General features: G+C 41.4%; 5 protein-coding genes across 8 annotated transcripts in view; all 5 read right to left on the bottom strand.

The window, feature by feature from the left end:
• The window catches only part of slc10a7 (solute carrier family 10 member 7), a 13563-nt gene extending 11821 nt beyond the window's left edge, over nt 1-1742 (bottom strand). Inside the window, exon 1 of one of the 4 annotated variants that reach the window (XM_017687416.2) lies at nt 1456-1742. In XM_017687416.2, coding sequence (XP_017542905.1) covers nt 1456-1555 — 100 coding nt within the window. In that variant the 5' untranslated portion in view covers nt 1556-1742. The other 3 variants (XM_017687415.2, XM_017687417.2, XM_017687418.2) reach the window with 3 other exon arrangements.
• A 2955-nt stretch (nt 1743-4697) lies between these two features.
• LOC108414536 (nuclear factor 7, brain-like) lies at nt 4698-15833 on the bottom strand. The gene is made up of 6 exons (XM_037541423.1): nt 15146-15833; nt 8344-8439; nt 7979-8209; nt 7804-7826; nt 7502-7620; nt 4698-6815 (listed from the first exon to the last, which is right to left on the bottom strand). Exons 1-6 carry the CDS (start codon nt 15545-15547, stop codon nt 6265-6267), a joined length of 1422 nt encoding a protein of 473 aa, XP_037397320.1. The 5' UTR covers nt 15548-15833; the 3' UTR covers nt 4698-6264.
• Nucleotides 15834-28530: 12697 nt separating this feature from the next.
• Nucleotides 28531-33865, bottom strand: LOC108410473 (tripartite motif-containing protein 35-like). Its single transcript, XM_017681559.2, has 6 exons — nt 33208-33865; nt 32733-32828; nt 32368-32598; nt 32194-32216; nt 31875-31993; nt 28531-29503 (listed from the first exon to the last, which is right to left on the bottom strand). Exons 1-6 carry the CDS (start codon nt 33610-33612, stop codon nt 28980-28982), a joined length of 1398 nt encoding a protein of 465 aa, XP_017537048.1. The 5' UTR covers nt 33613-33865; the 3' UTR covers nt 28531-28979.
• Nucleotides 33866-41331: 7466 nt separating this feature from the next.
• On the bottom strand, nt 41332-45110 carry LOC108410471 (tripartite motif-containing protein 35-like). The gene is made up of 6 exons (XM_017681557.2): nt 44592-45110; nt 43825-43920; nt 43459-43689; nt 43284-43306; nt 42973-43091; nt 41332-42021 (listed from the first exon to the last, which is right to left on the bottom strand). Exons 1-6 carry the CDS (start codon nt 44994-44996, stop codon nt 41483-41485), a joined length of 1413 nt encoding a protein of 470 aa, XP_017537046.2. The 5' UTR covers nt 44997-45110; the 3' UTR covers nt 41332-41482.
• Nucleotides 45111-48097: 2987 nt separating this feature from the next.
• On the bottom strand, nt 48098-55452 carry LOC108410470 (tripartite motif-containing protein 35-like). Its single transcript, XM_017681556.2, has 6 exons — nt 54832-55452; nt 53829-53924; nt 53464-53694; nt 53289-53311; nt 52987-53105; nt 48098-48673 (listed from the first exon to the last, which is right to left on the bottom strand). Exons 1-6 carry the CDS (start codon nt 55231-55233, stop codon nt 48129-48131), a joined length of 1416 nt encoding a protein of 471 aa, XP_017537045.2. The 5' UTR covers nt 55234-55452; the 3' UTR covers nt 48098-48128.
• Nucleotides 55453-60948: the final 5496 nt, after the last annotated feature.

Here is a 60948-nt window from a genome sequence, read left to right on the forward strand (position 1 = left end):
ACCTTCATTTTCAGAAAGTAATCAACAAGAAAAATCCCAATTAGGCTTCGATATTTCCCCCTGAATCGTTCAGGCGTAGTAGTAACACTATAAACATGTTGTGCAGCTGTAACTCAGCCTGATCACAATGACACTTTGCACATACATGCTATACTTTTAAAGTCCGATATCACGCTTCCCATCACCTTATAGCCTGACAATGCAGCGCTTTAACGGGGACCGATCTGCACATAACCCAAGCACAGACTCCTGGAGTCACTGTTCCTCTCGCAAAAGTGTTTCATCCAGGTTGTACACTTAATACAACGCTGTCACAAGACAAGCATAAAGCAAAGAGTCATAACGCAGGTAAATGCAAATCTCTCTGACTCTGAATATACAGCATCTTTGACTAAAGACACTTCACACAGCACGGCTTTGTATCCCTGCATTTTCAGGACATTTCGGCATGACGTAAATGCTGCTGTGATCTACCTGACCCGACCCAACCCTAGCCTTTACCACAGACATCTAACCCACCCCTAACCTTAACTTCAGGAAAAGATCAGCTTTAATCTCTTACTTCTTAATAAAACCTGCATCTGCTGAGCAGCCCAACGTCCCCATAATGTCAGTTTCCCCTCATACTGGAGACATCAGGTCCCCACAAAGTACTAAATACACACACATTCACATGAGGACACAGCACCTTTGACAAAAGAGACTTCACACACAGCACAGCACAGGTTTGTATTACTGTCTTTTTGGACTATTTTCAACGCGTTTCTGTAGGATGTGAATGCTGTTGTGCTCTACCTAACACAACCATAGCCTTTACCACAGACATCTGACCCAACCCTAACCTTAACCTTTACCACAGACATCTAACCCAACCCTAACCTTAACCTTTACCACAGACATCTGACCCAACCCCAACCTTAACCTCAACAAAATATCAGCTTTAACCTCTTATTTTTCATATAAAACCTGCGGTTTTTGGTAAAGGACCATTTTTGCCAGCCAAATGTCCCCATAACGTCAGTTTTCCTCATCTTGGAGACATTCGGTCCCCACAAAGGGCTAAACACACACATTCACAGTCTGTCAAGCAGAGAAGTTGCCACACAAGCCAAGCCGCTCCAGCCTGATAGCAACACAGATCCGGGTCTGGCTTAGTGCGACGTGTCACCAAGGTGGACGCCAAGAAAGCCACTCTGATCACTTTTAAACGCACAAACTGCTCATGCCCGCCACACATGCGCTTCTCCAAGCAGCCCGGCCAAGTTTTAAAAGCTGCTTCGTGGTGTTTCCACAGCCTGCAGGCGAAGAGGAAGAGGGAGCCTCACTGAGACCGGCTCTCCGGGTAAGACCACGGGGCTGAAACCGAGAGACGTGAGAACGTTAAGCGGTAGATTCGGCTGACAGAGCGGAGGATAAGCCCGTCTCTCTCCTCCTCTCCTCTCCTCCTCCGCTCACCTCCCTTCACCCCGACGGACGGGCCGATCTTGGCGGCGCTGATCACCAACACGATCCCCACGATGAACCACTCCTTCCGGACCCGCGCGAACAGGCCCATACCGCTGCACTCCCGTTAGCCGCCCAAGCCCCGTCAGTGCCGGACACACCGCGGAGCATCAGCCCGTCAGTCCGTCCGTCCGCTCGGCCGTCCGCAGCGAGCTGAACTGGACTGGAGAGCGGCTCCCCGCTTATTTCCGGACACATACGCGCAGCGCCATCAGTGTCGTAATAACCGTCATTACAGCGCACCCGGTTTTCTCCAAGGCTGCGCTCCAATAACAGAAATAGTCTTCGAAGTAGAACGCATAGCAAGTGCGTAGAACTGGGCTGCGTCCCAATACTCCCCATATTTGACTCTTTTTTTTCAGTTTAATATTCTTCCATGTGGTCTTTGAACGGCCTCTGTGATTAACAGGGGATAAAACTTTAATTCAGCATTAATACAGTGTGTTTTACTCACACTTGAAAAAGATTATTCTTTAACCTCTTATTCTCAACGGTATATTTTGGTTTGTCCATCTGAATTTACATGACGAAATCTTAAGGCACGTTATTTAGTAACTGCATGAAATAAAAGCTATTTATTTATTTATTTATTCATTTATTTATTTATAAGTTCCCCTCAAATGAACAGAACATGTGTTTTATGATCTACACATATCGCTCTATGCTTACAATTTACTACTGAAAGCCAAAAATCTCTGACACTCTTGGTGTTATTTTGCAAAAGTAATGTTTACAGAGCAGATCACTGAAGAGACGCCGTCTCTTTATAGTTTAGAGCCCAGATTTGGGGAAAAACGGGTCGACTTTCAGTAGAAAAACAAAGTTCAGCTTCTTTTATTATAAGGGTTTAAAATGACATCACCGTCTATTAGACTGGAGAGAAGAGCTACAGCCTCACACGACGCCCAGCTTCTGAATGGAGCTTATGAAATATGAAAGCTATGAAGAACATGACGAAGTGTGTTTTGGAACCACCGGTGGTTCCAAGGAGCTTAAGAGGCTATGGGCCCTTTAGTGGTTCTATTTAGAACAAAAAGTTCTATATGGAACTACTTGCATACTTAAATGGCTCTTGGCCTGGTAAAATGGTTCTTCAGACTGATGGGAAATGTTTTGTATATGGTTCTGTATAGAACCTAAAAATGTGTTTGCATAAGACCCAAAAAGAATTATTCTACTGTTACAAGCTTGACATCATAACAATAGCAGAACCTTTTTTGGTGCTGTATAGAACCATGTACAACATGTTCTCCATCACTCTGAAGAATTTCACCATACAGGGAACTATTTAATCAAGCAAACGGTTCTTTGAGTGTGGATATATAGAACCCTAGTCTTGACTAAAGAACCCTACCATCCGTTGTAAGACTGTAGTATTTTCTTATCTGTAAAGGAAGCGTCGTTGATTGTAAAGTCAAATGAGAAGACTGAGGTGCTCTGCAGTGAGAAACTCAAACTCTGACTCCTGCTCTCTAGAAGAGCCTCACAAAGGTTCTTCAGAGTAAGGCTAACAGGAGGATCATCTTTAGAGGATCTTCTTCTACAGATTGGACATTCTTGAGACTCCTTAGTTTCCCAGAACTTCTGCAGGCAGGTTTTACACACACTGTGGCTGCACGACAGAACAACAGGATCCCTGAAGATGTCAGAGCACACAGAACATGAAAGCTCTTCTTCTGAAAGTTTCTAGCAGCCATTTCTTCCAACCCTCCAGCCCTTCAACCCATTGAGTGAGTTTTAGCTCCTTTCAGAATCACATAGCAAGAAACAAACACATACAGTCACTGTTTAAAAGCTCCTCATTGGCGTCTCTGAGTGAAGTGAAAGCAGAATGAAGATCAGAGAGACAGGATGAGAGTCACCTCCTTGGAAAAGGAGGAGTCAGTCAGATGCTCTACTCTAACTGTTTTCTACACTAGATGGCAGCAGTTTGTTCTCTTCATCCTGGTGAATCAGAATTGATAGCTGTTGTTGATATTATATTAACATCATGAAACTCACAGTACAAGCAGTGTTACAGTCTCCACTGAAAACACTGGAATGGTTCTTTCATTTTTGCTGAAGGAATTTGGGTGAGATCAAAAGATGAATATAAGACAATAGATCAGAATTTCAGCTTTTATTTCCTGACATGAATCCATCCATTCATTGTTTAAACAATCAAGTACAAATGTGCAGCAAGGAACACTAGTCAGGCCCATGTCCTAATATTTTTGCTCACTTGGAAATTGGGTGTGTTCATTGTGCAAAAAGGAAATAACAACAAAATGCAATGATGTGCAAATCATTAAAATCCTATGTTTCATTGGAAATAGCACAAAGACAACATATCAAATGTTGAAATTTAATGCCAACAACAAGTTCCAATAAAGTTGGGACGTGGCAATAAAAGGCTGGTAAAGTTGTGTGATGCTAAAAAAATGGTTAATTAGCAACAAATCAGTAACATGCCCCAAGCTCATTTAAAATGGACAAAGGCGAAGTGAAAAAGTGTCCTGTGGTCTGACGAATCAACATTTAAAATTGTTTTTGGAAATCATGGACACTGTGTCCTCCGGGCTAAAGACCACTCAGCTTGTTTTCAGTTCACAGGTCCAAAGCCAGTATTCATGAAGGTATATGGGGCATTAGTGCACATGGAATGGGTGAAGTGCACATCTTTGAAGGCAGCATTAATGCTGAATGATATATACATGTTTTGGCAACATATGCTGCCATCCAGACAACGTCTTTTTCAGGGAAGGTATTGATTATTTCAGGAAGACGATGTCAAACCCCATTCTACATGTATTACTGCAGCATTGCCCCGTATTAAAAGAGTCTGGGCACTAAACTGGCCTGTCTGCAGTCCAGACCTGTCACCACTGATAACTTTTACCACATTGTTTAATGAAAAATATGACAAAGGAGACTCTGAACTGTTGAGCAGCTGATTGTTGTGCTCCTGTATCAAACAAGAATGAGAAAACATTTCAATTTCAAAACTACAGCAGAGTCTCCTCAGTTCCCAAACACTTACAGAGTGGTGTTAAAAGAAGTGATGAAACACAGTGGTAAACATATCCCTGTCCCAGCTTTTTTGCAAGATGTTGTTGACATTAAATTCAAAATGGGCATATCATTTTCAAAAAACAATAAAATTTCTCAGTTTCAAAATTGTATATGTTGTCTTTGGAGTATTTTCCTTAAAAATATTGTTTACATTATTTACATATCATTGCATTGTACTTTCATTTACACTTAGTACAGCGTCCCAACTTTTTTGGAAATGGTATATATACATATGTTCTACTGCATTTGTTTACTAAATCATTTAATGTGCATATGTAACGTGTGGGAGTGGACGGATGCTGAGAGAAGCGAGATTTATTAGGGGCAAATCCAGAGTCACGGTCAAGACAGTCCAGGGTCACAGAGCCAACACGGAGAAAAGGAGGGACAGACATAACGTAAAGGTACACAGGATCAACTAACAACAGAGGTCAAAATAACAAATACCAAGCGATTAAAACAATACAATCTATACACTTCAAACAAAGACCAGCAAGAGCTTAGAGAAAACACAATCTTAAATACAGGGACAGGTAACAAGATACAGGTGTTTAACAAAAGGGTAACAGGTGAAAACAATCAAGGGCAGGGTCTGTAAATAAGGGGGCAGGATCGGGAAGGAATCGAAACAAAAGCCAGACCAAAACCAAAACACAAGCACATGGATGAGTGGGAGGGGCCAATCATGACAGCATAACTAAACACTCCTAGTTGTCAGAGAGAGAAAACATGATTAAAAAAGGGAAATATGAGGTAATAGTTAGTTAGATTACTCAAGAGAATTAACTAACAGTGTTACTGCTCTGAGATAGAAAGGAAGATAATTAAGAAGAAGATAAAAATACATAATTTCTAAATAAGTAAACAATTCACAGGTTGTATAAACTGCCTACAGCACAGTATACATCATCTTGGCACAGAAGCTGTCCTTAACAGTCTTAAATGAGATTTGTGTGAACACAGATGCTGGCAAAATATCTATGCTAGAGTTTCTTGATCTTAGTGCTGCATTTGATACTGTAGGTTTTAACATTTTTCAGACATACTGGAAAACTGAGTAGCTTTGTGGAATGGTTATATAAGTACTTAGGGACAGTATTCGACTCCCAGCTTAAATTTAATGCGAATACAGAGCTGGTTGTTAAGAACGATCAACAAAGTGCCCACTTACTGCATGAGCTGAATTCTTTTCATGTTTGTCATACAGTGTTGTGCAGTTTCTACCAGTTATTTATTGAAGTTGTTTTAACTTTCTCATTTATTTGTTGGTTTAATGGGCTGTCGGTGAGGGACAAGAATAGCCTAAAGGGTGTGCAAAGATAATTGGAGTCCGACAAAGATATCTGGTCTCCCTGTGGGAGAAACAAGTGGCCCAGAAAGCAAAAGGAATTATCACTCAATCTGATCACATTTTGTCCAGCGAATTTACTGTAATGCGTTATATTACACCCTTCAGTAGAACAAATCGCTATTCCAAGTCTTTTATTCCTTCTGCTATCAAGCCATTAAATGCGGATACAATTTTAAATTATTGTTATATTTGTTGTCTTAAATACATACATAAATAATACACTATGTGATGTTAGACATATGTAAGGTTTTTTTTTGTTTTGTTATGTGTATATAATGTGTGTGTGTGTGTATATATATATATATATATATATATATGTGTGTCATGTTACTATAGAAAAAATACATTTTACTCTGACTTTAACCTGCACTGTGCTGTTCCACCATTATTGATGTCTTTACTGGTAAGATCCTCAGAGGACAGATATCCCAGTTACAGAAAAATGGTAAAACCCTCTTAGTGAATGTGTCTGTAATTGTGTGCAATTGTGTACAGTTTGTAAGGTCAGTGAAGGTCACTTTCCCCCTGTCCCAGTCCAGCTCCACTCTGACCCTCTGCAGCTTCTCTTTAGATGAAGCACAGTGATCTGGCTCGCTTGGGCCACATATGAAAAATGTACCACTGCTTTGACTGTACTCCAGACTCCAAACTGAATCCCTGAAAGAGTGTCCTTTTCTTGTTCTAGACTCTGTGATCACACCTAGTTCCCAGTTTTCACTGTCTCCAACCTCAACATCCCAGCAGTGAGTGCCTGAGTCAAAACTCTCAGAACCCAGAACACACACGTACTTATCAAATCTCTCTGGATTATCAGGGAGTGATAGTCCCTGCTTTCTAAATTCTACAGCAGATAGATCATCAGACAGGTGGAGGTGTGGATGTGCAGTGTTGGGGTCCAGAGTAACAGGGGCTGAGGAGAGAGAACACAATGAAACACAATGAAACGCTAAGTTTGTGGTTTAGTTCTAGTGGGTTAAAGCTTGATCATTTATAAAGTCAAGCTGTGGGGCATTATGTTCAATTCAAGTTCTGAAAATGATACAAGAGTTCAATACAAATGTTTGCAGTTTGTTGAAGTGAAAGTATGTTAACACAGCCTCTATAGGGACTTCTGTTTGCGATAGGCTATGTCATTATATTTGCTGTTCATTGGTAGTTGGTAAAATAAGCTTGTGGTTATTTGACTAGGGTCAAACAGCCAATGTTTGACATAGCTGGCATGTTAAACCTTTGCATAACCATCTACAGCTCTGTTTTAACCATCTGTCTCTCTAGTAACTTTGTTAAGTAGGCCAATTAATTGTAAACCCATCTCAAGCCTGGGAAAAAAAAAAAAAAACAATTGTTCAGGACTATATCCAATGGCCTGGATCTAGTCACACCTCTAATGCAGTCAGAACACATACTAAATGAAAACTTTTTACATGCACACAGACCTGGACATGACTTATGTTCTAAGAAGGAGATAAAAAATATGTCATATATGCACTTATTACTTACTCTTACTCTGTGACCCATTCTTAATAAAGGTACAACATTCTCTATGTCTGGAAGCAAACTATCTGGTAGATCAGCTCAAAGAGAAACAGAACTTACTGTACTGGAGAACCTCCTGCATGTTCTCCCACACTCTGAACTTTAGGTTGGAAAGGTGTTTAGCAACATTGATCAGAACTCCTGATATCTTCTCTGGATCCTTTGGTGTGATCTGAGCTCTGAAAATATAAGAAAGTATCATAAATATATAATACATTTATATCCCTATTGCTTTTGTCATTTAAATAATAATAACCATAGCTACTATAATGTTATTGAAATACTTTCATTTTTCCAAAAATACAGATTTGACCATTTCATTTAAAAAATCTGACCAAAATGGTAGAATAACTATTACTTACTGGTTCAATGTGACCTCAAAGTTCTAAGAGGGAGATAAAAAATAAGCAAAAATTCAATATTATACAACGGCAGAGTGGGGGGTGGGGGGATCTTCATAATCTTCCTCCTTTACACTAAAACTCTTTGATCTGATCCATTCTTTGAACTATCACGTAACAAATAAGTGTTTCTTACCTGTAAGAACGGAACGTCCTCAGCCTCCATCTCCTTCTCTATGTTCCCGATTGTGTCTGAAAGAGCTGAGATTTCTCCATTCATCTCTTCAATCTTCCTCCTCATCATCTGACTCTTCTGCTCCTCTTCCTCCTTCAGTGCAGCTATCCTTGCTGCTTCTTCATCTCTTAGAAACTGGTGAAGCTTCTCAAACTCCTCCTTTATCTGCCTCTCTGTGTGCTGGGCCTGCGTCTGGAATGAGAGACGATTAGGAAACACAAACTCTAACAGATGATCTACAAGCGTTTACCACCTACAGGAGAAGTGGACCCTCATCAGAAACATGACCTCAGCAATATGTTTAAAAGTTCAAGATGATGTTTCACCTTAATGTGGGCGGCTGTTTGGTCATAGTCTCGTTTAACTTCCTCTAAGACTCTCAGATTCTCATGTAGAGGCTCCAAAGCAGACTTGAGTTTATCCTGGAATCAGACAACAGTTCAGATGAGTGACGTCTAAATGAGTGATGAGTGATCAGTTTAGCTGTTTTTTTTTTTTTTTAAACCTGTCATGTCTGGCAATTTTTGCAATCGGAATGGTACCAAACATATTTGTTCTCACAAGAAAAGTTCTATAGGTTACTAAAGCCTATTCTTGTTAAAGTTTGTATTTTATTTGTTTGGCCAGGCCTGACAGGCATTAAAAAAAGAGGACAGGAAAGAAAGAGAAGAAGGGAGGGAAAAAAAAAAAGATAATAATAATAATAATAAATCATAATAATGATAATTAAATAAGTAAATAAAGAAATAGAAAAAAAAATTAAAATAAAAAAATAAAAGAAACAAAAAAGAAAGAATGAGAAAAAACAAATAAAATAAGTAAATAAACAGATAACTAAATAAAAATAAATAAATAAATAAGTAAGTAAGTAATATAAAAAAAAAGAGAAGGGAAAAAAAACAATTATACAGATATACATACATATACATATTCACATATCTATACATATACATATACATATATACACCCAGACATAATTCTACTATTTGCTGCTACATACATACACATGTTTACATATCTATACATATGCATATATAAATATACACCCACCCACCACACACAATTCTACTGTTTGCAGCAATGTGTATATGTGTGTATACGCGTCCACGTGTCACGTGTCATGGAGCGTGCTCAGCAATGAGGGCAAGAAGCCACAACCATGCTCCCGTGGTCCAGAGACAGATAGGGAAGGACCCGGGGGACCCGGACCATCCACAGCTCATTAGGAACTCAGGAGACCTGAGGCCACACGCTCCGACGGCCACCGCGTGCAAGCCCCAGAGGACGAAGAATGGAGGCCCCAGACAGAGTGCCCACAGACAAAGGGCAAGTGACCGGAGAGCCAGAGGCAATGAGCAGCCCACCCCCCCGGCAGGCCAACATCCCCAGCATGAGCCGAGCATGCGGCCCCCGAGGCCCCAGGCGGCCGAGACCGGCTGACCCCCGGCAGGGGGAGGCTGCCACTCCGGCCCCGAACGACCGGCCAGTCCCCCCACCAGGCAGGGTGCACCAAACTGGGGTGTGAGAGGACCCCCTGCCCACCCCCAGCCACCTGCTGGGTACACCACAAGACAAGACTACAGCCGGTTACCCCCATCACGTGATGGAGCTGATCAGTGGGGACCAGAGGGATTCAAATGTAGTCAATTGATTTTTAGTGGTAGCAGACATTCTTTCCAGACTAATGTGGTCTAGAAGTAGGTTTCTGTAGTGAGTGATACATAAATAATTTTTTGATTTCCACTTCATGAGGATAGTTTTCTTGGCGATGCATAAGGCAGTAAGAACTATATGTGATATATTCGTTTCTATGTTTAATTCACTTGAATGAGGTGAGACTTGGACATCACAATGGAACCATGTGGATAAGTCTTCACATATTGTCTGCCAAAATCTCTGAACAGGCATGCAAGACCATATAGCATGCATATAATTTTCAGTATAATTACCTGTGCAGTTAGTGCATATATTTGTTTCTCTGAGGCCCATTTGGAACATTCTGTGCCCTGTATAATGTATTCTATGGAGAGTTTTGTATTGTATAAGTTGTAAATTTGGATTTTTAGTCATTTTAAAAGTGTTTAGACATATCTGTGTCCAGAAATTTTCATCCGGGATGATGGAAAGATCTCTCTCCCATTTTGTAATTGGAAGGGATATTGAATCATTAATTTTTAATAATAACTTGTATATTTTTGATAACAGTTTAGGGGTATAGAGGTTTAGAAAGTCTGTTATCCACACAGGGATTTCTAGATTTAGATTATTTAGATTAAATCTTGCCTGTATGATGGACCTCAATTGGTGATATTCCAGAAATTTGCTACTGCTAATTTCATATTTTAAAATAAGATCTTCAAATGAAATAAAGGTCCCATCATGAATAACATGTTCTAAATTATTTATTCCTTTTTCTTGCCATTCTGAAAAATTCAGTACTGTCTTTTTCCGACATATATCGGGATTGTTCCAAATGGGTGTCAATTTACAAGGGATTAGTGAAGACTTAGCCATCTTTAAGAATTCCCACCAGGCTATCAGGGTGGTGCTTATTGTAAGGCTTTTAAAGCAGTTGTAATGTTTAATGCTGGAGCTAATGAAAGGTAAGTCAGATATTTTCAATTTCCCACAGAGTGTTTGTTCCAGATCCAGCCATGGACTGTCTGAGCGGTTTGATTTCATCCACCTTGAAACATACTGTAGTCTATTAGCTAAAAAATAGTGATAAAAATTTGGTAGTTCTAGACCACCGCCGCATTTTAGCTTTTGTAAAGTCTTCAAACTTATTCTAGATGTTTTACTTTTCCATAAAAATTTAGAAATATATGAGTCTAGCGACTTAAACCAAGCAATAGAAGGTTTATTAGGGATCATTAAGAACAGATAATTTACTTTAGGCAGAATCATCATTTTTATTGTGGCAACTCTCCCCATGAGAGATATAGGTAGAGAGTTCCAACGTTTGAGATCGTCCTCTATTGTTGTTAGTAGAGGAATATGGTTCAGTCGTACCACATCTAACAGCCTGGGAGAAAAATTTATACCTAGATATCTAATGTTGCCCGACTGTAGTGATGTAGTTATGATGTTCTGAAATTTACAATTCAGAGGCAAAACTGTTGATTTACTCCAATTAATGGAGTAATCTGATACAGATGAGAACTTATCTATAAGTGTGATTGTCTTTAGAAGAGCGGCTTGTGAGTTCCCGAGGAAAAGTAATACATCATCCGCATAAAGGCTTATTTTATGGTCTGTATTTTCTGTTTGGATTCCTTTGATATTTACATTCTGTCGGATTTTTGCTGCTAGTGGCTCAATGAAGATGATAAACATTGAGGGAGAGAGTGGGCAACCTTGTCTAGTTCCCCTCTGCAGACTGAAGCTTTGTGAGATAAGATCATTTGTCCTAACCCGTGCATTTGGAGAGCTGTATAATGTTTCGATCCAGTTTATAAAGGAGGGGCCAAATCCAAATTTATGTAGAACTGCTAACAAAAATTTCCAATTTACCCTGTCGAATGCTTTCTCTGCATCTAAAGAGACGACTCTTTTTTCTAATTTGTTAATGGAACAGTAGTCTATTATATTTATTAGTCGGCGTGTGTTATCGGCCGAGTGCCGGCCCTTGATAAAACCTGTTTGGTCCGAATGTATAATAGATGGAGTGATTTTTTCTAATCTTCTTGCGAGAACTTTGCAAATAATTTTAAGGTCTACATTAATAAGAGAGATTGGGCGATAGCTAGATGGAAGTGTTGGGTCTTTGCCTGATTTAAGAAGCAGGCTAATGTTGGCCGAGTTCATGTTTGGAGAGATTGTGTGGTTATTCTTGATTTGAGTCACCATCCTGAAAAAGTAGGTTCTAACACAGGCCAGAATTCTTTATAGAATTCTGCTGGGAACCCGTCTGGGCCTGGGGCTTTATTATTTGGAAGGTGCTGTATTGCCTTATAGAATTCAGATGATGAAAACGGTGAATCAAGAGTTGTAATCTGATCCTCATCTAATTTAGGAAGATTTATGTCATTAAGAAATTCTTCAATTTCAGCATCAGATGGATTAATCTGTGATGAGTATAAGGCTTCATAAAAGTCTTTAAAGGAGTTATTTATTTGTTGTGGGTCATGAGTAATATTACCGACCGAGTCTTTAATAGAGTGAATAGCTGTTTTTTCTTTATTCAGTTTTAACTGATTGGCCAGGAATTTTCCAGATTTATTTCCATGGTCAAAGTTTTCCAATCGCAACCTCTGCAACATAAATTGTGTCTTCTTATCAAGCATTTCATTTAATTCCAATTTAAGTTTCCTCAGGCTGTTAATTATATTTTCTTGTGGTGATGCAGCATAGGTATTTTCTAAAGATTTCATTTTCTGTTCCAATTCTAATATAAGTGTTTTTTCTTTATTTTTCTTATGTGCGCAGTAAGAAATTATTTTACCCCGCATTACTGCCTTTCCTGCTTCCCATAGAACACATGGCGATATTTCCATTTATTTTGTTCTAATATATAGAACACTATATAGAATGCTATATAGCCCACTCTCGTTTAAAATAATTAATGAAATCTTGTTCTTTAAGTAATGATGTATTAAATCTCCAGTTCCTAGTTGGTGGTGTAACTCGTTTCTGTGTCAGAGACATAGATACAGGTGCGTGATCACTAATAGTGATAGGATGTATCTGAGTGTCTGTGATTTCCGTCATCATGGAGCTACTGACTAAAAAGTAATCCAAGCGGGAGTGGGAGTGATGTACTTGTGAGAAAAAACTATAATCTCTCAGGGTGGGGTGATGTGAGCGCCAAGCATCGCAAAGACCAAAATCCTTCATGTATTGTTTAAGAATGTCTGCAGACCGCCAGTTTCTTTGACTCACTGCTGTACTAAGCCTGTCAATCTCTGCATTAAGTACCAGGTTGAAGTCCCCTCCTATTACAAGTGTGGTGTCAGAGTGATCAGCAAGTGAGGTGAAGAAGGTATGAAAGAAGGAGGGATCATCAACATTTGGTCCATATATACTGGCAATACATAAATCTATATTCTGAATAGATAGATTAAGTATTATAAATCTGCCTTCGGGGTCTGATATCGTGTTTCTAATAGTTTATCCTTTTGTTAATTAATATAGCTACACCTCTTTGTTTAGAGTTGTAACAGGCTGAGTACATATGAGGAAACTGTGAAGAGGAGAGTGTGTGTGCAGATGTTCTGGACACATGTGTCTCCTGTAGGAACACAATGTCAGCCTGTAAGTCGTTTAACCGGTTAATAATTTTCACCTTCTTCTTCCTTGAACCAACTCCACACACATTCCATGAAACAAACCTCAGTGTGCTCATATTGAGATTAATCGAGAAAGTGTTGTGTGCTCACTGAAGATGTGTGTGTGTGTATGGATGTGTGTGTGAGTGTACATTGCATGTTGTGTGTCCTGTATAGCATTGTGTGTGTTGTGTAGCAAACATGTTGGGCGCAGAAAGAAAAGGAAAGGGTGCTCCAAAGTGACAAATATAACAAAAGAATGAAAAAAAAAAAAAATAAAAAAAAAATAAAAATAAAAGAAAAATAATAATAATTACTTAACATAAAGTCCACTATGCTGACTGAACCGGCATTAATTATTATATACAAACATGTAAAAAAAAAAAAAGAAGAGAAAAAAGGCGTTTGTGTACACAGGTCACCTGATCAGTATAGCCATTGCGTGGTTTCCTGGTCGCGATAGAGCTGTCCGTTTATATAGAGTTTGTCCACCTGAGCTCGTCAACCTTCTTGGATATGTTTTTTCTGGAGAGGGAACAGGATTTTGCGTCGCTCCAGGATCTCTTTAGGAAACTGATCGTTGACGCTGAAGTCCGTTCCTCTCAGCTCCCGTCCGCGGCTCTTCACCAGCTCTTTCTGCTTGAAACGTTCGAATTTGGCTACGATTGGTCTGGGTCTGTGTGCCCCGGGTCGCTTAGCTCCTGTACGGTGGACACGATCGAAGTTGATGGTTTTTACGGTGTCCTCCGGGAGCTTCAGGTAGGTCTGCAAAAACTCCTTCACTGTCGTTTCCGGGTTTTCTTCCGATTTCTCCGGTAGACCCGAAAACACGAGGTTATCCCTCATGCTGCGGGCCTGGAGCTCGGTGACGGCTTCCCTGATTTTTTTATTCTCCTCCGAGAGCCGGGTCATTCCCTTGGTGAGGGAATTCACCGACTCTCTGAGAGCGGCGTTCTCCACAGCCAGTGCTTCCACCTGCTGTTGGCTGAACTCTACCGACTCCCGGAGAGCCTGAACCTCCTTGTGAAGAATTTCCAAAATGGAGAGGCGAGCGTCGAAACTGGACAGCTTCTTATCAATGGACTCCAAAATGTCCGCCATTTCGCTGGACTGAGAAGAAGCCCCTGGTGAATCTTCTGGGCGACTCCTCTTGGTGGATGGAGCTCCTTTGCTGCTGGACGGGGTTTTGGTTGGTTTTCCCATTACGACTCGGTCGAAACACTCGTCGATGTAAGCTTGCAGACTGTCCAGATCTTCTTCACCGTCCTCCAGTGTACTTCCGGTAGTGAGTAACTTATTAATATAAATTTTATAGCTTTTAAAGTTGTTATATAACTATGTTGGCTAAGAAAAATAATCCATGTAGTTTATAGTTTACTGACTTGCTGCCTTGCTCAATACTGCCGAGGTTCGCGTTGAGGTCTGCGTTACTACAGCATAGCGTCTTCCTGTTCTCTTCCTCTTCCTGTCTCTCTTCCTCTTCCTCTTCCTCCTTCCACCGTCCCCCTCCTTCCACCATCAGTTTAGCTGTTTAAATGTAATAGTTGTCCTACAAACTACAGTTGTATAGAGAATAACAGCAATTTTACTCTCTGCTTCAGAACTAGAAGAGACTTTTTCATGTGTGTCCAGTGGAGAGTAATTCTGTATTTCTGTAAGTTTACATTTTACATTGACCGTCATAATGAATTTAACAACAGAGCATTTTTCTGACTGATAATTCACTCGTGCTGTTTGGCCTGAAACCACACCCACTGACTGCCTTTACCTTTAGCACACATAACAAGCTGATCTGGTACTGAACTGATTCAGACTATTAGTTTGTTACATTTAACATTTCAAAATATTAGACGTGTCCTACCTTAAACTCAGTCACAGCTTCATCTACTGGACAGAATTTGTGATTTCTGTGGTTCTTTGAAGTCTGACACACCACACACACAGGCTGCTGATCATCCAGACAGAAGAATTTCAGTTTCTCATTGTGCAGAACGCAGAGCACCTCAGACCCTGCTGAAGATCTCTGGCTCCTGCTCTCTAGAAAAGCTTCACAAAGGTTCTTCAGTGCAAGATTAATAGGAGGAGAATCTTTAGAGGAGCTTCTACAAACTGGACATTCTCGAGACCCCTTAGTTTCCCAGAACTTCTGCAGGCAGGTTCTACACACACTGTGGCTGCACGACAGAACAACAGGATCCCTGAAGATGTCACAGCACACAGGACATGAAAGCTCTTCTTCTGCAAGAGGGTTTCTAGCAGCCATTTCCTCCAACTGCTGCTGTGCTGTTTCTCTGTAACGGCTCCTTCAGTCCAAACTCCACTTTCTTTTTCAGGACGTCTATAATGATCAGAGCAGCTCAGTGGAGAATCAGCCACCGTAGCCCTTCAACCCACTGAGTGAGGTTTAGCTCCTTTCAGAATCACACAGCCAGAAACAAACACATACAGTCACTGTTTAAAAGCTCCTCATTGGCATCTCTGAGTGAAGTGAAAGCAGAATGAAGATCAGGAGACAGGATGAGGTTCACTTTCTACAAGAGTTTGAGGAACTGTGGAGGAGGAGGAGCTTTGAAAAAGGTGGAGTCAGTCAGATGATCTATTCTTATTTTGTGTTTTCTACTCTAGAGGGCAGCAGTTCATTAATAACCTGAAACAAGTAGCTCCCAGATGAGTCAAGGTTTCTAAATTATTGGTTCATTTCAGCAAACAGAATCCAGGTCTTATGAATTAAACAGGTAAACTATGGGGAAAGACTGGCTCTGCGATAAGTATCATGAATGACGCCCTCTGAATGACGCCCTCTATTGCAGAGTTCACCAAGAATAAAACAATATTGATGACTTTATGCATAAAGTGATGTACTGTGTGCTTGCTGGCCAGGCTCTACAGTCCAGTGAGCCTACTGGGTCTTTTTTAATGTAGCTGCAGAAGCTTTACTGCTGTCTGTTGGTCATTAATACTCTGGTCAGGCTCAAGGAACTTTGGTTCTGCTTCACTGTCTAGGAACTGTTGGACAGAAGATTTTCTAGGCCTTGCCCAGCACAGGTACGACCTGTGATGCAGCTGTGGCAGCTTTAAAAACCTAATTTACGCTAAAAGCTAATGTTATACGGGAATGTCATGCTACATCCTGTCAGCAATAGGACGCAGGGAATGTCATGCTGACATCCTGTCAGCAACAGGACTCAGGGACCACACGAAACAGTATTACAGTATGTTTGGTGATCAAGCTGAGGGATTGATTTATAATCAGCTGTGAGAACATGCATACATGAGAGAACATCAAGCATAAGAGCTTCATCATACTATTGGATAAAGCAGTGGCAGCTACACAGATTGACAAAGCTATAGCCCAGACTAAAGCCATTAATTCTGCCATACATAATCTACCAGCATCAGTTTAGAGAATACTCCATTGACACAACCCACAATCCGGCTTATAATACAAGTCTAACATTACAAGGCTTGGATGTTTCTTAGATCATAGCTATGGCTGAGTTTTCTATTGTGCAAATAGATCTCCACTCATTGGCATATCATAACTATGTGGGAGAATAGCTGGCAAAAGAGAACTGCTTACCAACAGATGCCATGCTCCACTGGCCCCTGTGCTGGTGCTAAAGTGACGTGCCACATCTTCTCCAACTGTGGTCTATTCTCATTTGATTATCAAAGTCAATGAGACATTAAACCCTGTGTAGCAAAAGCTGCCCAGACTACCCTTTTCTGTTAGGAATTCAGTAACAAAGGAACTGAATCAACTGTTGTTGGGGAAATAGAATGGCTTGATGCCTCTTCACATGTGTGCACCCATTGGACTTTGGAGCCATGGCTTAGACTGCATGGAAGGATTGTCATGTTAACCTCTCAAATACTTTGTGCTAAAAACCCAAATTCTCTTTGGTGGAAAAAGAAGCCCTCACCTTCACACGTGTTCTAGAGAGGTATCATACTTACTGGTAGGGGCATCAATGCACCTTACAAACTGACTACCAGGCACTGACAGCCTGCTGGCTGCTAAGGGTATAGGCCATGTTATTCTGCTCAACTCATTTGATTTAATTATATTGCCTAGGCTCCCAGAATGCTCCACATGACTGTCTGTCTTGCAGACCCTTGCCTGGCATTACTGTGGCATTAAGCTCCAGCCCGCTCTTCCTCAGCCTATACCTCATCCATGTGGACCATGGCAAAAAGTGGCTATGGACATTGTAGGTCGATTTAACACTGTTGCTTGGGTCTATAGGTAAACAATGACCTTCCACTTTGACTAGCTCCACTGTAAAAGACAAATATTTTGAGCCTGCAGGGCAACCCTTTTAGTATTGTGACTGTTTCCTGGAAGAACAGCAAATATGTCATGATCACCCCTCCCTGCTACCAATGAAGCAACTGAATGTGCATAAACATACAATCCAGTAAGCTGTCCAGCAGAACCAGTCTTAGAAAACTGCAGTCACTGACTTTTTGCATGTGTATTGTGCCACACCTTCAAGTGTCTTTATGGGTGGCACCATGCTACTACCCTTTTCTACTGCTGTGTTTCCACTGCTGGTATCTCACCACCAGGAAAGAATGAAGGCATACACAGACTGAAAGCAGGCTGCACTCATTGCTAGGTTCCAATGTGTGGGTCATAAACACCTTGCATTTTCCCGAAAGCCAAGATATTTAGTGACCCTATTACACTTGATAAGACAGACTGTCCGCGCGCCTACATATTGAGTAATGGAAGAACTTGGAATGCCACATCTCATCCAGACTTCAGCCAGCAGGTTGAATCTAAAGGCTGCTGAAATATTCAATTCAATTCAAGTTTATTTATATAGCGCTTTTTACAACAAGGTTGTCACAAAGCAGCTTTACAGAAAAACAGGTCCACGCCTCTTATGAGCATCACCACAGTGAAGCCAATTTTGTGGTGACTATATAGTTATATATATAGTTAGGAAGTGTGTGGTTGTTTGCTCTGATTTGCTGATGATTGCTGATCATTAAAAGAAGCTGACGGTATGTAATTACTCGCCATTGACCACAACAGTTTGGCTTAAAAAGAGGAGAAATTCAACCTCCACTTTTTTTCAGATCTGAATGGTGTTTCTGTCCATCCTTCCACTGAAGACAATTCAATGCTATGAGTCTGAAAGGATGGGTAGCTGTTCAAGAAGCCATTACTGAGGAAAAAAGTGGACAAAAAAAGAAAAGAATTGAAAATTCAGACAATGAAACTGCTGAAGTTCTCAGAACAGTGGGCTGGCCACCCCAGAATTCAGACCTCAACATCAAATGAATGTGTTTGGGGTTACTTTGACTCCTGAGAAGCAGTAAAAAGCAATGAACTTCTATGATGGCACGTGTTTACAAGAAGCATGGAAAGGTATCCCAGCAGATTTCTTTAAAAAACTGAAAGCAAGCATGTCAGTACAATTGCAGTGCTGAGAAAGATCTATCATCCCAATAACACCAACTCAGTGCTGATCATGTTGGGGTCCTGACCACTGGTGAATGGGGGAAAGGAAAGCTGACACGTTATACAGAAAAATAGATGGACAGATTGACTGGTATTCAATAAAAAAACGTATTTAAAAAGAAAAAGACATATAAACAAAAATGAGCAGAGTTACTTTCATACCTTATAGTCCGTCACAGCTTCTTCTACTGGACAGAATTTGTGATTTCTGTGGTTCTTTGAAGTCTGACACACCAGACACACAGGCTGCTGATCATCCAGACATAAGAGTTTGAGTTTCTCATTGTGAAGAATGCAGAGCACCTCAGAACCTGCTGAAGATCTCTGACTCCTGCTCTCTAGAAAAGACTCACAAAGGTTCTTCAGTACAAGATTAATGGGAGGCTCTTCTTTAGAGGATCTTCTTTTACACACTGGACATTCTCGAGAGGTCTTAGTTTCCCAGAACTTCTGCAGGCAGGTTTTACACACACTGTGGCTGCACGACAGAACAACAGGATCCCTGAAGATGTCACAGCACACACAGCATAAGAGATCCTCCTCTGTTAGAGAGCATTTGGATGCCATTGTCTCCAACAGCTGATGATCACTTTTTTAAAGGCTTCTTTTGTCCAAATGTCACTCACAGTTTATGGATTTCTGTACAGAGCACAGCAGAAGTGTTCGGAATCAGTCACTGTAGTCCTTTATTTCAAGTTAATAAAGAAAAAAAAAGGAGTTGTTAGAAGAATATGTGTCCTTCTGCTGAGGTAAGCTGGAATGAGGCTCAAAGAATCAGGCAGTATGAGTTTCAGTTTCTTGCAGAAGGTCGATTGCAGAAGGGAGGAGGGGCTTTGGAGAGGGAGGAGTTGAACAAGTGGGGAATAAATATCATTTTTTAATGAAGTACATGGGAACTGTTCATGTACAACTGAATTAGCCATCATCATTGTTCTAATGGTGATAAACATTTGTTGTAAGAACCTTTATATGTACCTTTACATGTACATGTAATTTACATTACGTGTGTGTGTGTGTGACTGTGATGCACTGGCGACCTGTCCTGTGAGTGTTTTCTGCCTTCTGCCAAATGAGTCTGGGTTTGGAGAATGCTCAGTCAGTCAATTAACCAAACAGCTGCATTTATTTTACATTTTTGTTTTTTCTATTTCAGCACAGTCAAGCAAGTGAAGGACAGACTAGCTGAACTCTGGAGGGAGGGTGTGGCCTAAGGAGGTCAACACCCTATATCAAGGTGTGCATAATTATTAGGCAGCTTTTTTCTTTAGGCAAAATGGGCCAAAAAAGAGATTGAACTGACTCTGAAAAGTAAATAAAATCACCAAAAGTCTCTCAGAGGGATGCAGCACTCTTGAAATTGCTGAGATATTGGGGCGTGATCACAGAACCATCAAATGTTTTGTTGCAAATAGTCAACAGGGTCGCAAGAAACGTGCTGAGAAAAAAAGACGCAAAATAACTGCCAAGGATTTGAGAAGAATCAAGAGTGAAGCTACCAGGAACCCTTTATCTTCCAGTTCTGTCATATTCCAGAACTGCAACCTAGCTGGAGTATCAAGAAGTACAAGATGTTCAGCGCTCAGAGATGTGGCCAAGGTAAGGAAGGCTGAAACCTGAACACCACTGAACAAGACACATAAGTGTCTAGACTGGTCCAAAAAGAATCTGAAGACAGATTTTTCGAAGGTTTTATGGACTGATGAAATGAGAGTGACTCTTGACGGACCAGATGGACGGGCCCGTGGCTGGATCAGTAACGGGACAGAGCTCCACTTCGAGTCAGACGCCAGCAAGGTGGAGGTGGGCTACTGGTATGGGCTGGTATTATTAAAGATGAGCTGGTTGGACCTTTTCGGGTTGAAGATGGGCTCAAAATCAACTCCCAAGCCTACTGCCAGTTTTTAGAAGACACTTTCTTTAAGCAGTGGTCCAGGAAGAATCTGCATCTTTCAAAAAGACGATGATTTTTATGCAGGACGATGCTCCATCACATGCATCCAAGTACTCCTCTGCATGGCTCGCCAGTAAAGGCGTTAAAGATGAAAAACTTATGACACGACCCCTTCCTCACCTGACCTGAACCCAATTGAGAACTTGTGGGCAATTCTTAAACAGGAGATTTACAGTGAAGGAAAACAGCACACCTCTCTGAACAGGGTCTGGGAGGCTGTGGTCACTGCTGCACAAAAAGTTCATCGTCAACAGATCAAGAAACTGACAGACTCTGTGAATGGAGTTCACTGTTATTGAAAAGAAGGGTGGCTATATTGGTCACTAATTATTTATTTTTATTCCTCAGAAATGTTCATTGGAAAGCTTTGAGTTGTTTGTTTATAATTCTCACTTGAACAGATGAAAATAAAAAAAGTGAGATGGGAAATTTTTTTGCGTAATAATTCTGCACCATTATAGTTGCCCAATAAATGTGCCCATATAGATATTCTCCTAAGAAAGCCAAAACTTCACTTTTACTTTCTTAAACATTCATGTTTGAGGTTTATTAACATTTTGGATTAACTGAGAGCACTGTAGTTATCATTAATAAAAATAATCCTCAAAAATAAGACCTGCCCAATAATTGTGCACACAGTGTAAATACTTCCATAACCTAAGAACAGCTGCACTGAAGTCCTTGTAGTTACTGAATAGTAAGCCTTAATATGTTATAAGACTGGGATTTAGGGAGTTAAGAACTGGCCTTGTTGCATTTGCAGTATATACCAGGGCTTATACTGTAATCAAGCCTCCACACGGAACCCAGAAAGAGTCTCCTCTTCTGAGTGCAGAGTCTGCTATCACACCCAGGGACTGAAGGTTTTTTCACTGGATAGAATCATCTGGTCTTGGCAAAAATCCTTGAAAACACAACATATAGAGTTCCTTTCCAACTAATGTGTTACACAGACTTTATTAAGCAGAGGTGTCAAGTTCAGGTCCAGAAAGTAAAAGTCCTTCCCAGGATTTTGTTCCCACAGGCTGGCTTCTCTAGTTAGATCACACCACCAGTAGAGCTGTCCAGCCTGTTGGAACAAAATCCTGGGAAGGATTTTTACTTTCTGAACCTGGATTTGACACGTCTGTTATTAAGTATTGAAAGAACTAATCCCATAGCAGTTTAGTAAGTGTTACCTTATTTTAAAGTCATGTACACATGCAAAACCAGCCCTTGTTGTCCTTTGGATGAGTTTAATTCCTTTCAGAAAAAGAAAGAAAAAGAATAGCCTCATTAGATAACAATAGATATCATATATCTCCCAGGCAAGGGAAGGTAGAATGGCATTTACAGTTTGAGTTTCAACAGGTAGTTTGAGTAAGGAAAGATTAACCCTATAGCTAAAGGAAAGTAGGGAAGAACAGTTAGACAGGAAAAGAATGTGATGTTTAACCATTGAATGTTCATCCAATACAAAATTAGACAAGGCTGACATTCAAGACCCACTTTTTTTTCTCTTGTATGTAAATCCATGTAGTCGTTAAGAATATATCAGTTTATCACTCACATGCCACAGACCCACTTATCTCAGAGCTGTGCAATGACTTGCCTAACTTGCCTAACTTCTGCTTAACTGTGGAATAACCGGTTCCATCTGCACACACTGACCAGCCTTCCTGATCAAACTAAGGTGTGGAAGCATAGGAGTAATATTAATATGCTTGGAGATGCTACAATATAATTAGGAGCTCATGAAATGAAGGTTCTCCTATAGAAATCACTCTGTCTATCTATGTCTTTGTGTTGGTCCATCTGTCTGCCCAACCACCCATAACGTTTTTTTCTCCTAAGACGTCATCGTGGAAGGCTTGACACCTTCCTCTATGTAAACTCTATGGTGCTTCCAAGATCCTGCTAAATGCTAATATTCAGCCCTAAGGCACCTTTTTGTGGAAGAAACCAATGGTTTACATTAAAAAGCATTGTTCTTTCTCCCTGAGGAGCTCTGGAGATGTTTGTGTGGTTTTATGTACCAAAAACAAGAACATTTCCCAAACGTTCTTTATCACTTAGAATTAAACAGGTTGTATTTGTTACCAGTATTTATTCCTATTCAGACTTATATATGTAAATGAGCTCAGCTCTGATTGGCTGTACTGCATTGTGTGCCATTCAAAAAGCAGTCCAAGCTAAAACACTACTTATAACTTCAGTGTGAATGGGCAGGGCTAAACTGTTATAAACTGATTAAGTAGGCGGGCATAAATAAATTAGCTGGTTCTTGTGACTTCACAGAAATGATTTATTCAAAATGGGCTGTTTCACTGGCACACATCACATGTCGCTTGGCCTGCTGACCCTTAACTGACCCATGATCTACCAGCTGTTTTTCAAACCTGATTCTGGGGTCCATTCTTCCTTACTGTCACTTTCATCAAGCTTACTGTCTTCAATGTCAGAAGGAATGACCCTAACTGCCCAATCACATTCCTTCCTCCCATAAAATGTTCTTGTGTCCATTTCCTGTAAATATTAGTACATGGTTTGATTGCCATATTTACACATCTCATCACTCAATACTCTCAAAACTTGACATAGTGGTTTGCAGTCGTAGCCCTGGGGACCCCATTGAACTGGGCATTAACTGCTGCAGCTGCTTGATAAATAGCTGATCATTTGAACACGACTGCCCTCACAAATGTGGTCTAACTGCATAATGTTGCCCTGAGGCAACAAACAAAGAACACTACTTTAGTATGTAAAAACAAAATGTCTTTAAAACAACCAAATATACTTCTTTACATATTCAAATTTATAAATTTATCTCAATTTGAATGTAAAATATTGCTATCTGACCAATTGCTGGTTTTGTTTCCACTGCAGCTGATTCTTGAAAAGACCGCTCAACCCCAAGCTGAAATGTCAAACCCACTTCTGTCCGTTATTGGACAGAGACTATCTAGATAAAGAGAAATCTAAAGGGACAGTATAACAACCAAAATGGTTTGTTGCTTGAGGGCAACACTACGCCAAAGAGAGGGAAGATATGCTAACGTATGTTATTAGTGTGAAACAAATGTAAAGTTTTTTTTATTTGATTATAACAGCTTTGGAAGAAATGATTAGGATGGTTTATAGATTCATTCTATTCCAGTCCATTTAGGTAGCTACAGGCTTAATCATAAAGAAGAAAGTATGCTAAATTGATTTTATGTGTTAATTCATAAATTTGATTGTGTGTCAAAAAGTGATTATTTATATATATATATATATATATATATATATATGTGTGTGTGTGTGTGTATGTGTATCGTTGTTGTTGGAAGGAAACCTTGTATCTTCAAAATGATAGCTTTACAGGGGGAAGAAAAAACCTACTTTACTCTAAATATAAGTCAATGGAACTAGACTTTTATCCAAGTAATTGGGCCATGATTGGGCCATGATCACCTACTGTCACTCTTAACAAGCTAATGATTTCTTTCAGAGCTATTATAATTAACATTTATAAAAATATCCGATGAACAACTTCACCCACCTGTATCTGTATAACAGCCAGTTCTGTAGAGCTTCTGAATTGGCACTTTATTCAATCGTTCTTTTGTGGTTAAAGCTGGAATAACATATTGATTTTTAGCCAGCAAGCATCCCAGTAATATATATATATATATATATATATATATATATATATATATATATATATATATATATTTTTTTTTTTTTTTTTCTCCTGGTACCCAAAGAGTAAGGAGGAAGGTTTTTGATGACTGAAGTTGTATACAAAGAGGAAACTTGCACTTTTTAGTGTTACCATTTAGGGCTTCTGAATCTCTCACACAGAAGCAAACAAAAGAAGACAGCAGGGCAGTAGGCCTGTGTAATAATAACAAGATCAAATTACCCAGAGAGGCAATGAAATGTAGTTTGCATTTATAGAGGATACTATGAGCCACGCAATTAACAAAAAGATGAAAAACGCAATTAACCAAAAAGGACTGCATTTAGTGCCTCAAAAATATGAAAAATGTTCTGTTAACATCAGTTAACAGTTAGATTATCTCTCTGTACCCATGCTTTGTAAATTAATTTGCTGGCTTGTTTCTAATGTAATTTGTTTCTAGTTTACCAATAGATCTAACATCCAAATCTATCTATTTCTAATTTATTATATTATTTGGATTGCTTTCTCCTTAATTATTCATTATATTGTCACACAAGCTTTTGAAATTCACTGGCTTAGCATCATTTCTTTGAAAAGAAAAGTCTTAAAAGATCTAATAGAAGCAAAGCTTTATTTATCTGTACTCATTCATGAAGATTTGGATCACATTGGAAGGTAATGCTTACTTTTGACAAGGGTCCAATCATTTATATGGTGTCCATGCACTTATCAACAAATTTACAGGTGATGTACTTAAGTGATAAATTTTAAACAGAAGGGATATCAGTAGTACTTATTTAATAACTGGACAACAGTATCTTTATTGTATGTAATGTCTATGGCCAGCTTCTTTGTTATGGATCAGCATTGGGTTATACATGGAGTAATAAGGCTTTAACTAAAAGATCTAATCTAAATGTTCCTGATCTGGACTGCAGGCAGGCCAATCAAACACACACTATGTGTTTATGAGGCCACGCTGTTGTAACATGTGTAGAATGAGGCCTGGTGTTGTCTTTCTCAAATAATAATGGACATCATCTTGATGGCAGCATACGTCTCTCTCAAATCCTAATGGTACCTTTTCACATATGCCAGTCACCCCTGCCATCAGCACTTATGCTCCCCCAAATAAAACTGAGGTCTGGCTTTCTCTTTGTGTGATAGAGATTCATTTTTCAGTGCAGTGGCAGACAACAGTCCTCCTGAGCTCATGTGGCTATATTAACACTGTAGCATGGTGGTTTCTTCTGCGATGCTGTCTGAGGGCCAAAAGATCACAAGCACGGTCAACAGTGGGGTCCAGCTTTGCTCTGCGCAGACAGAAATTCCTCTTGATTCCCTGAATCTTGAGAGGGAATGTTCTTTTCCACCTGTTTGACAATTCTCTCATGAAGTTTAGCACAAAGTGATAAACCATGACCCATGTTTGCTCGCAAAGGCTGAGCCTTTTATTGGAAGGTCCTTTTATGTCTAATTACAGTGGGTTGCAAAAGTATTCATACCCCTTGAACTTTTCCATATTTTGTCACATTACAACCACAAACATAAATATATTTCACTGGAATTTAATGTGAAAGACCAACACAAAGTGGTATACAATTGTGAAGTGGAAAGAAAATTATACATGAATCAAAACATTTTTTACAAATAAAAAACTAATAAGTGTGACGTGCAAAAGTATTCAGCCCCCCTGAGTCAATACTTTGTGGAGCCACCTTTTGCTGCAATTACAGCTGCAAGTCTTTTAGGGTATGTCTCCACCACTTTTGCACATCTAGTGACTGAAATTCTTGCCCATTCCTCCTTGCAAAACAGCTCAAGCTCAGTCAGATTGGATGGAGAGCGTTTGTGAACAGCAGTTTTGAGATCTTGCCACAAATTCTCAATTGGGTTTAGGTCTGGACTCTGACTGGGCCATTCTAACACATGAATATTCTTTTTTTTAAACCACTCCATTGTAGCTCTGGCTTTATGTTTAGGGTCGTTGTCCTGCTGGAAGGTGAACCTCCGCCCCAGTCTCAAATCTTTTGCTGACTCCAACAGGTTTTCTTCCAAGATTGCCCTGTATTTGGCTCCATCCATCTTCCCATCAACTTTGACCAACTTCCCGGTCCCTGCTGAAGAGAAGCACCCCCAGAGCATGATGCTGCCACCACCATATTTGACAGTGGGGATGGTGTTTTCAGAGTGATGTGCAGTGTTATTTCTCCGCCACGCATAGCGTTTTGCATTGTGGCCAAAAAGTTCTATTTTGGTCTCGTCTGACCAAAGCACCTTCTTCCACATGTTTGCTGTGTCCTCAACATGGCTTCTGGCAAACTGCAAACGGGACTTCTTATGGTTTTCTTTTAACAATGGCTTTCTCCTTGCCACTCTTCCATAAAGACCACATTTGTGTAGTGCACGACTAATTGTTGTCCTGTGGACAGTTTCCCCCACCTGAGCTGTGGCTCTCTGCATTTCATCCAGAGTCACCATGGGCCCCTTGGCTGCCTCTCTGATCAGTGATCTCCTTGTTCGGCCTGTAAGTTTAGGTGGACGGCCTTGTCTTGGCAGGTTTACTGTGGTGCCATACTCTTTCCATTTCCGGATGATGGATTGAACAGTGCTCCGTGAGATGTTCAAAGCTTGGGAAATCTTTTTATAACCTAAGCCTGCTTTAAACTTCTCCAAAACCATATTCCTAACCTGTCTGGTGTGTTCTTTGGACTTCATGATGCTGTTTGCTCCCCAATATTCTCTTAACCAACATCTGAGGCCGTCACGGAGCAGCTGTATTTGTACTGAGATTAGATTACACACAGGTGGACCCTTTTGAGTCATTAGCAGTCATCAGGCAACTTCTGAATGCAATTGGTTGCACTCAGGGAAAAGGGGGCTGAATACTTTTGCACGTCGCACTTATTAGTTTTTTATTTGTAAAAAATGTTTTGATTCATGTATAATTTTCTTTCCACTTCACAATTGTATACCACTTTGTGTTGGTCTTTCACATTAAATTCCAGTGAAATATATTTATGTTTGTGGTTGTAATGTGACAAAATATGGAAAAGTTCAAGGGGTATGAATACTTTTGCAACCCACTGTATCTCACCTTCACTTGTTACCAGCTCATCTGCTTATTGTAGAATATTTCAAAACAGTGTAACTTGAATATTCTATTAACATTTCTACCTTTTTTGTCCTGTCCAAACTTTTTTGGAGTGTTTCAGGAATCAAATTCCATTTTGTTATATTTGCAAAAAACAATCAAGTTGATCAGCCAAAATATTAAAAGTTGTTTTATACTTTTGTCAGGTCAATAAAGGTTCAAGAGAATTAACGAACTACAGATTCTTGATTTTACTGCATTTTACAAAATATCCTAACTTTTCCAGAAATTGGGTTTGTAGACTACGAGGAGCTTCCAAGCTTGTTGAAAGAAAATGAGTTTCAAAATTTGAAAGTTTAGAAATTAAATTAGAAACTTTCATTTATCTACTTTCTTAAATTGTTATTTTAAAATAATAAGAATATATTGAATACAGAAATTTAAATATCTAAGTTCAATACATTATTATAAATAAACTGAAGTAAAAACAAATTGTCTATTGTTTTATTACATTAACCTCCTTAGCAGGCCATTTTTATTACACACTTCCACAATCTAAGAATATTTCAACTAGTTTGCTTTGAAGTCCCTATAGTTAATATAATAAACCTTAGTATGTAAAAAGCCTGAGATTTTCAGGGGTTTAAAACACTGCTAAAAGTTACTTTCCACCACAGTCATATCACAATAAATGAGGCCTCCCTGCCTCAGAATGCCTTATTGTACTTTTTCTATTTACACACTTTTTCCAGAAAGTAGAAGTTAAAAAAGGAGCAGCTCAAAAAGAAAGAAAGAAAAAAAAAAACTACTGAAAAACTTTTAAAAAATGAAAAACATTTTTTAGACTCTGTTCCTCTCTTTTCACTCTCAGACTAAAATAAAATTATAAAACTCAGATGTCAGAAAAATGACTAACCAAAAATCTTTACAGAAGCTTTCACCAAAGTAAACAGATGAAAAGAATTAGTAACTAAATGTTAATGACGAAAATGTTCCTGAATAAAGTGCAGATTCTTCACAATGTAGAGTAGAAATAAAATGAGATTTAAAAGATGATATATGGGAAAATATTGAGTTCACAAGATGCATTCAGTTTATAATATAGTGCAGTTTATTTCACACAGTAAATTATTAATCTCTGACCCAAAGCAGATTAATGATGATATTAGGAGTCACTTTATGACAGTTTAAATCAGCATTTTATTTCCACACAGACATTCATAACTTCATCACTCACTACCTTATAAATGTTCATTCTAAGCAGCTTCGACTTTAACTGTGCTGTTCCACTGTTACTTGTCATGATTATTATTATCCCTGTTTTATAAGCCCTGTGTTTGCTCCTTGTCTTCGCTGGACCTTGTTTGAATCTCTGTCTGTGTTGTTTGGTTTTTATGCCTGCATTTATTTTGTCATGGCTGTCTCTCCTGCTCTCCATATTGGCTATTTGAACCTGGACCATTTAGACTATGACCCTGGATTTGCCCATAATAAATCTCGCTTATCTCTGCATATGCATCCGCTTCCTCACTCCCCGTTACATTACTGACATCTTCACTGGTAAGATCCTCAGAGGATGAACAGACGCATTAAAGAAAAGTGGTAAAACCCTCTCAGTGAAAGTGTGTGTTATAGTGTGCAGGTGTGTGTTGGTTAGAAGATCAGTGAAGGTCACTTTCCCCCTGTCCCAGTCCAGCTGAACTCTGACCCTCTGCAGCTTCTCTTGAGGTCTGACGAAGAGATCTGACTGTCCTGGACAGCGAATCCAGTATTTACCTGAATAATAATACAACCTCCACACTGAACCCCAGAAAGAAATTCCTTTTCTTGTTCCAGACTCTGGTATCACACCCAGTAACCAGTAATGACTGTCTCCAACCTGAACGTCCCAGCAGTGAATCCCTGAGTTAAAACCCTCAGAACCCAGAACACATGTATACATATCAAATCTCTCTGGATTATCAGGAAGTGATGATCTCTGGTTTCTCTTTTCTACAGCAGTGAGATCATCAGACAGGTGGAGGTCTGGATGTGCAGTGTTGGGGTCCAGAGTAACAGGGGCTGAGGAGAGAGAACACAATGAAACATCATGTTAGTGTTTTCATGTAATCTTTGCGGTTTCATTCCTTTACTTTAAATTTCTAGGAGACACATTAAATCTGTGGAATCTTATTAGTGTGAAAATTAAAAATGAAACTGTCGTTTTTAAAATGTCAGTGTATCAGTATGTTAGGACTTACATTTCCAACTCATATGAGCAGTTTTGAAATGCAAATGAACATTCATATTCTATACTGCAGTTTTAATTTGCCCTTGGTGTACTTGTATTGATCTAGTAAATTTTGTTAGGGGGGCCTCTAAAGTTCTCCTTTCCTTTTAAAACATTAATAAACCTCTGGGAAGCTGGCCCCCCCCATGTGGTCAGAAATGGAATAAAAATGCTACTATTGGTTTGTGCTACGTTTGTACTGGTTTGTGCCATAGAAACCATTGCTTGTGCTGGCACTGTTTTAAAGACATTAAACTTTACAATTTATTGACTGCGACATCAAGCAGCCCCTCAACAACGTACCCTGGTCCTTACAGAGTCATCTGTCTTTATCAGCTTTATTCAGCTTCATTATTGCACTGAGTAGAATTCCAGAGGTGAGCTAAAATTATTATTAGAAATCAATAGTTGAAAAACTTTTCAAACTTTTCTTTAAAAACGATTTAAAAACACATAATGAGTTTTGTGAAGTTACACTTAGTTTAGAGAATAAAACACTAATGTTGGTCTTTCAGTGTATCATTTGCGCTCATGTTAATGAGTGATGTTAAAATGCTCATCAAATATCAATGAAAATTTACTGGACCCAGCAAGAACACAACAGATTTTAATAGTAATCAATGAGGGCTTCATCCCACTCTGGAATTTTTTTGGATATTTCCTTTTGATTCCATACCAACCAAACTATGACCTGTCCAGTCTCAAAGAATTTCCATAAAAGAACAAAAATAAAATACAAAATCAAAAGATTAAACTTCAGTTTCATTTATAGAACCATATAAAATTTCAATGCTCAAAGTAATTTTTTGATTTGTAGAAGTTTTTCCAACTCCATGACTGAACTGAGCTGGAAAGTTAAATATTTAAAAAGACTACTGGAGCATTTCTTATTTCAGGAATCAATCAATCAAATCAATAAAATAAATTTACTCAGAATGTTTATTTTGATTTAAATCTTATTTAAATCATGGTTTTAAAATATTAAACCATGATAGCACATCTGGAATGTTTGTTTATGTTAATATGAGACAAAATTGTTCTCATTCTGGAAAAAGGAATGAAGGAAATGGAATTAGACATTTAATGGAAATTTAGGGCCAGAAAAGCTTTTATTCATTTATGCAGTGCAGAGTTAGGTAGGCATTAATTTAGCTTCAATGTTTAATCCAGAAAATAATTCATCTGGAAGATTACACTTCAGTTGAATTTTTAGAACTATTGTTAAAGTTTTTACATCCCTCAACAGTTCAGGTGGTGCACTAGCAGGTGAGGTGATGGCAGAGCAATATATCCACCTCTGATGTTCACTCTGTAGAGGAAATCCCTGCACAGCATAAACTAGAATCTGTATGTCTGGCTTCACTTTCAGCCGCCATTCTCAGGTTCTGAAATGAGGCAGATGTAATGGCTTTTTTTTTTTTTCAAAATTTTCCTGTCCACCTTAAACAGCACTGCTGTAACATTTGACCAGAATATTTAAGGTGGACCAGAAAATTCAGTAAGGAGTCTAGCGAGAAGATTGGCCACACGTTCGATTAAACACTTTCTCATAGGGTCATGCATAAAGACATCATGCATCACAAGTGGCATTGTTATTGTATAATCACATTAAAGAAAATGTGCAGTTCTGGAAATGGATTTTAATTTAAATAAAGCTTCTCATAAAGCATCTAAATCTTATAGTAACTGAAAAGTCAAAACTAGTTTACCAAATGGCAAAATAAAATAACAATATTGAATTTTCATTTTCAGCTCAATGTTGCACATGTGAGTGAGAAATACAAATAAACTGGCAGTTTAAATATTACATTTTCATTTTACTACTGATGTGCTTCCATATAAGTTTCTCTAAAGTCTATATTTCTCTGTTAATTATACTCATTTACAAGTCAGTGGAATAAAATGGACTCTTACTGAGTTTTGAGTTGAACACTTGAAATCACCTAATTTTGCAGAATTGCTTGTGTGGTTTTAAATTATTGTTTGATTTGTTCTACAGACAGATTTCTTGGTGATTTTGAATAAACTGTAGCTGATAGTATGAAGGCCAGGAGGAAGCTATGCGCTTACCTGAAAAACAGGCTTTGAGTTCTAAGCGTTCAATCTTCAGCTCTCCAGAACTTGATAGTATCTACTTACTCAGTTAAGAGAAAAAGAACTTACTGTACTGGAGAATCTCCTGCATGTTCTCCCACACTCTGAACTTCAGGTTGGAAAGGTGCTTCGCAACATTGATCAGAGCTCCTGATGTCTTCTCTGCATTTTTTGGTGTGAACTCGACTCTGAACATGGAACAACATGCCGAGCATCATGTTTGAATACTGTATACAGATCATTTGATTTAAATGAATGTTAAAATGTAATGTCTTTCATTGACTTCACTTGTTTTTATTCTGTTATTATACACTGAACATTTAAAAGTCTGGTTTGATTTTACAAACAACTTGTTTGTTAAAAATACACACAAAGACATTAAACTCACTGTTTCATTGTAGACTTTAAGCTCTGAGTGGGAAGAAAGAGAGAAGAGAATCAGGTTAAACCAATTTTTAAAGCTCCTTCCTCAGTAATTAAAACACATATTAGAAAACACTAACAGTCTCAGTAACTGAGTCTGTACATTACTTTCTTCAAACTTTGAATAAGTGACTCTCACCAGTAAGAACAGAACGTCCTCAGCCTCCATCTCCTTCTCTATGTTCCTGATTGTGTCTGAAAGAGCTGAGATTTCTCCATTCATCTCCTCAATCTTCCTCCTCATCATCTGACTCTTCTGCTGCTCTTCCTCCTTCAGTGCAGCTAACCTTGCTGCTTCTTCATCTCTTAGAAACTGGTGAAGCTTCTCAAACTCCTCCTTTATCTGCCTCTCTGTGTGCTGGGCCTGCGTCTGGAATGAGAGACGATTAGGAAACACAAACTCTAACAGATGATCTACAAGCGTTTACCACCTACAGGAGAAGTGGACGCTCATCAGAAACATGACCTCAGCAACATGTTTCACAGTTCAAGATGATGTTTCACCTTAATGTGGGCGGCTGTTTGGTCATAGTCTCGTTTAGCTTCCTCTAAGACATTCAGATTCTTCTGTAGAGGCTCCAAAGCAGACTTGAGTTTATTCTGAGAGTGAACAATCACAGGTTAGTTTGTGCCCTTGCTTATCTTTTAACATATTATTAGTAATCTGGCATTTCTAAGAGTGATACAAGGTCATTTCTTGCTATGGTATTAGGTGAAATAGCTGAAAAGGTTCGGATGAGATTTATTGTTCTGTCTAGGTTTTCTGATGGACATGTAGGACAATGCAGACTCAGAGAGTTGTGAGGGATCCATTTGCATGTTTGTTAACACGGCAGTCCAACAATTGTAGTAAAAAAGGCTGACCAAAAATTACATCGTCATTACAATAGAGAAAAACAAGACAACCACTCAGTAGTCAGACTCAGCAGAACTGGCAGTACTCCTCATCTCCTTAATGATAATAATACTCCTATCTTACCTTAATGTCTGTCACAGCTTCTTCTACTGGACAGAATTCATGATGTTTGTGTTTCTTTGAAGTCTGACACACCAAACACACAGGCTGCTGATCATCCAGACAGAAGAGTTTGACTTTCTCATTGTGCAGAATGCAGAGCACCTCAGACCCTGCTGAAGATCTCTGACTCCTGCTCTCTAGGAGAGCCTCACACACATTCTTCAGTGCAAGGCTAACAGGAGGATCAGCTTTAGAGGATCGTCTTCTACAAACTGGACATTCTCGAGACCCTTTAGTTTCCCAGAACTTCTGCAGGCAGGTTTTACACACACTGTGGCTGCACGACAGAACAACAGGATCCCTGAAGATGTCACGGCACACAGGACATGAAAGCTCTTCTTCTGAAAGAGGGTTTCTAGCAGCCATTTCCTCCAACTGCTGCTGTGCTGTTTCTCTGTAACGGCTCCTTCAGTCCAAACTCCACTTTCTCTTTCAGGACGTCTGTAATGATCAGAGCAGCTCAGTGGAGAATCAGCCACCGTAGCCCTTCAACCCACTGAGTGAGTTTTAGCTCCTTTCAGAATCACACAGCAAGAAACAAACACATACTGTCACTGTTTAAAAGCTCCTCATTGGCGTCTCTGAGTGAAGTGAAAGCAGAATGAAGATCAGGAGACAGGATGAGGTTCACTTCCTCCAACAGGCAGAGGAGGTGTAGAGGAGGTGGAGCTTTGAAAAAATAGGAGTCAGTCAGATGCTCTATAACACAGTCTATAACTGTATGCTTTCTACACTAGATGGCAGCAATTGCTGTTCTAATCTCTATAGAATGATTCTTTAAATGCTGAAGGTGAAGAGATTGTAAAACCATTTATTCATTAGAACTAAACCAGTATAAAGTAGCACAGACTGTCAGGCTTCTTTACTAAAGTATTTTATCTAAGTAAATGGAGGACCAGAAAGATTATGTAAAAGGAAGAGGATGGAGGAAGCTGTGAGAGAGAAGATCAGGACGTCAGAAATCACAGCTGATATTGATGTTATAATGATACAGACACTCCCAGTATAAGCAGACGTATATATGAGACTCTCAAAATGAAAAAATCAGAATGTATCATCTTTTTTAAACTTGAATGTTCACAAACAAATCAAACCACAACAGATGACCAGTTATCTAGATTGGCCAGTTATCATTCTCGATTCACATTGCGAACCTAACTCGGTCATGCAGGTTTCTCCTGTACAACATCCGAAGGATCCAACCCTTCCTCACCCGAGAGGCTGCCCACGTGCTAGTGCAGTCTCTTGTCATCTCAAGGCTTGATTACTGCAACTCGCTCTTGGCTGGTCTTCCCATGCAGGCCATCAAGCCTCTGAAACTCATCCAGAATGTGGCAGTATGGCTCGTCTTCAATCTGCCCAAGTTCAACCACGTCACCCCACTGCTGCACTCCCTGCACTGGCTTCCTGTAGCTGCACGCATCAGATTTAAAAACCTAATGCTTGCCTACCAAGCCAAAAATGGACCAGCCCCTACCTACTTGATGGCAATGGTGAAATCTCGAATTGTACCACGAGCCCTTCGAGCTTCGAGTACAGCTTGGCTTGACCCGCCATCCTTCAAGGTGCACGGAAGACGAGCGTCGAGAATGTTCTCTGTACTGGAGCCCAGGTGGTGGAATGAACTCCCACTGGCTGTCCAAACAGCAGAGACTCTTGCTGTCTTCAAACGTAGACTGAAGACTCATCTCTTTACACAGCACTTAAATGAGCATTGAATTATTGATAATTGAATCATCATCATCATCGTTGACTGCTAGTCCAGACAGTGTCACGGTAGCAGTTGGGAGAGCAGAGAATCCCAGATGACCCTGTCCCCCGCAACTTCCTCCAGCTCATTCCTGGGGACCCCAAGCCACTCCCAGGCCAACTTGGAGACATAATCCCTCCAGCGGGTCCTAGGGTGGCGCCGGGGTCTTGTCCTGGTAGGCCGTGCCTGGAACACCCCCACCGGGAGGCATCCAGGGGGCATCCGAATCAGATGCCTGAACCACCTCAGCTGGCTCCTCTCAATGCGGAGGAGTAGCGGCTCTACTCTGAGCTCCTTCTGGATGACCGAGCTGCTCACTCTATCGCATAGCGTGTAGATTGGATAGCCCGGAGTAGTAGCCCCGGCACCCCATACTCCCGGAGATGCCTTCTCCAAGTCCACAAAACACATGTAGACTGGGTTGGCAAACTCCCATGCCCCTCAACAATCTGTGACAGGGTGAAAAGCTGATCCATTGTTCCACGGCCGGGACGGAATCCACATTGTTCCTCCTCAATCTGAGGTTCAACTATTGGTCGGAGTCTCCTTTCCAGCACCTTTGCATAGACTTTCCCAGGGAGGCTGAGCAGTGTGATACCCCGATAATTGGCACACACCCTCCAGTCCCCCTTTTTAAAAATAGGGACCACCACCCCAGTCTGCCAGTCCAAGGGTACTGTTCCCGAGGCCCATGCAATATTGCAGAGGCATGTTAGCCATGACAGCCACACAATATCCAGAGCCTTAAGCATTTCTGGACGAATCTCATCCACCCCCGGGGCCTTGCCACTGAGGAGCTTACCAACTACCTCAGTGACCCCTCCAGTGAGCTTACACTCCACGTACCTAGAGCCAGTTTCTGCTGCAGGGGTCTAGGCTACCAAGGCCCTCCCTGCAATCTCCCACTGCGTATATGGCACTGCACCACTCCCCAGTGCTAGACCCCGCCGGTGGTGGGCGCACATGGTCTTCCCACATTGCCATTTCGTCCACCAGGTGCTTGTCGAGGAACACTACCCCCAGGCCTGGCTCCAGGAGTAGGTCCCGGTGACCCTCTTCCGGGCAGGGTACATGATTTTTTGTGTTTGTTGTGCATGGTGGGGTTTTGGATCGCGTTAGTCTGGGTCTTCACTCCAGACCTGTTGGCCCTGGGAGACCCTATTGCTCCCGACGACTTAGCTCTGAAGATCCCTAGACCACACAAGCCCTTCCGCCCCAATCCAGGAAGGGTAAAAAAATAACATTATAAGCATGAAATTTCAATATATGAACATTACTCTGTTGATAGTAGAGGTTACAAGAACACTACTAAGCTCATAGATTATTACATATAAAAGTATTCTAATTTCACACTATGGTTACATAAAGCTACTTATTAGGAACATTATTAATAAGGAAAGAAATTATTTTCCAAAGGAACAAAATTCCAAAGTTAGTATTAATCAATACTACCATTCTAAACAATGCAAAAAGTGAAAAGTGAAGGAAAAGTAAGAGTAAAATAAATGCTGGATACATTACCCAGTTATCATGCATATTTCCATAGAAATGACAACAGAAACTTTACTATGCTAGCGACTTTATTAGGTAGTTTTATTAGGTAGCTTGCTAGTTCTTTGCCTTCAGAACTGCCTTAATTCTTCGCGGCAGACTTTCAACAAGGTGTTGGAAACGTTCAGAGATTTTGGTTGGTTTTTTGAGTTCCTGCTGCCTTTCTATCATCTGGAACCAGTCTGCCCATTCTCCTCTGACCTCTCACATCAACAAGGCATTTTCGTCCACACAACTGACCGCTCACTGGATATTTCCTCTTTTTCTGACCGTTCTCTGTAAACCCTAGAGATGGTTGTGTGTGAAAATCCCAGTAGATCAGCAGTTTCTGAAATACTCAGATCAGCCCGTCTGGCACCAACAACCACGTCACGTTCAAAGTCCCTTAAATCCCCTTTCTTCCCCGTTCTGATGCTCGGTCTGCACTTCAGCAAGTTGTTCTGACCCACCTCTACATGCCTAAATGCATTGAGTTGCAGCCATGTGATTGGCTGATCAGCTATTTGTGTTAACAAGCAACTGAACAATGTACCTAATAAAGTGGCTGGTGAGTGTATATATAAATAATCACACAAGCTGCAAACTCTAGATGATTTTATGGAAAGATTCCCATCAAAATAGTTACAATATGTATTAAATGATGACTGGCGCTGCCTTCATCTGAGAAAATTTTCATGGAGTAGTAAGGCTTTAACTTAAAGATCTAATCTAAATTTTCCTGATCTGGACTGCAGGCAGGCCAGTGAAACACACACTATGTGTTTATGAGGCCACGCTGTTGTAACATGTGTAGAATGAGGCCTGGTGTTGTCTTTCTCAAATAATAATGGACATCATCTTGATGGCAGCATATGTCTCTCTCAAATCCTAATGGTACCTTTTCACACATGCAAGTCACCCATGCCATCAGCACCTATGCTCCCCCAAATAAAACTGAGGTCTGGCTTTCTCTTTGTGTGATAGAGATTCATTTTTCAGTGCAGTGGCAGACAACAGTCCTCCTGAGCTCATGTGGCTATATTAACACTGTAGCATGGTGGTTTCTTCTGCGATGCTGTCTGAGGGCCAAAAGGTCACACACACGGTCAACAGTGGGGTCCAGCTTTGCTCTGCGCAGACAGAAATTCCTCTTGATTCCCTGAATCTTGAGAGGGAATGTTCTTTTCCACCTGTTTGACAATTCTCTCATGAAGTTTAGCACAAAGTAATAAACCATGACCCATGTTTGCTCGCAAAGGCTGAGCCTTTTATTGGAAGGTCCTTTTATGTCTAATTATCTCACCTTCACTTGTTACCAGCTCATCTGCTTATTGTAGAATATTTCAAAACAGTGTAACCTGAATATTCTATTAACATTTCTACCTTTTTTTGTCCTGTCTCAACTTTTTTGGAGTGTTTCAGGCATCAAATTACTTTTTTTATTCACAAAAAACAAGCAAGTTGATCAGCCAAAATATTTAAAAATCTTTTGACTTTTTTCAGTTAAATAGGTTCAAGAGAATTAACAAATAACAAATTCTTGTGTTTATTGCATTTTATAAAATGTCCTAACTTTTCCAGAAATGGGGTTTGAAGAGTATAAGAAGCTTCTAAGCTTTTTGAAAGAAAATAAGTTACTAAAATATAAAAGTTTAGAATTTAGATTAGAAAGTTTAATTTATTTGCTTTCTTAAATTGTTATAAAAAAAGAAAATACTGAATATAGAAATGTAAATATTAAGATCAATACATTGTTAGAAATAAACAGAAGTGAAAACAAAATGTCTATTAATGTATTATATTAACCCCCTTAGCAGGCCATGTTGATTACACACTTCTATAGTCTACAAAAAAGTTCAAACTGTTTGCATTTAAATCCCTGCAGTTAATATAATAAACCTTTTTATGTACAAAGCCTGAGATTTTCAGGGGTTTAAAACAATGTTAAAAGTTACATTCCACCACAATCTTATCACAACAAATATTCCTGCATCAGAATACTTTTTTATACTTTTAACTATTTACATACTTTTTCCAAAAACAATTTTAGTAAAAGACAAAACAATATAGCAGCTCAAAAAAAGAAAAAGAAAAGGGAAAAAACTACTAAAAAACTAAGCAGTGAATATACCTCCAGCATCTATCAGCTCGGAGTATGACGTTTATAAGAATCTTCTCTTCCTCTTTTTCACTGTCAGACTAAAATGTTACTGAATAAAGTGCAGATTCCTCACATTATTGAGTTGAAATAAAATGTGTGTCACGGTTGGCTCCTCCCAGTCCTGTCCATGTGCTCATGTTTTGGTCTTGTAACTCCGCCCCTGATTGTATTCACCTGTCCCTCATTGTTACGTGTATTTAAGCCCTGTGTTTGCCCTTTGCGTTGGCCAGTCTTTGTACCTTTTGTATTGTATCTTTGTATCTATGTACCTTTGTATCGTGTCTTTGTACCTGGTCTTCGTTTGTGTTGATTCTTGTGATGTCTTACCCTAAGTCTGTACGTGTCGGCTCACTGACCCTGGAATGTTCTGACTACGACCCTGGATTTGCCCCTAATAAATCTCGCTTATCTCAGCGTGTGCGTCCGCCTCCTCGCTCCTCGTTACAGAAAGACTGGCCACCACAGGACGCAGCAGGTAAGCGAGACTCCGGCATGTGGTTGTTCCGTTGGGACGAAACTCCGGCTGTTTCTAGGCAGCCCGAGTTTGCCGTGTCCCAACGCCACCAAGCCGGAGACAGCAAATCCCCTGGCGCTGAGGGAACACGAGCGTCTCGTCGGTCCCGCAAGAAAGCGGAGGACCTTCCCGCCTTGTGTCTGGGCGACGAGAGCTCAGGTAAGCGCCTTGGGTCTGCCCGTCTTGAGCGCCACTGCAGGGAGGAGCGACCTGCAGTGCAAGGCGGGGTCAGACAGAAGGAGCATTCAGATGACCCGTTTTTTGGTACTCGGCTCGTTCGCAAGCGTCACTGCGAGCTGCCAATCGCTCGAGTGAGCATTGGGAACGGCCGAGTGGGTCCAGTATCTGTGTGTTCCTCCAGGTTGGAGCAGAGGTCCCCAGCCCGAAGGCTTGATCCCGTGGCCGCACCCCGCGGCACTTCTGATCCCGTGGCCGCACCCCGCGGCACTTCTGATCCCGTGGCCGCACCCCGCGGCACTTCTGATCCCGTGGCCGCACCCCGCGGCACTTCTGATCCCGTGGCCGCACCCCGCGGCACTTCTGATCCCGTGGCCGCACCCCGCGGCACGCCTGATCCCGTGGCCGCACCCCGCGGCACGCCTGATCCCGTGGCCGCGCCTCCGGACCCGCCGCCAGTCTCCGTGGACGTCGCAGCAGGCCCCGCCGCCAGTCTCCGTGGACGTCGCAGCAGGCCCCGCCGCCAGTCTCCGTGGACGTCGCAGCAGGCCCCGCGCCTGCCTCCGTGGACGTCGCAGCAGGCCCCGCGCCTGCCTCCGTGGACGTCGCAGCAGGCCCCGCGCCTGCCTCCGTGGACGTCGCAGCAGGCCCCGCGCCTGCCTCCGTGGACGTCGCAGCAGGCCCCGCGCCTGCCTCCGTGGACGTCGCAGCAGGCCCCGCGCCTGCCTCCGTGGACGTCGCAGCAGGCCCCGCGCCTGCCTCCGTGGACGTCGCAGCAGGCCCCGCGCCTGCCTCCGTGGACGTCGCAGCAGGCCCCGCGCCTGCCTCCGTGGACGTCGCAGCAGGCCCCGCGCCTGCCTCCGTGGACGTTACATCCCCTTTGTTCCCTCCCATCCCGCCCTCGTCAGTGTCTGTTCCCCCTGGGCCCTCCGTTTCTGTCCCTGTTCCCTGTGGTCCTTCTGTGCCTCCTGTGTCTGTTTCCGTTCCTTTGTTTCTGCCTTGTTCTGTTCCTGGTTTTGTCCTTTTCCCTGCTGTTGTGTCTGTGTCGGTTCCCGTTCCCGTTGTGGTTCCCGTTCCTGTGTCTCCTTTTGTTTCTGTTCCTGTTTCTGTTTCTGTCCCTGTTTCTGTTCCTGTGTCTGTCTTGGTGCCTGTTCCCCTGTCTTTTGCGTGTTCTTGTTTTCCTCGTCCTGTGTCTCTCGGTCGGCGTCGTTTTTTTTGGTGTGCCTCCTCGTCCTCCCTCCGTTTTTTGTCCTCGTTCTGTTTCGTCTGTTCCTGTGCCTGTGCCCGTTTCTGCCTCTGTGCCCGTTTCTGCCTCTGCTCTGGCTTCGGTGTCTGTGCCTGTTTAGTTTAGTTTTGTCTTTCTCTGGGTTTCGCTTTTTTGTTGTGTTGGTTTGTTTTGTTCTGTGTGGCACGCCCGGTGTGCGTGCCTTTGGGGGGGGGGGTTCTGTCACGGTTGGCTCCTCCCAGTCCTGTCCATGTGCTCATGTTTTGGTCTTGTAACTCCGCCCCTGATTGTATTCACCTGTCCCTCATTGTTACGTGTATTTAAGCCCTGTGTTTGCCCTTTGCGTTTGCCAGTCTTTGTACCTTTGTATCGTGTCTTTGTACCTGGTCTTCGTTTGTGTTGATTCTTGTGATGTCTTACCCTAAGTCTGTATGTGTCGGCTCACTGACCCTGGAATGTTCTGACTACGACCCTGGATTTGCCCCTAATAAATCTCGCTTATCTCAGCGTGTGCGTCCGCCTCCTCGTTACAATGTGACATAAATGATGATATATGGGATAACATTGAGTTTACAACATGCATTTTATAACAGCTAATATAATATAATATAATGCAGTTTGTCACACAGTAAACTATTAATCTCTGAACCACAACAGATTAATAATGAAAAAGGCAAGAAGACAGACAAATAAAATCTACACTGAAAATGTAGTAATGACACCAGGAGTCACTTTAAACCAGCATTTTATTTCACTCAGACATGTCAGGATGGAGCGGTACAAACACATTATTTAAAATATACATGCAGTGACATATTCTTATGATCATAATTCAGACACTCACTACCTTATAAATGATCATTCTAAGCAGCTTCAGCTTTAACTGTGCTGCTCCACTGTTACTGACATCTTCACTGGTAAGATCCTCAGAGGATCACCAGACCGATTCCAGAAATAAGGTAAAACTCTCTGAGTGAAAGTGTGTGTTATAGTGTGCAGGTGTGTGTTGGTTAGAAGATCAGTGAAGGTCACTTTCCCCCTGTCCCAGTCCAGCTGCACTCTGACCCTCTGCAGGTTCTCTGTAGATAAGAGTTTGAGATCTGACTGTCCTGGACGGTGAATCCTGTATTTAGCAAAATAATAACACAGCCTCCACACTGAACCCCAGGGAGAGCTTCCTTTTCTTGTTCCAGACTCTGTGATCACACCCAGATCCCAGTCATCACTGTCTCTAACCTGGACGTCCCAGCAGTGAATCCCTGAGTTAAAACCCTCAGAACCCAGAACACAAGGATACACATCAAATCTCTCTGGATTATCAGGAAGTGATGAACTCTGGTTTGTGTTTTCTACAGCAGTGAGATCATCAGACAGGTGGAGGTCTGGATGTGCAGTGTTGGGGTCCAGAGTAACAGGGGCTGAGGAGAGAGAACGACAATGAAACATCATGTTAGTGTTTTCATGTAAACTTTCCAGTTTCATGCCTTTACTTTAAATTTCTAGGAGACACATTAAATCTGTGGAATCGTATTAGTGTGAAAATTAAAAATGAAACTGTCGTTTTTAAAATGTCATTGATCTAGTAAATTTAGTTAGGGGGGCCTCTAAAGTTCTCCTTTCCTTTTAAAAACATTAATAAACCTCTGTGAAGCTGGCCCCCCCATGAGGTCAGAAATGGAATTAAAACGCTACTATTGTTTTGTGCTACGCTTGTGCTGGTTTGCGCCGTTAAAGGAAACGTTTGTGCCTCTTTTTTCATTAAGATGTTGGATAAACAGGTTTTATCACTAGCAGTGACGTCATTTGCCACAGGATTAACACTAGTTGATGGTGAAGATCTGAGAAAGGCCCTTTTGCCTCCTGAGCAGCTGCTGACCCTGGTCACTACAGAGTCATCTGTCTTTATCAGCTTTATTCAGCTTCATTATTGCACTGAGTAGAAGTCCAGAGCTGAGCTAAAATGTTTATTAGAAATCAATACTTGAAAAACTTTTCAAACTTTTCTTTAAAAAACGATTTAAAAGCAAATCATGAGTTCTGTGAAGTTACACTTTCATTTTACTACTGATGTGCTTCCATATAAGTTTGTCTAAAGTCTATATTTCTCTATTAATTATACTCATTTACAAGTCAGTGGAATAAAATGGACTCTTACTGAGTTTTGAGTTGAACACTTGAAATCACCTAATTTTGCAGAATTGCTTGTGTGGTTTTAAATTATTGTTTGATTTGTTCTACAGACAGATTTCTTGGTGATTTTGAATAAACTGTAGCTGATGGTATGAAGGCCTTGAGTTCTAAGCGTTCAATCTTCAGCTCTCCAGAACTTGATATTATCTACTTACTCAGTTAAGAGAAACAGAACTTACTGTACTGGAGAATCTCCTGCATGTTCTCCCACACTCTGAACCTCAGGTTGGAAAGGTGCTTTGCAACATTGATCAGAGCTCCTGATGTCTTCTCTGCATTTTTTGGTGTGAACTCGACTCTGAACATGGAACAACATGCTGAGCATCATGTTTTAATACTGTATACAGATCATTTGATTTAAATGAATGTTGAAATATAACGCCTTTCATTGATTTCACTTCATTTTATTCTGCTGTTACATACACTGAACATTTAAAAGTCTGATTTGATTTTATAAACAACTTGTTAAACACAAAGATATAAAACTCACTGTTTCATTGTAGACTTTAAGCTCTGAGTGGGAAGAAAGAGAGAAGAGAATCAGGTTAAACCATTTTTTAAAAAGCTCGATCCTCAACAATTAAACACATGTTAGAAAACACTAACAGTCTCTGTAGCTGAGCTGCTGCGTTACTTTCTTCTAACTTCAAAAAAGTGACTCTCACCTGTAAGAACAGAACGTCCTCAGCCTCCATCTCCTTCTCTATGTTCCTGATTGTGTCTGAAAGAGCTGATATTTCTCCATTCATCTCCTCAATCTTCCTCCTCATCATCTGGCTCTTCTGCTCCTCTTCCTCCTTCAGTGCAGCTATCCTTGCTGCTTCTTCATCTCTTAGAAACTGGTGAAGCTTCTCAAACTCCTCCTTTATCTGCCTCTCTGTGTGCTGGGCCTGCGTCTGGAATGAGAGACGATTAGGAAACACAAACTCTTAACAGATGATCTACAAGCGTTTACCACCTACAGGAGAAGTGGACCCTCATCAGAAACATGACCTCAGCAACATGTTTCACAGTTCAAGATGATGTTTCACCTTAATGTGGGCGGCTGTTTGGTCATAGTCTCGTTTAGCTTCCTCTAAGACTCTCAGATTCTTCTGTAGAGGCTCCAAAGCAGACTTGAGTTTATCCTGAAAGTGAACAATCACAGGTTAGATTGTGCCCTTGCTTGTCTTTTAACATATTATTAGTAATCTGGCATTTTTAAGAGTTTTATAGCACCATATTTGATTCAACGTGATTTCTTGTTATGGCATTAGGTGAAATGGCTGATTTGGGAAAATGTTTGGATGAGATTTATTGTTCTGTCTAGGATGCCTGATTGACATGCAGGACAATGCAGATTCAGAGAGTTGTGAGGGATCCATTTGCAGGTTTGTTAACATGGCAGTCCAACACTTGTAGTAAAAAATGCTGACCAAAAAGATCATTTCAGTAGATCAGCCCAATTGCTCAGCCAAACGATAAATGTAAAAAGGATAAAAAGAGCAAAGGCAGATTCTAAAAAAGACAGAAAGAGGTTCAAAACACCAGAGAGAAAAACAAGACAAACACTCAGTATTCAGACAGCAGAACTGGCAATACTCCACATTGACTGGCTGAGTTTGGGGAGTATATGTGGTGAGACTGATTAGGGAGGCTTGATCCTGGAAGCAGGGCTAGTACTCCAGAGATTGAGACCAATGTCAGACTTCCAACTAGTCTGGCAAAATAGGCTTTTAGTCATGTGAGAAAAACTGTAGCTCATCCATTTTTGTTGAGCTACATTTGGGTAAATAAAATAGCAGAATAAGTATCTTACCTTAAAGTCTGTCACAGCTTCATCTACTGGACAGAATTCATGATTTTTGTGTTTCTTTGAAGTCTGACACACCACACACACAGGCTGCTGATCATCCAGACAGAAGAGTTTGAGTTTCTCATTGTGCAGAACGCAGAGCCCCTCAGACCCTGCTGAAGATCTCTGACTCCTGCTCTCCAGAAGAGCCTCACTAAGGTTCTTCAGTGTGAGGCTAACAGGAGGCTCTTCTTTAGAGGACCTTCTTCTACAAACTGGACATTCTCGAGACCCCTTAGTTTCCCAGAATGTCTGCAGGCAGGTTTTACACACACTGTGGCTGCATGACAGAACAACAGGATCCCTGAAGATGTCACAGCACACAGGACATGAAAGCTCTTCTTCTAAAAGAAGGTTTCTAGCAGCCATTTCCTCCAACTGCTCCTGTGCTGTTTCTCTGTAACAGCTCCTTCAGTCCAAACTTCACTTTCTCTTACAGGACGTCTGTAATGATCAGAGCAGCTCAGTGGAGAATCGGCCACCGTAGCCCTTCAACCCACTGAGTGAGTTTTAGCTCCTTTCAGAATCACACAGCCAGAAACAAACACATACAGTCACTGTTTAAAAGCTCCTCATTGGTGTCTCTGAGTGGAGTGAAAGCAGAATGAAGGCCAGAGAGACAGGATGAGATTCACTTCCTCCAAGAGGGAGAGGAGGTGTAGAGGAGGAGGAGCTTTGAACAAGTAGGAGTCAGTCAGATGCTCTATAGATGATCTATAACTGTGTGCGTTCTACAGTAGTTGCTGTTTTAATTTTGTTTAATGATTCTTTAAATGCTGACAGTGAAGAGATTGTAAAGCCATTTGTTCATCAGAACTAAACCAGTATAAAGTAGCACAGACTGTCAGGCTTCTTTACTAAAGTATCTTATCTAAGTAAATCCAGGACCAGAAGGATTATGTAAAAGGAAGAGGATGGAGGAAGCTGTGAGAGAAAAGATAAGTACATCAGAAATCACAGCTGATAATGATGTTATATTGATACAGATATAATAATAATAATAATAATAATAAGAAGAAGAAGAAGAAGAAGAAAATGAAAAAAAAAAATCTGAAAGTATCACCTTTTCGAAACTTGAATGTTCACAAACAAATAAAAAAACAACAAACCACTCAACTTTCCATCACACTGTACACATTCTGCTCCAATACTTCAATTTTCTTCTCAGTGTTTTCATTCCCTTAATCGATCAATCAAAACTGACTTTCTTAAATTAATCAAACAGCAATACTGACACTGAAAGTGAAAAAATAAAGCTATAAAAAAAACATATTGAAAAAAAAAAACTCAGACAGGAGTAAAACATGATATAATGATTCACCTCCAAGTAATTTAATTAGTTTAGTTTAAAATCTGTAAAATCACATAATGCAACCCCAGAAGAGTGAAGCTATAAAGACACAGCATTAATATTTCACTCCATTTTTGAATACAGGATGTTTTAGACCGCCACAAGGATTTCAACTGATTCAGACAGAGGGGCTGAGGACTGCTACTCACTCACTCACTCACTCACTCACTCACTCACTCACTCACTCACTCACTCACTCACTCACTCACTCACTCACTCTTCATGTTTAACAAGATTGTCCACAAGGGGGAGCTACTGCTGCTCTAATAACTAAAGTGTGTGTCCAGACAGACTAACGATATGCTTTGACACTTTGTGCCCTTGGTTGCTGAAAATTCCCATCAGTGAGCTCAGCTGTCCATGATAAATTTGCACATTATCCAGCGCCACTCAAATGGAAGGTAAGGACAGAGACTGAGCTAACTAGCTTGTTAAAGTCAACAATTCACTCTGACCTTGCTAGGTATCTAAATAAACTCATATGAGACAAAAGTAACTGGACACTGGATTTACATGACAGCCTACATCAAACACACACACACATACACACACACACTTGTATATATACACACACCCCAGAGAAGCGGAAGATAATGGATGGATGGATATACGTATACAAGCCTAATTCCAATGAAGTTGGGACATTGTGTAAAACATAAATAAAAACAGAATACGATGATTTGCAAATCCTTTTCAACCTTTATTCAATTGAATCCACTACAAAGACAAGATATGTAATGTTCAAATGGATAAACTTTATTGTTGTTTGCAAATATTCACTCATTTTGAATTTGATGCCTGCAACACGTTCCAAAGAAGTTGGGACAGGGGCAACAAAAGACTGGGAAAGTTGAGGAATGCTCAAAAAACACCTGTTTGGAACATTCCACAGGTGAACAGGTTAATTGGAAACAGGTGAGTGTCAGGATTGGATATAAAGGGAGGATCCCTGAAAGGCTCAGTCGTTCACAAGCAAGGATCACCACTCAACTGCGTGAGCAAAGTTTAAGAACAACGTTTCTCAACATGCAATTGCAAGGAATTTAGGGATATCATTGTCTACAGTGCATAATATCATGAAAAGATTCAGAGAATCGCAAGTAAGTGGCAGTTTGTTGCTCCGTCTACAAGTGCAAGTTAAAACTCTGCCATGCAAAGTGAAAGCCAGATATCAACACCACCCAGAAACGCTGCCGGCTTCTCTGGGCCCGAGCTCATCTGAGATGGACTGACGCAAAGTGGAAAAGTGTCCTGTGGTCTGACGCGTCCACACTTGAAATTGTTTTTGGAAATCATGGACGTTGTGTCTTCCGGGCCAAAGAGGAAAAGGACTGTCCTGATTGTTGTCAGCGCAAAGTTCAAAAGCCAGCATCTCTGATGGTGTGGGGTGTGTTAGTGCCCATGGCAGGGGTAACTTTCACTTAATGCTGAAAGGTACATACAGGTTTTGGAGCAACATCTGTTGCCATCCAAGCAACGTCTTCTTCAGGGACCTCCTGCTTATTTCAGCAAGACAATGCCAAGCCACATTCTGCACGTGTTACAGCGTGGCTTCATAGTAAAAGAGTGCGGGTACTAGACTGGCCTGCCTGCGGTCCAGACCTGTTTCCCATTGAAAATGTGTGGCGCATTATGAAGCGTAAAATACGACAGCGGAGACCCCGGACTGCTGAGCAACTGAAGCTGTACATCAAGCAAGAATGGGAAAGAATTCCACCTACAAAGCTTCAACAATTGGTGTCCTCAGTTCCCAAACGCTTATTGAGTGTTGTTAAAAGGAAAGGTGATGTAACACAGTGGTAAACACGCCCCTGTCCCAACTTCTTTGGAACGTGTTGCAGGCATCAAATTCAAAATGAGTGAATATTTTCAAAAAACAAAGTTTATCCATTTGAACATTAAATATCTTGTAGTGTATTCAATTGAATATAGGTTGAAAATGATTTGCAAATCATCGTATTCTGTTTTTATTTATGTTTTACATTATGTCCCAACTTCATTGGAATTGGGGTTGTATATATATATAGCAGATTAATGATGTTATTAGGAGTCACTTTATGACAGTTTAAATCAGCATTTTATTTCCACACAGACATTCATAACTTCATCACTCACTACCTTATAAATGTTCATTCTAAGCAGCTTCAGCTTTAACTGTGCTGCTCCACTGTTACTGATGTCTTCACTGGTAAGATCCTCAGAGGATGAACAGACCCATTTAGGAAAAGTGGTAAAACTCTCTGACTGAAAGTGTGTGTTATAGTGTGCAGGTGTTTGTTGGTTAGAAGATCAGTGAAGGTCACTTTCCCCCTGTCCCAGTCCAGCTGAACTCTGACCCTCTGCAGCTTTGCTTTAGGTGGGAGGAAGAGATCTGGCTGTCCTGGACAGCAAATCCATATTCTATTAATGGTTTTATTGTAGCCAAGCCTCGGAACTGAACCCCAGAAAGTGTCTCTTTTTCTTGTTCCAGACTCTGTGATCACACCCAGTTGCCAGTAATCGCTGTCTCCAACCTGGACGTCCCAGCAGTGAATCCCTGAGTTAAAACCCTCAGAACCCAGAACACAGCCATACTTATCAAATCTCTCTGGATTATCAGGAAGTGATGATCTCTGTTTTCTGTTTTCTACAGCAGTGAGATCATCAGACAGGTGGAGGACTGGATGTGCAGTGTTGGGGTCCAGAGTAACAGGGGCTGAGGAGAGAGAACACAATGAAACATCATGTTAGTGTGTTCATGTAAACTTTCCTGTTTCATGCCTTTACTTTAAATTTCTACTTTACTTTAAAGGAGAAACATTCACTCTGTGGATTCGTTAAAATGTCATTTTTAAAATGGCAATGTATTTGAATGTTCAGACTTAGCAATTTTAATTTGCCATTGGTGTACTTGTATTGATCTAGTCAATTTAATGGGGTGGGGAGGGTGCTCTAAAGTTCTCCTTTCCTTTTAAAAACATCAATATACCTCTGTGAAGCTGGCCCCACCATGTGGTCAGAAAAGGAATGAAAATGCTACTATTGGTTTTTGCTACACGTGTGCTGGTTTGTGCCGTAGAAATCATTGTTGGTGCTGGCATCATTTTTAAGACATTAAACTTTACATTTTATTCTCTGTGACGTCATGCGGCCCCCATCAATGTACAGATCACTGCTGAACGAAACATTTGTGCACTTTTAATTCTGAAGTTGTTGGATAAACAGGTTTTGTCAATAGCAATGACATCATTTTCCACAGGATTTGATGGTGAAGATCTGGGAAAGGCCATTTTGCTTCCTGAGCAGCCGCTGACCCTGATCACTACAGAGTCATCTGTCTTTATCAGCTTTATTCAGCCTCATTATTGAGTAGGAGTCCAGAGCTGAGCTAAAATGTTGATTAGAATTTAACACTTTGCTCTGTAAAAATGTTTTTAAAATTAATCAAGGGTTCTGTGAGGTTACACTTAGTTCAAAGAATAAAACATTAATGTTGGTCTTTCAGTGTATCATGTGCGCTCATGTCAATAAGTGACATAAGTAAAATACTCATCATATTTCAACAAAAAATTTACTGGACCCACCAAGAACACAACAGATTTTAACAGTGATCATTTTAACAGTGGGCTTTATCCCACTCTGGAATTGGTGTGGATATTCCATCAAAAGAACAATACAAAATAAAATACAAAATCAAAAGATCCATTCATCCATATGTACCGCTCCTAAACCAGGGTTTAAGCGTTTTACCCACGTGACTGAAATAACCAATAAGAGCGCCCTGGGTTCAATAGGTTTATGTCAAATATGAAACTATGAATTTCTCATATAATATAGTTAGGTATATATTTTAGCAGGATGTAGTATATTCAGTGCATTATTAATTAACAACGCCAACAATAGAAAAGGTTTTAACCCAGTTTCAGCTCTCAGTAAAATAATATAACTTATATTAAACCAAAACTTTCTCAAGGTGTAGAATAGTAACTCTTAACCTCCTGATATACTGTACTGTACTGGAACTGTTGGAACATCAACACTTTAACCTAAACTGGTAGTGGGCCCACTCACACACACACTCTCTCACACACACACTCCTAAGCCGGCATTTAACTGGTTAAAGTACTTCGTTGCGGGCCCGGAATCGTTGCTAGCGTGCCTGGTGGCCTAGAAACAAAACCACACTGGCCTCTTCGCTCTCGAGCCAAAACAATCGTTTTAAAATAAAACTCACCAAACTTTCCACCTTAGTCTGTGGCTTAACCTCACTCGGCTGAATGCTCTGTCTCTCTCAGTGTCTCTCTCCCGCTCCCTCTCTCTCTCTCTCGGCAGCTGTAGCAGCGCGGGGGGGCTGCTCGGGCGGCTGTGGTTAGCTTGGGGTGGCTAAGCTAGCAGTACTGTTCTCCACGGGGTTGGTGGAGGTTCGGCTGGCCGGACTGGCTAACCGCTGGCTAACCGGTTGTTCTGAGTATCCGTTGAACAGGGGAGGTCTTGAACTTGGTTGGACTATATAAAGCTTGGTTTTGCTAACCGAACAAGTCCCGCATTAGCTATTCCCACGAGGCTTAGTGCTGTCCCTGATGGGTTAACCTGCTCCTCAATGACACTTAAACTTCTACCTGCACGCAGTAAAACACAAGCGATAACAGAACATTACCGTCATTTCACTCATCGTACAGTGGCGTAGTTACAGTTTTGCATGGTGTCGAGCTGACAAACACACCTGCAGGGCTATCTTTTTGCTCCTTTGACCACGGAGACCACTCAGCTAGAACTTTTTCGCACTCTTGCACCCCTTTTTTGTTTTCTCTCACCCCGCCCCCCTTCTCCCAGCAGACCCCACAAATGCAGAGAGCTATGGGACAAACAAGCAAAATAGCAAAAAAAGCAGGAAAATATGTATTAACAGAGACTGAACAGAGTATATTTATCGCAACAATTATATAAACTATTTAAGGGAAATAACTATTCTGGAACTTATTACTGTTAATTATTTATCAGGGTTACACATCCATCCAACCTCAACCGCTTATCCGGGTCCGGGTCGGGGGGGTCAGCAGCCTAAGCAAAGAGGCCCCAACCTCCCTCTCTCCCACCAGCTCTTCTGGAAGGATACCAAGGCGTTCCCAAGACAATTGAGAGATATAATCCCTCCAACGTGTCCTGGGTCTTCCCCGGGGTCTCCTCCACCTTGGACATGTGTGGAACACCTCCCTAGGGAGTCGTCCAGAGGCCATCCTTACCAGATGCCCGAACCACCTGAAGTGGTTTCTCTAAACATGGAAGAGCAGTGGCTCTACTCTGAGCCTCTCCCGAATCACCGACCTTCTCACCCTATCTCTAAGGGAGAGCCCGGCGACCCTGCGGAGAAAGCTCCACAGTAGGGAGACCCTACAAAGGTGATCCAGATAAATGTTGGGGATTTTGTACTATAATTCTCTGTGTTTTTTTATTTGTTTGTTGTATCTTACTTAACCGGTAAAGCTACCACCAGCTGGACTGATATTCATCATCTGAATTATGCTCAGTTCATTACACTAACCCTAACCCTAACGACTCCTCTGAACCCATGCAATGTGACTCACAATTATCTTAGGAAGAAATACAACACAGAATTAGGAACCATCTCTGCCTGTACTGTGAGAAAAAAAGGATATCAACTTTGTGAATCCAGAGCCCAGTCACAAAAACCGAAGGCACTGACCCCTGGACAGTGGAATTAACTCCATAATGTGGTGAGTGTACACACAAATGGGTTAGTTTCTAAACCAGTGTTGATACCTGTCACTCTATACTGGTCACTCCCATTCTCTTGTCCTTATCATTGATCAATTTGAGAGCCGAAGGAAACTTCTTACATGTGAGACTGGTGGAACAAATGTAGATCCCAGTAGAACCTCTTGAGACAGAATTGAAAGTAGCTGTCCTGGATGGGGAACCGGTTGGTTTGGGGAATATCTCCAAGATCAGCTACAGACCAGTGCACTCCACAAAGAAACTTTGTCATTTCTTGTTTTAGAACAATCAGAATTAAAAATCATTTTAGGACTCCCTTGGTCAGAGAAGCACAGTTCTGTAATCTCCTGGCCCAAACATACTATGACCAAATTGTCTGATTTTCGTGTTAAGACCTGCATGGCCCCTCCTGATCTGTCCCTATTGTCTACCTCTGTAGAAAGCCCTGAAATGGACACTGACTTTGTGATACCCATAGAATATAACTACCTCAGGGAGGTTATCAGTAAGAAAAATGCTACCAAATTACCACCTCATCAACCTTATGATTTAGCGATAGATTTAGCAGAAAACCCCATACTTCCAAAGTCTAGAATATATCCACTCACATAAGAAGAACAAAAGGCCTCAGATGTTTACATCCAACAAGCCCTAGATCAAGGATTTATCCAGCCTTCAACATCCCCCATAAAGAAAAAAGATGGAGGACTACATCCATGTATTGACTATGGCTTTTAACCATATTTCTAAAGCCTATCCTTATCCTCTTCCCATGGCTCTAGAATGGCTGAAATGGGCTAAGCTTTGGTTCGAGTGTGGGAAGTTGATGAGTGGAAGATGGGGACACTATGAGTACTTGGTGATGCCATTCGGGCTCTCTATCGCCCCCTCTGTGTTCCAAGCATTCATTAATGACACATTCAGAGACACGCTAGGACAATATTTGATAACATACTTGGACAATATCCTGGTTTACTCCCCTGACGTTGAGACCCACGTTAAACACGTTCACATGTTTTTTTACTTTGTTTTTGCATTGCCCCTTTTTTGGCTTTGTCTGCTCAGTGATATGATCACTGCTTTGTTTTTGGTTTGTCTTTTGGTTTTGACCATGCATCTGCCTAGCCCTATTAAAACACCTTTTGACCTTTTAATCCGCTGGTGTCTGGTTTCTGAAAAATCGTTACACTTTACACTTACCTGAAAAACAGGCTTTGAGTTCTAAGCGTTCAATCTTCAGCTTTCCAGAACTTGATAGTATCTACTTACTCAGTTAAGAGAAACAGAACTTACTGTACTGGAGAATCTCCTGCATGTTCTCCCACACTCTGAACCTCAGGTTGGAAAGGTGCTTCCCAACATTGATCAGAGCTCCTGATGTCTTCTCTGCATTTTTTGGTGTGAACTCGACTCTGAACATGGAAAAACATGCTGAGCATCATGTTTTAATACTGTATTTGATTTAAATGAATGTTGAAATATAACGCCTTTCATTGATTTCACTTCATTTTATTCTGCTGTTACATACACTGAACATTTAAAAGTCTGATTTGATTTTATAAACAACTTGTTAAACACCAAGATATAAAACTCACTGTTTCATTGTAGACTTTAAGTTCTGAGTGGGAAGAAAGAGAGAAGAGAATCAGGGTTAAACCAATTTTTTAAAAAGCTCGATCCTCAACAATTAAACACATGTTAGAAAACACTAACAGTCTCAGTAGCTGAGTTTGTACATTACTTTTTTCAAACTTCAAAAAAGTGTCTCACCTGTAAGAACAGAACATCCTCAGCTTTCATTTCCTTCTCTATGTTCCTGATTGTGTCTGAAAGAGCTGATATTTCTCCATTCATCTCCTCAATCTTCCTCCTTATCATCTGACTCTTCTTCTCCTCTTCCTCTTTCAGTGCAGCTACCTTTGCTGCTTCTTCATCTCTTAGAAACTGGTGAAGCTTCTCAAACTCCTCCTTTATCTGCCTCTCTGTGTGCTGGGCCTGCGTCTGGAATGAGAGACGATTAGGAAACACAAACTCTAACAGATGATCTACAAACGTTTACCACCTACAGGAGAAGTGGACACTCATCAGAAACATGACCTCAGCAACATGTTTCACAGTTCAAGATGATGTTTCACCTTAATGTGGGCGGCTGTTTGGTCATAGTCTCGTTTAGCTTCCTCTAAGACTCTCAGATTCTTCTGTAGAGGCTCCAAAGCAGACTTGAGTTTATTCTGAAAGTGAACAATCACAGGTTAGATTGTGTCCTTGCTTGTCTTTTAACATATTATTAGTAATCTGGCCTTTTTAAGAGTTGGTGTGGATTTTATAGCAACATATTTAATACAAGGTCTTTTTGCGATATTAGGTGAAATTGCTGATTTGGGAAAGTGTTTACATCGGATTTATTGCTATGTCTAGGTTGCCCGATTGACATGTAGGAAAATGCAGACCCAGAGAGTTGTGAGGGATCCATTTGCAGAATTAATGACAGGGCAGTCCGATGCTTGTAGTAAAAAAGGCTGACCAAAAAGGTCATTCCACTAGATCAGCCCAATGCCTCAGCCAGACAACACAAAAAGGATAAAAGGCCAAAATAAAATTGCAAAAAAAGAGAGAAAAACAAGACAAACACTCAGTAGTCAGACTCAGCAGAACTGGCAATACTCTGCATTGACTCACTAAGATTGGGGAGTATATGTGGTGAGACTGAGATTAAGGAGGTTTGATACTGGATGCACGGTTAGTACTTCTGAAAGTGAGACCTCGGGTGACCAGATGGACAATTACTGAGAACATGTTCCTGCTCTGACTTTTATCTATGCTTGATAAAAAACTTTTTCTTTTAGAAAAAAAGCTTTATTTATTTTTATTTAAAAGATTAAGCTTTCATTTTAGAGTACATAATATTGCAGAATATATGTAGAATATATACATATATACATGCAGAATATATGTAGATCACACATAAATTAATTGAAAATTTGATGATTCATCCATATTTGTACGCAGGAACCACACCCAATGTCAGACCTCAACTCTTCTGGCAAGACAGGCTTTTACTGATTTAATAATCTGTAGCTTATACATTTTTTGTTGAGCTACATTTTGGAAAATAAAATAGCAGAATAAGAATTTTACCTTAATATCTGTCACGACTTCATCTACTGGACAGAATTCATGATTTTTGTGTTTCTTTGAAGTCTGACACACCACACACACAGGCTGCTGATCATCCAGACAGAAGAGTTTGAGTTTCTCATTGTGCAGAACGCAGAGCCCCTCAGACCCTGCTGAAGATCTCTGACTCCTGCTCTCTAGAAAAGCCTCACAAAGATTCTTGAGTATAAGGTTACAAGGAGGATCATCTTTAGAAGATCTTCTACAAACTGGACATTCTCGAGACCCCTTAGTTTCCCAGAACTTCTGCAGGCAGGTTTTACACACACTGTGGCTGCACCTCAGAACAACAGGATCCCTGAAGATGTCACAGCACACAGGACATGAAAAGTCTTCTTCTGCAAGAGGGTTTCTAGCAGCCATTTCCTCCAACTGCTGCTGTGCTGTTTCTCTGTAATGGCTACTTCAGTCCAAACTCCACTTTCACTTTCAGGACGTCTGTAATGATCAGAGCAGTTCAGTTGAGAATCAGCCACTGTAGCCCTTCAACCCACTGAGTGAGTTTTAGCTCAGTTCAGAATCACTCAGCAAGAAACAAACACATACAGTCACTGTTTAAAAGCTCCTCATTGGTGTCTCTGAGTGAAGTGATTGCAGAATGAAGAAAAATCAAAGAGACAGGATGAGGTTCACTTCCTCCAACAGGAAGATGAGGTGTGGAGGAGGTGGAGCTTTGAACAAGTAGGAGTCAGTCAGATGCTCTATAGATGATCTATAACTGTGTGCGTTCTACAGTAGTTGCTGTTCTAATCTCTATAGAATGATTCTTTAAATGCTGAAGGTGAAGAGATTGTAAAACCATTTATTCATTAGAACTAAACCAGTAGCACAGTAGCACAGACTGTCAGTAATTTGTTTTGAAAACCACTGTCTAATTTTCCACACAATAAACAAACTGGTGAAACATATAAAATTTGCAGAAATTTTACAGAAATTCAAATAGAAATGTTCATAAATTGCCTGAATCAATAAAACAAAAAAAGAAAAAAATGAAAAAAATCTGAAAGTATCATCCTTTTTAAACTTGAATGTTCACAAACAAATAAAAAAAACAACAGACCACTCAGCTTTCCATCACACTGTACACATTCTGCTCCAATACTTCAATTTTCTTCTCAGTGTTTTCATTACCTTAATCGATCAATCAAAATTGACTCTCCTAAATTAGTCAAACAGCAATACTGACACTGAAAGTGAAAAAATACCCCATCCTCCGGGACATGAGAAAAGCTCTCCTGGAGGTGAGAGTTGAAATCATTCTGAACAGGGGCCTCCAACAGTCATTCCCAACACACTCTCACTATTCGCTTGGGCCTACTGGATTTGACCATCAGTCTTCCCTGCCATCTGATCCAACTCACCACCAGATGATGATCAGTTGACAGGTCAGCACCTCTCTTCACCCGAGTGTCCAGAACATATGGTGCCAAGTCAGATGAAACGACAACAAATTCAATCATTGACCTCTGACCAAAGGAGCTCTGGTACCATGTACACTTCTTCCCAATCACGCCTCTCCAAGTCTCCCAGTCATTGCCAACGTGAGCACTGAAGTCTCCCAGTAAGACTATGGAGTCTGTAGGCGGGACCCTTTCCAGAACCCCGCCCACTTGCTCCAAGAAGGCCAAGTACTCTGACCTGTTGTTTGGTGCATAAGCACAGACAACAGTCAGAGTTTTCCTCTCTGCAATTTTAATTCGCATTGAGGCGATCCTCTCATCCACCGGGACAAACTCCAACTGCACGTTCGCCAGCCTGGGACTCAGCTTACATTCCATGTACCAAGAGCCAGTTTCTGCCGCAGGGACCTAGGCCACCAAGGGCCCCTGTGCAATCTCCCACTGCCTAAATGGCACTGCACCGCTCCCCCATGCCGGACCTTGCAGGTAGTGGGCCCACATGGTCTCCCCACATTGCTTCTTTGGGCTGAGCCCACCCGGGTTACATGGGCTGCCTGGCCACCAGGCTCTCACTGAAGAAGACTACCCCCAGGTCTGGCTCCAGGGGTAGGTCCCAATGACCCTCTCCCGGGCAGGGTACACGATTGCTTGTGTCCATTGTGCATGGTAAGCTCACCTTACCATTACTAATTAGGCTATCCTACATTTTTACTTGAACTTTCCTTTACTATATTTATTGTACTCCTCCCTATTGCGGCATGCACAATGCAATAAAACCACTTTTTGAATGGAGTATCTATTATAACATTAATATTTCACTCCATTTTTGAATACAGGGCATTTTGGTCCACCACAAGGATTTCAGCTGATTCAAACAGAGGAGCTGAGGACTGGTTAAAGATCAGGAAAGATACGATCCTTAGAGTTGAGGATCAACAGTCTAGGCTTCTCCTCAACTCTTAGATGCATTACATGACAGCTTGGCAATCAATGGTGGAAAAGACTAAAAGTTGAGAACAGCATTCCAGCTGAGATTTCAAACATTCTCATGACTACTTTCAAAATGAAAGCCACCCAGGCAACATGTAAGAGGCAATGCACCTTATGGACTGGCTTATAACTCACTCGTTCACCCACTCTCTCCTCATGTTTAAAAAGATTGTCCACAAGAGAGAGCTACTGCTGCTGTAGTAACTAATGTGCATGTCCAGACAGAGTAATGATGTGCTGACACTTTGTATCCTTGGTTGCTGAAAATTTCCATTGGTGAGCTCAGTTGTCCTTGGTAAATTTGCATATTATCCAGTGCCACTTGGAAGGTAAGGACTGATACCGAGCTAACTAACCTGTTAAAGTCAACAATTCACTCTGACCTTTCTAGGTATCTAAATAAACTCATATGAGACAAAAGAAACTGAACACTGGATTTACTTGACAGCCTATATTAAATCAAAAAGTTATGGAGTTAAAGGAGTCTTGTATCTTTCACATTATCAGAGAAAAGCTCCTTCTATTATAAGCTCTCTCCACTACATACATACACCAGCTTCTCCTATTAAATCCATGACTCTTACATTTAGCGGGACATGGCCACTTAAACCATCTATTTTCCCACTCACCATAAAACACAGTTACTTAGATTAACCTCAGGCTAGGGTTTGCCTGTGGACAGTTATCTACCAGTTGAATAGTGATAAATATGTACACAGAAACACAAGAAATAACTTTATTAAAATTAATTTATTGATAAAGGTATATAAGTCCCCTTATTGTGGTGGAGGGGTTTGCGTGCTTGATTGATCCTATGAGCTATGTTGTCTGGAGGAAAAGCTCCTGGTAGATAAACTGGTCCTAGGTGACAGGTCAGACAAAGTGTGATCCATAATTACCCTTATGAAAAATCAAATCAAAACAGGACTTGTGTACCCTGCCCGGATCAGGGTTACCAGGGCCCCACCCTGGAGCCAGGCCTGGGGGAGGGGCTCGCCAGTGAGCGTCTGATGGCCGGGCATTTACTCATGGTGCCCGGCCGGGCCCAGCTCGAATGGGTTGCATGAGTCCCCCCTCCCATCGACCCACAACCGATGGGAGGGGCAATAGTAGGGGCTTGTGGCATGTGCCTTGGCATTCTGATCCTTGGTTGCTGAAAATGGCTTTTGGAACTTGGAGTGTTACCTCACTGGCGGGGAAAGTGCCTGAGATTGTGCGTGAGGTTGAGAGATATCGGCTAGATATAGTCGGGCTCACGTCAACACACAGCTTGGGCTCTGGGTCCAATCTCCTTGAGAGGGGCTGGACTTCATTCTTTTCAGTAGTTGCCCATGGTGAGAGGTGGCGGGCAGGTGTGGGCTTTCTCATAGCCCCTTGATTCGGTGCCTGTATGTTGGGGTTTTCTCTGGTGGATGAAAGGGTACCTTCCCTACACCTTCAGGTTGGGGAACGGGTCCTGACTGTTGTCTGTGCTTATGTACTGAACAGCAGTTCAGAGTACCCAGCCTTCTTAGAGTCCTTGGGAAGGGTGCTTGAAAGTGCTCCTCCTGGAGACTATTGTCCTACTGGGCGACTTCAATGCTCACGTGTATAGTGAGGGTTTGCTGGGAATGTCTGGCAGAAGAACCTGTCAGATTGATCTTCAACTCACACTTCTGTCAGAACTTTGACCAGATATCAAGGGAGGTGAGGGACATTGACTGAGAATGGGCCATGTTCCGCTCCTCCATTGTTGAAGTGGCTGACTGTAGCTGTGGCCACAAGGTAGTTGGTGCCTGTCGGGGTGGTAATCCTCGAAACCAGTGGTGGACACCCCAGGTGAGAGACGCCGTCAAGCTGAAGAAGGAGTCCTACCGGGTATGGTTGGCCTGTGGGACACCAGAGGCAGCTGGCAGGTATCGACAGGCCAAGCGATCTGCGGCTTCAGTTGTTGCCAAGGCAAAAACCCGGGTGTGGGAGGAGTTTGGTGAGGCCTTGGAAAGTGACTTTAAGCACAAGCACTGTATATTGGAGATGTGCTGCTGACTTCGACTGAAGATGTCATTGGGCAGTGGAAGGAATACTTTGAGGACCTTCTCAATCCCACCGACACATTCTCCAGTGAGGAGGCAGAGTCTGGGGACTTGGGAATAGGCTTGTCCGTTACTGAGGCCAAAGTCGTTAAGGTAGTTAAAAAGCTCCTTGGTGGCAAGGCTTCAAAATTGCGTGGACATCAGGGGCGGTGCCACTGGATTGGCAGACTGGGGTGGTGGTGCCTCTTTTTAAAAAGGGGGACCAGAGGTTGTGTTCCAACTACAGGGGAATCACACTCCTCAGCCTCCCTGGTAAGGTCGATGCAGGGGTACTGGAGAAGAGAGTCTGGCTTATAGTTAAACCTCAGATTCAGGAGGAGCAGTGCAGGTTCCGCCCTGGTCATGGAACACTGGACCAACTCTTCACCCTCTCCAGGATTCTGACAGGTTCATGGGAGTTTGCCCAACTAGTCCACATGTGCTTTGTGGATCTGGAGAAGGCATTTGACTGTGTTCCCTGGGGAACTTCAGCTTTCGCTGGATCGGTTTGCAGCGGAGTGTGAAGTGGCCAGGATGAGAATCAGTACCTCCACATCCGAGGCCATGGTTCTCAGGCGGAAAAGGGTGGAGAGCCCTCTCTGGGTCAGGGATAAGCTCTTGCCTCAACTGGAGGAGTTTAAGTATCTTGGGGTCTTGTTCACGAGTGATGGTAAAAGGGAGCGGGAGATTGACAGGCGGATTGGTGCTGGGTCAGCAGTGATGCGGGCTCTTTTCCAATCTGTTGTGGCAAAGAAAGAGCTGAGCCATAAGGTAAGGCTCTCGATTTACCGGTCGATCTACATTCCCACCCTCACCTATGGTCATGAGCTTTGGGTAATGACCGAAAGAACGAGATCGCGAATACAAGCGGCCGAAATAGTTTCCTCCGCAGGGTGTCTGGACTCTCCCTTAGAGATAGCGTGGGAAGTTCGATCATCCGGGAGGGACTCCACGTCGAGAGGAGCCAGCTGAGGTGGTTCAGGCATCTGGTTAGGATGCCTCCTGGATGCCTCATCGGGAGGTGTCACAGGCAAGTCCAACCAGGAGGAGACCCCTGGAAGACCCAGGACATGCTGACATGACAATATTGCCCAGCTGGTCTGGGAGCGCCTCGGAATCCCCCCGGGGAGCTAGTGGAAGTGCCTAGGGAAAGGGAGGTCTGGGCCTCATTGCTTAGGATGCTGCCCCTGCGACCGGAACCCCAGAGAAATGGAAGATAATGGATGGATGGATGGATGGATGGATGGATGGAAGGTATATAAGTACAAGATGACAGATAACTAAAGGTATATAGACAGTAACTGTTAGATTAACAGTCATGCAGATAAAACTGGAGATATGAACTTCACTGAATAAACACACTTTGTGGAATTTGAGCAGCATGCAGACCTGAATACAAATGATAGGGTAACAACTGAGCTAATTTCAGATTAAAATGGGGGACAGTGTAACACAGCCGAGACTGAACCATATAAAGAAGTGAAAGTCCCTTTCAGCCAGAGCACTTGAGGAGAGTTACTGCATGGATGGCAATTACATTTTACAGTACATAGTGGGTTGCCAAAGTTGGGAAAGCATTGGAATGCAAATAAAAAGAAAAGGCACTGGTTTTTACCTTTTTTAACAAAAATATTACA

The sequence above is a fragment of the Pygocentrus nattereri genome, chromosome 9, assembly GCF_015220715.1.
Source record: "Pygocentrus nattereri isolate fPygNat1 chromosome 9, fPygNat1.pri, whole genome shotgun sequence".
Classification (NCBI taxonomy): Eukaryota; Metazoa; Chordata; class Actinopteri; order Characiformes; family Serrasalmidae; genus Pygocentrus; species Pygocentrus nattereri.

Excerpts from the sequence above, each read along its gene's own strand:
- LOC108410473 (XM_017681559.2), bottom strand. The coding sequence starts at position 33,612 with ATGGCTGCTAGAAACCCTCTTTCAGAAGAAGAGCTTTCATGTCCTGTG. Across the intron at positions 32,217-32,367 it reads AGGACGTTCTGTTCTTACTG|AGCTTAAAGTCTACAATGAA; the intron begins GTGAGAGTCACT and ends CTTCCCACTCAG. Across the intron at positions 29,504-31,874 it reads GCAGGAGATTCTCCAGTACA|CCCCTGTTACTCTGGACCCC; the intron begins GTAAGTTCTTTT and ends CTCTCTCCTCAG.
- LOC108410471 (XM_017681557.2), bottom strand. The coding sequence starts at position 44,996 with ATGGCTGCTAGAAACCTTCTTTTAGAAGAAGAGCTTTCATGTCCTGTG. Across the intron at positions 43,307-43,458 it reads AGGACGTTCTGTTCTTACAG|AGCTTAAAGTCTACAATGAA; the intron begins GTGAGAGTCACT and ends CTTCCCACTCAG. Across the intron at positions 43,092-43,283 it reads TTAAAGTCTACAATGAAACA|AGTCGAGTTCACACCAAAAA; the intron begins GTGAGTTTTATA and ends TTCCATGTTCAG.
- LOC108410470 (XM_017681556.2), bottom strand. The coding sequence starts at position 55,233 with ATGGCTGCTAGAAACCCTCTTGCAGAAGAAGACTTTTCATGTCCTGTG. Across the intron at positions 53,312-53,463 it reads AGGATGTTCTGTTCTTACAG|AACTTAAAGTCTACAATGAA; the intron begins GTGAGACACTTT and ends CTTCCCACTCAG. Across the intron at positions 53,106-53,288 it reads TTAAAGTCTACAATGAAACA|AGTCGAGTTCACACCAAAAA; the intron begins GTGAGTTTTATA and ends TTCCATGTTCAG.
- LOC108414536 (XM_037541423.1), bottom strand. The coding sequence starts at position 15,547 with ATGGCTGCTAGAAACCCTCTTGCAGAAGAAGAGCTTTCATGTCCTGTG. Across the intron at positions 7,827-7,978 it reads AGGACGTTCCGTTCTTACAG|AACTTTGAGGTCACATTGAA; the intron begins GTAAGAAACACT and ends TCTCCCTCTTAG. Across the intron at positions 6,816-7,501 it reads GCAGGAGGTTCTCCAGTACA|CCCCTGTTACTCTGGACCCC; the intron begins GTAAGTTCTGTT and ends CTCTCTCCTCAG.